Below are 72,089 nucleotides of genomic sequence, written 5' to 3' on the forward strand. Positions count from 1 at the left end.
TTATCAATCCACTCGCGTTTGCGCAGTTGCATCGTCTGGAGCTCCTCGATTTATCGGTTAACCGAATTCGACATCTGACTGCGAATGTGTTTCAAGACTTGGCATCTTTGCAAGAACTCATCCTTCATGATAATTTACTTTCTGCAATACCATATGTATCAATTTTGCCTATTGGAACTTTAGATATTCTGGATTTGGCCAATAACCATATAAACACCTTCGTCAACAAAGATGTCATGGACTCTAAGATACAAGTGAGGTATTTAGACTTCTCCACTTCTCGGATGTACCCTGAACACATTATGCAACTAACACTCACAGGCGACTCGTTTAAGTTCTTTGATGCGTCGGTGCTAACAACACTTGATCTACGATTTTACGAGGACGTAAAAGTAGATGGCAGCATTGTTTTTGCACCATTAAACAATCTCAGGAATGCCCTTTTGTGTGTGGATCATCTCACTGACATTAGCTCAATTAGTGCGAATCTCAACTCGTTATCCATAGTCTGTAATTCAACAACACCAAGAGTTATAACAGACACTTATCTGAGTCCTCTGGCGAAATTCACCTCATTGGAGTTCCTACAGATAACGCAACATTGCACGTCCATAGACGACAACGCTTTCAAATGGACCCCGACACTTCGTGTTCTTGATCGTCGCAAAAATGGTCTCAAGAACATATCTGATGGAGCATTCGTCCACTTACTACTTCTGAAGGAATTGTACCTCAATGATAACTTTCTCCAAGAAGTTCCTTCGGGTGCTCTGCAAGTTTTCAAAACAACACAACTTCAATTACTCTCGCTGTCGAACAATATAATCCAGTCTTTACCCGCGAACTCCTCTAACCCGTTTGGATCACCTGCTCTGAAAGTATTGAACTTGAACATGAATCGTTTACGGGGAAATGTCGATTATGAATTGTTATCATCAATGCCTTCTTTGGAAGAGTTATATTTGGTAGGTAATTTCTTGGAAGGATATACTTCAAGCACGGGGTACCTGAAGAACGGTAGTGATATTCTAACACTAGATCTAAGCAAAAACCTATTCAAATCAATTCCCCCTTTCGGAGACCCGAACGAACGTTCTTTGGACTTCGATCGTTTTGCACATTTGAGAGAACTCAATCTGTCGAGTAGCCTTTCGCCATACTTATCTTCGATAAATGTCACTTCATTTGGAGGTCTTCTCGACCTTGAAATTCTGGATATTTCTTCAAATATTGCTGACATCATGGTCGATCAAATATGGTACGGTTCTTTACCATATATGAAAAACTTATTTTATCTCAATATGGCGGATAATTCTATCACTAATGTACAGTTACGTAACATTTTGAAAGGACCATTCCCATCGTTAACAAACCTTGCCCTTTATCAAAACAACCTTACCTTTATTGGCTCCGATACATTCAGTCAATTAAGTAGCATAAAATCTTTGTCTTTATACAGTAATCAGATTTCCGAAATATCATACGAGTCATTTCAAAGTCTAGCTTTACTGCGAAGTCTAGCATTTCTGGACCTTTCAAATAACTCCATATATTACTTTGTTGAAGATACTTTCCGGGATAGTTTACCTTCATTGAAGGTTGTCAACATTTCAACGAATCGCCTTCGTTCTGTGCCATATTCATTTCTTCATTATGGTAATCTTACTGTATTCGACGCCAGTGGTAACCCATTTTATTGCTATTACGGTTGTAATGATTGCTATAACTCCGGTTGTAATGATTCCCATGAAAACTTTGCAAATTGGTTAATAGAAGACGGTACAACGCAATTGCAAAATGGTAGCGATCATGGCTATAAATGTGAAGTTATAAATTCATGTCCATGTTGTATTTCAACAATGGCTAAATCTTTTGGCATGGTCATATTAATGGTGACAATCCCACCCCTCATAATAATAAGTTTATTGTTCTTGGTAATATATAATCGGAAATTGAAAAGATTAAAATCAAGGAGTATGACAATAAGGTATAAAACCGACCTAAAATTCCGAAATCTAGTAGTACCTATAAACTCAAGCGTCAATGCACACAAATTGGAGCACATAAGAAAGGAAAGTGATCGTGGAAGCCTAGAGCCTAAATGTAATTTGACCAGTCAAAGCACTGCTTTGGAGTTTAAACACCGCCATTCTTTAAATCCAAATGACTCTAAAATGGGTACACATGAGCTGTCAATGGCATATTGTCGAAATATCTCAGAAGATTCCATTGGAGCGATGTCATTTTCTGCAAGTGGCAAAATCAGTGCAGGTGCCGGTCGATCAATCAGCATCGGCAAAATTGGCGCAGGCATTGACATTCCACCAGATGCCATTCACGATGCCAACATTACAGTAACAGTTGTTTGGGGCAAAGGTCATCCACCATTACAGGGTAACGACTTCCTGTTAGGACCCATTGTTCACTGTCAACCAGGTGGCATGAAATTCAACAAACCAGTAACAATAAAGCTACCATATTCTGGAACTAACATTCGCAAGGACCAGTTGTCTGTTTGGACAATTGAAGACAAGGACTACCCAGATGGACAATGGAGGAAGATATTTGACGGAAAGAAGCTACAGTTTGAATCTTCGGAGTGCAAAGTGATTGTTGAGCAAAGTGTAATCAAGATACACGTAAAACATTTCAGTTGGTATTCTGTTGTGCTGAACACGCTGAGCAATGCGGTACGTTCCTATGTCTTTGGGGAGACGTCTGGAATACGCATGATGATGCTCGCCTTTATGCATCCTCCTCATATTATAGGTACTGATCATGTGTTTCTCACAATCTACGCCGTTAGATGCGACGAAGTTGAGATGATTGAAGAATTCGAAAAGAAATTAAACGGAGGATTGTGCTCTACACCGACTTCCTTTACCATCGAGGTCCTTGGAAATGATCTGCAATTATCAATTAAGGCCATGCGTCCACAAGGTGAATGGACACCAGAAGGAACAATCAAGAGTAGCATAACATTCACAAATCTTCAGAAAGGTGGGACACAGTCAAGATGCGAGATTTCTTTCCGGAAGTGGAATTCACACACATCTCATATCTCGGGAATCATAAATGGACACACAGATGATGATCCTGATCTTATAACCAATGTTCACTTCTCTGATGTCTTCATCAAACCTGACCATGATCGCAAATCAAGTGTACGTGAAGATGTAGCTCAGTGTAGCAATCCCCCCACTCCAGAAGTATCACTTAGCCGCGAAGCTCGTCGTGAAGGTGCTGATACCTGCCAAACCAATCAGCCAGCACATCAGAGGGAAGATATGGAAGCTTTGGTGACTCAAAACACATCATCTACTGATATCGTTGTATATGAAAGAGATCTGGTGCAGACGTCGTCAGCTAAACAGACGGAATTATCATTGCCAAGATTCAGAAGTACAAGTGAAGAGCTTGAGCTAACTGAGAAATGGAGGACTGTTATAGCAACTCCGAAGGTAAGACGAAGGTTGATGGAAGTACTAACGGTGGATATGCTGAGTTACTTTCATCACATGACAAGGGCTGACGAAGAACAATTAAGAGAACGGTTCCGACAGGGAAGGGTACATCAGGCAGCTGAACTATTCGTGGACAAGTTGAGCAGAATGAGTCTCCAATCTGCGGAAGATCTTGGCAGAGCCTTATGTGAATCAGGACATCGGGTAATCTGGAAAGATATCCGGAGTCAACTGATGAGTGAAGGAGATGATGTCAGCTGTGAGGATGACCTCAACGAACCCTGCGTTTGCTTACCACTTCCATCTGACATTTCCAGAAGTGAAATCGAGAACCAAATAAATCACCGACACATTTGGGCAGATGTTGTGAAAAGGCGAATGATTGAGTTAGTACATAATCTACCATATGACACAATTGAAAGTATATTCTGCGATAAGATACCCGGTTTCGTGGAAATGTACGGACGGCGTCTGCAGGATGAAAAAGCGGTAGAGGGTCCTGTCAGAGCAGTAGAATGGGTCTTGAGAAAGTTGCAACATAGTGAGTTACCATGGCAACATGTCTTACTTGAAGTGCTTCAAACTCGAAATCAAGCTTTGTGGATGACAATGCAGGAAGATTTTATCACAAGACATGAAGCTAAAGAATGTAAATGCAGAGAAAATGAAAGTGAACTCTGATTGTTTCAAATGCACTCATAGTCTGGGGATCTCGTAGCCGTGAGGGGGAGGGGGCACTCAACTTTAGAAGTGATGAATATGTGTCTACTGACGTCGGGGAAGTATAGGTGCCTATCGGTATAAAATGTTGTTTTAAAAAGGGGGATCATTGGGTATAACAAAATAATAAAAGGGGGCCATTGGGAATAAAGTTTTGTCATTTGGTATAGAATTTTGAAAAAAAAGGGGGCATCGAGTAAAAAAGTTTGAAAAAATGGAGCATCACTTCCTCGTTATGAATAATAATTATGAAGTACTAATTATCTATTGTCACATCCTGATTTGTTTTATCCATGGCAAGAACAATCACACCTCGTAATTTCGTGAAAAGAGGTCGCGGAGTGATATTTACCAAAATATTTTGTTGATAAAAGTAGATGAATATCATTTTCTCATTTCGTGTTATATATATGATACTCTGTATTTTTTATTATGTTGGTGGTTTTTTACAGTTGTTGTTATGGTGTATAATTTTACCTTTCATGCTTCATCATGTTTATGTTGTATTCCCAGCAAACACAAAACGTTTTCGACATCATTCGCCAAAGGTTATAAAAGGTTGTCAGAAAACGTTTAAATGTCGGGTTATATGAAGGGTATATTAAGAGTATAATACGTTTTCATAACCTTAAAAAATCATTTTATGATAATCTACTGCTCAGCAAACAAAAATGTTTTACAGAAAACGTTTAAATGTCGGGTTATATAAAGGGTATAAAAACGTTTTAATAACATTCCAAAAACATTCTTGAAAACTCGATACCAAACATTTTAAACAAAATGTTATTTTGGGGTTGAAAAAATATTTTGCGAAAAATGCCCAAAATATTTTCAATAACGTTTTAAAAACCTTTTCATGACCTTTATATAACCCGACATTTAAATGTTATTAAAAGGTTGTTTCATTTTAAGAACATTTCTGTGTTTGCTGGGTTCAAATATTTTAACATAATGTTATTTAAGTATTGACACAATATTTGACAAAAATGTTTGCAAAAATAGTTTACAATAACATTTTTTGAAAACATTTAAAAATATTATTGTAGTGTGTTTTCATACAAAACGTTTTATATAACCCGACATTTTAATGTTATTAAAACGTTTTTACCTAAACCAAAAGCCAAAATATAACTTATTCAAAACGTTTTTAAAACGTTTTTGTGTTTACTGGGTTTTTAAGATGCGTGAATAGTGCATTAAGAGCTTCTGTAGTAATGCGAGACTATAAGTATAGGGTACTTCATAATTATTATTATCTTCTTTCGAAGCATCGCACCCTATATCGCTTTGCATTGTGCTTTAGTTATCATGTAACGATTATTGTTCATGTAACGATTATTGTAATGTTTTGATTTGTATATTTGGATATATTATGTTTATGTAATGTACATGCTTGTTTCTTCCGAGTTTCCGTATTGGACCTTCAGGTCTTTCCTCTATGTTTCTTGTCTCCTATGTCATTCAATTTTGGTGCTATTGATCATGTTGATGTTCTCTATAATATGTACGTTATTATTATGAAATTAAAATGTAATTGAAATTACCCATTCTGACTCAAAATTGAATCTGTTTGTAAACTGTTTAGCAAGAATTTAAAATATGGAGTCACAACAACAACAATCAGTGTGAACAACGCACAGTGTCATCGCCCCGATATCTTCATGGCAGAAATCGCCATGGTAGGTTCAATCCACAGCCACGCATGGCCATTTTGTTCCGACTTGTTTAATAGTTTTGAGATGCATAATGGGCTGAGGGACATCCGACTAAGGCTATTGACAATAGCCCGATGACTGACCTCTCTGTGTGTGAGTGAGCATGGTATGCGCCATGAGGTCACCTGCTTTCAGAGTGCCTCCACGAGTGTTTTACGCTGCGATATAGTTCGGCAAATATAAAATCAGAATTTTTGTCAGTTTTTGAGCTCAATACGCACGGTTCTTTCGCAATACGCAAGCTAACGACTATCATATCCTTTCAACACATATATTCAAGTGCAAGGAAAAAAATATGGCTTCTTTAGAATAAAAAACCTTTTTCTAACCCGGTATCCAAAGATTTATCGTCTGAATATGATATCGTGCATAGCACATTCACGTGTATCGATCCCGGATATTGATTTTAGTGTCTCTGCTGTACCAAGTAATTATTAACCAGGCGATGTCGGTGTGTAACGTGTATTGAAAAGTCATGGCGTAGATTTCTTTTTGACATTGGGGGATGGGGTTGGAAAAACTGTCTTGAGGTGCAGTAAATCCAGCACCTTTTGTCGACAGAATAAGCTTATGGTATATGTGGTCAGCAATTTCACATTGAAGCTAAAACTGCCAAATATAAAAACCCACATACAGGTATGAGGGATCCATCCCTCACCCTCGACAAGGCAATATAAAAGGCTATATTTAGCCAACAAAATAATAATCATCATCATCATAATAACAACAACAACAACAACAACAACAACAACCATCATAATAACAACCTGTCATGACGCGGAATACAATGTACGTATTGGCAGACAGGATTAGTCACGCTTAAGTTGACTTCTGGTTTAATCAAGACAGTGCGAATTTTGATCACGAAAAGCAGTTTGAAAAAAAAAATGAAGACCGTCAAGGTCCTACCTGTAGCATTATGTTGTATGAGCTTTTAGATGCATGATTCATATCAATCTTATGGCAAGTCAAGTGCAGAGCAGCCAGATTTCACTATGAAAATCAACCCTTTTATTATTGTGAAATTTATCATTAACATAAATTTAAAAGAACAATAGTGGAAAAATCTTTTTTCATATTTTGTACCATTCAAGGCTATTTCAATAATCACGCATGAATAAATATACAATACAAAGGCACAAGTCATCGACAAATTAACTTAATTATGCGCTTTCAAAATTACCACCCTTGTTAGTTTTTTTTATTATTTTTGAAGCCAAAAATGTAAGCAACTGAATAAGGTCACCTAATAAAATTAAGTGAGTGTCAAAATAATTTTTGTTTTAAACCAACTTATTCTGGACAATGTTGCCTTCCACGTATTCGCATTCGTACCTGTTATTGTAAATTCGTAAGGATCATTTACCGGATTTTCTTACCGGTATAACTTACATTCACAGATTTCGAGGTGAATATATTTCATCAAATTTTGTTTTATGAATACCTATATGTATTATACAGTGACCCAAAAACAACGTAATTTCAAAGGTTTTCTCTAAAAGTCCATTTGTAGCATCTTCTTTAAAAAGAACATCTTTCTGTTGCGAACTTGCGAGTATCTAGTGAGAATATAACTGAAAAAATTAAAACTAGACAATTTTTTAACCACAGATAATGATTACAAATGAACATGAATGAATACGCCATACTTGTGCTAACATTGTTAGATCTCTCATCATCTCCCGTCTAGACTACTGCAATCTTCTGTTAAATGGTATCAAACAAAAAGATTTGAATCGTTTACAGAAGCTCCAAAACAAATGTGCCCGGATTATTTACCAACAACCAAGATCTTGTCATGTCACCCCGTTGCTCACTGACTTGCACTGGCTCCGTATTGAAGACCGCATTAAGTTCAAACTTCTCTTGTGTGTGTATAAGTCACTGAATGGACTCTGTCCCCAGTACATGAAAGACTGCCTGGTGGTGAAAAAACCTCCTCTTGGGTCAGTAACCACCCGTTCATTTCACAACTTGAACCTTGAGGTCCCTAACACACATAAATGTGCTGGAGACAGAGGATCTTCTCAGTGACTGGCCCAGAGCTTGGAATAATCTCCCAAATCACATTCGTAATTCTTCAACCTTCAACTCTGCTCTCATCTGTTTCAGATTTCCTATGTTTAGTTTTTCTTGTTTTTTGCTTCTTTGTTTTTATTTTTATTGCGCTTTGAATCCAGCGGTAAAGGCGCTATATAAGTGTTAGTTAATGTAATGTAGAGTAGACATTGGCTTTTACTATGTCAATGCATGCGTGGAGGTGTCACCGTCATGTCATTAAGAGATGTCGATAATTTTAAAGGAGAAACATTGTTGGCCAGGCAAACTGGCCAGGCAGGTTGGTGGCCAACATCTGTTTCTGTGCAGTAAATATTATCACCGCTCACTAAATGTCCACCCTTATATATCACAATGTTCTCTTTACATTTATCTGGACATTGGCAAGTTGGAAACTTATATCATGGATTATGTCTCGCCATAAAATGTTGAGCATATTGTAACTATGGTAACACTTAATGAATAAATCCGGATGTGTTGTTTCCTGTTTAAGGGTATTCAGTCTCAGACAGGAAATGACCTTTAACCCTAATCTATGAATATCCCAAATACACTGGCTATTAAATTAATGCGTATGTGCAAGTGCCGCCACTGTCCAACGTACTTTTTTGGAGAAGAGACATAATTATTTTTGAGCCGAAATCACATTTTTATCCACTAGGTGTGACCTTTGACCCACGAACAGTGATGCTTGTTACTAAGTTTGGTCGAAATCGATGAATTATAAGTGCTAGAGCAAATGCAGGTGTGGATAACAGAAAACATGATACGTTGTTCCAGCCATCTAAAACATGTTTCACGATGAACTCACTGTAGAGGTTGAACAGTGTTGGTGAGAGAATGCAACCTTGGCGAACACCTTGTCTAAAGGTGATTCTGTTACGTCATGCTAGCTGCCCATCATAGAGGTTTGAGTCAGGTCTATAATCATAGGAACTCCCCGCTCAGTGCTTGGATGGCATTTCATAATAGTGGTCTATATCTCACACAATCGAATGCTTTTTGCATGGTTAATGAAGCATAAAAATACACCTTCACCTTTAAATTATTAGCATCTATAATATGCCAGATGCTAGCAATATTATGGCACCAGGATTGTTTTCGGGTGGGGGGGGGTTGCAAAGTGAATTTCAGGGGGAGCAAAAATCAACAAATTTTGCCCAAAATTGTCGCAAAAAGTGGAAATTTGTGTAATTTTGGGGTTTTGCCTTGAAAGTGGGGGGAGGCGGAGGAGCAAACAGGGGGGGCAAGAAAAATAATTGGGGAATGCCCCCTTGGCCCCCCGAGCGCCACTATTGGTGGGGTGACGAAAATGAGATAAAGCGCGTTGCCCAAGTGAACAACATGTTGGATAATACACTCATAGAAATTGTTCGTTGGCATTACTCAGTAAGTTGATGTAAGTCGTTGCGTCAACTTTCCGAGTAATGCCAACGCGTACAATTTCGAGTAACGATGACTCGATATCATTATGTTATGTATTTTTTAAGTTCGGATAACTAAAATGAATTTTGTTTTGGCAACTTTTACACTATTTTTGAGGAGAAACTTACTCCTTTTGAATTGCGCCAACAAGGCGAACAAGTCATTTCTATGAGTGTAGTAATGAAAAAAAAAAAAAAAAGCAGATCGGCAATTTTTTTGATTAATAATCCCATGTCTTTCTATATAAAATTAACTTACTATTTATTTTGGACTGCTTTTGGAGATATTAAGGGCCATATATACTCCAAATATTCGGCGTAGAATATTCGTTCAACACGTATTCGTTATTCAATATATTGCAATTTATGTTGGCATTGGGCAAATATTATCGGCATTACATGTATTCGAAAGAAAACGTACAAATCTTTACCTTACACATGAGAATTCCACACACATTCACGTAGTACGCCGTTGAACAATTGAGATTTTGAATATTGGCGCTTTATTTTTATTGTTTATTTTTTTATTGTAATGTATTGTATGAATACCTAAATCATGTAAATACTAACACCAAAATGCATTTATATATTCCTTGAATATAAAATTATAAATGCATGCTTGGGCAACATATTTATGTGAATTATTGGTTTTAGAGGGGCGTGAAAGAATCCTTTCACACCAGGACGAATAAAAGTGATTTGAACAAGGACCAGGGCCGCCACAGACTTTACAGAGCTTACAACTCCTTACTGCAAAAAGATTACTATAATAAAGGTCTGAAAGAGCGTATAGACGTGGTTATGCATCAAAGCTATATTATAACATTTCCATAAGAAATAGAATTGTATTTTTTCGGGGGTAACACAGGCAACACAGAGAAAATCGCTATTTCATACCATCAGCGCATATAATTATGTCGCCAATGCGAGCCACTCATTCGAACGTGAGCCGTGTCGGTTCTTTTGATATGTCACGACTGCCCGCACGCCATGTACGTACTGTGTTATGCTTATGAACATCGTTTAAGCGTTCGACTTATATTTCCATCGTAATAATAAAACGACGGTTCCTGTGTTTTATTCAAAATCTCGAATTTTGACAAAACTACAGCACCTCCAGTCTTGATTTTTGCAGGGTATGTTAGTTTACTAAAGTACATAACAATCGTGTAAAAACAGAATTTTGAAAAATATTGGGGCGTCCTCAGCAAATATTATAATATGGCTTTAAGCATGTGATTAACCATGGCAACAATTACTGTTTGGATGTGTCATGGTTTTTTTTCGTCTTTACCTATTTTTATTTGTAATACAACTTCAAGGTTTCAAAATATTAAACAGTCATTGAAAAGTAAGAAGGGTCAAACTGTAATAAAAAAAATAAGAAAATAAAAAACCCTTTAAAAGGGAGTGCTCAGGCATGATTGGAAAACATGGTTGTACAATGTAGGTCGGTGGTAATTCATGTAGGCCTACTAATAAACTTCTTGTTATAAAAAAGTGTACCATAGCTTTAATGTTATTCTATATATTATTTATACTATGATCAGCTCTTAATTATTCGTTTTTTGTTACTGCGCAAGTCAATAAAGTTCCAAATTACGCCGCGCGTAAATTCACAGAAGCATGTGTCATTCACGCAATATGCAAAGCGCAGTTCGCGTAGGTGCTGCGCCCAGCTGTGTGTGTATGCCATTCTACACATAGACATACCACCTAGACCTATTACTGCCCATCCCTTACCACAGCGGGAGGTGAAGCCACGTATCCAAGGTGATTTTGGTCGGGTGGTCGGACGCGGAGAAATAAGCGTTCATGTCTGGAGAGAAAACGCACTCGTTTGCGTGATTGAGGCGCCATTATCGCTCGCGTCAAATGCAATAATGTTCCGTAGACGCGAACATGTCTACTTGCTTGCGTCCGGGTATGCGTCCTTGTCAAAGTCGTTGCTAAGCAGTGTCGGCTTCACTACGCGAACCAAAGTCATAGGTCTAGGTACTTGTTTGTCTGGGATTCTACATGTATATCAATCCACAATGTTATGAGTCCCGCCTATTATGAGCTGATCAGAGTATAACACAACATACATGAAGTAAGAAACAGGTTTCGATGGTGTACGTAGGTCTATTTTGTGTATATGTAGGCCCCACCCATATTGGATTTTTTTAAACACTTCAACATGTACATGTAATATATACAAATGGTAATGAAAAGTAAACCCGAAGTTATACTAAAGTAATTTACAAACATGTATGTAATTTCAATGATGTGCACTAATTTGGACATCAATTCAACACAATTTGAAAAGGCGTATTCCGTGATCCACACTTTGTACAGAAATATTCAGATTTTTATCATTTTTATACCACTGGAGAACTGTTTCTGTATAAAATAATTCTTGCCGATTAATTCGTTTAGCAAGCATATCGTCAAACTTGTTCGCCAAATTACAACACAGCAAGTGGCATATGGGGCATATATATACACATAGAGGCTGTATCAAAATGATACCAGTACTCATCAATTTTGATGTTGATTGATAAGCGTACATGCTTATTTTATTCTTGCAAACAAACAATCTGATCAACTGAAGTTGTGAGATTTAAGCTTTTGCTCCTGGATATCTACTGACAAATGTCATAAAAGTGGATGCTATAGGATTGTGAAATACTCCTTTAACATATTATGTCACATTTAGTGATGTAGGCCTATGCACTTGAATGTTACCCATGAAAATAAAAAGTAAAGTTTAAGTTGTACATGTTAACGATCTAAATAATACAATTTAAATATTACACCACTTAATCACCAATGCATCATTTTTACAAAAAAAAATAATTTAAGCCCTTAGCTCCAATGTGCTCTGTTCTATTTCAGATGCCATTTTACCCAAAATGGTTTAAACTTGATAAATTTGTGTTTGTGGGATATTTCAATCTGTTGGCGTTGAAGATGCTGCTGGATATAAATTTGTATCTGCGGAATATTCCAATTTCTGTTGGTCTTGATTCTTGAAGATGATGCTGTGGAAGGCTGTTGTGTAGAGTGTGAATGAGATGACTACTGTGTATATAGTGTGGATGAGATGACCACTGTGAACTTCTGGCAAATCCAGAACAATCAGAACACCTTACTTATCTCTCATTGCAAATTTAAGAAGTTCATGGACATTTGGTAACTTGGTATAATTGACCATGCAGGCTGACCTAGCTAGCTGACTTTGTCCATAAAACAAAATCTGTTCATGGACTGTTTGTAACTTGTTATTAAACTTCAACTTCAACTTCCAGACCACTACACCAGGGATGCAAATTGTGCGGGAGCGGGGAGCACCGATCCTAGGAAATGAGAGTCAAAATTAAGGAAATAATGCCATGGGAAGAAAAAGAAAGAGGGAAAAGGAGGGAGAGAAAAGAAAAAAGAAGAGGAAGAGGGAAAAGAGGAAAGAAAAAGAAAACGAGTGAGGTACAAGATAATAGGGGAGGACTGTGGGGCAGTGAAGCTACTGAATGGAAGAGAGAAAATCTTTAAAGACACTGGTTGTGCAAAATTTGAAGGAATTCACATTATTGTTCAAGAAATAAGTTAGAGCAAAAAAGAGGAAGGTGTTGGTGTTAGATAGAATATGGAAATGGGACATGAGGAAATCACCATAAGAGGTATTCAAAGTAATTTAAAAGGAAAAAAAGAAGTTGGATGAAGACAGATGGAAACACGGCTCATATCTGAGGAAATTTAGAGAGGCAGCAATTATCATATCTGAGGAAATTTACAGAGAGGCACCAATGAGGATTTTATGGGAACAAAAGTCATGAAGAAATTCAGTGTATCAATACTAATGTCACTGACAAGAGAACAAACAAGAAAATATTGAGGAAATTTAAAAAGAAGAACCATAAAGCACTAAACAAGTTGTGCTCTGACAAAAAATGAAAGAGGAATGGGGTAAAGGAAAATAAAAGGGGAAGGGAGCCTCTGTCCGACCAAAATTGACCCAAAACTAGTGTAAATACCATTTTTGCACGCTACGCGCACACATTGTTGTCATAAAGCCTTTTTTGAAGCTCGAAGTCAATATACAGTCGCTCTAAAAATACACGCTATCTTACATTCTCATCTTTTGAAGTGCAGAATAAAGCTATTATATGCATGGTATGATTGAGGAAATCTTGAGCCTAAAAACCTTGCTCCTGAGGAAGAAATCACAATTTGCACCCCTGCACTACACTATCAATCTGTTGTGGCGGGACGGCCGATTGCCGAGAGAAGCTTGGTTGTCTCAATGTGTGTTTAAATGAATACCTGGTTGGACTGTAATTTGGTTAATATGAACGTCAGGTGGCCGGGTTGACACCAGTTCCTTAACAGGAACACGAAAAGTTTTGCACGAGACGTGGGCAAGTCGTGGGGGGCAGAACCCCACTGTCAGAGTCTTTTTTACAAACAGAAGCACATCTAAATAATTCTTCACGTAGGTCGTTCCAATTTAACTTCAACAGTACTTTATTTACTTATTTCCAGACTACAGCATACAAGACTCAGTCACACCCCTATACTTAAGCTTCCTACTACTTCCACTACGGTACCTCTGCAATGCTACCCAGCTAGCACCCTCTCTCATCTGACAGCAAGGATGAGAATCAATAGGAAAAATGTGTTAATACAATTTAACATGAAAGGCCTACAAAAATCTAAGTTATTTTGGTACTAAATGAAAATTTGGGCAGCATAGCTCCGCTAAGCGCATGCTAATAGTAATGACACTTACGAACACATGCAAGCATGTATTAGTAAAGCATCATCATAAAATCTATCGAAAATCCTATAAAACACAACACCTATTTGCCAAATGAAAATTTGGTCAGCATGGCTCCCCTCTAGGTGCCGACCAGATTTTCGATAATACATAAAAATGTCACACCTAAGGTATGCATCTTTAGGTATCATCACCATTTCATAATACACATAATAAACAATACGATTCCAACAGAATGTGCACTAATCACATACATAATAAAAATATACATGACTCACCAAATAAAAATCCTCTCCTGTTTATAAAATATAAAACTCACCAAAAGGTACTCTACTCAGTGGGTGGGCCCCCAGACCTCCTCAATCCTCTGATATGTCTTTTATAGGCATAACACTGCCCCTCAGGGTGATGTTACCCCATTTAAGTTACTCCGCAATTTTGGCATAACACTACCCCTCAGGATGATGTTACCCCATTTAAGTTACTCCGCAATTTTGGCATAACACTGCCCCTCAGGGTGATGTTACCCCATTTAAGTTACTCCGCAATTTTGGTATAACACTGCCCCTCAGGGTGATGTTACCCCTTTCAAGTTACTGCGCAATTTTGGCATAACACTGCCCCTCAGGGTGATGTTACCCCATTTAAGTTACTCCGCAATTTTGGCATAACACTGCCCCTCAGGGTGATGTTACCCCTTTTAAGTTACTCCGCAATTTTGGCATAACACTGCCCCTCAAGGTGATGTTACCCCTTTTAAGTTACTCCGCAATTGTTGGCATAACACTGCCCCTCAGGGTGATGTTACCCCATTTAAGTTACTCCGCAATGTTGGCATAACACCGCCCCTCAGGGTGATGTTACCCCATTTAAGTTACTCCGCAATTTTGATGCACTGAAAAGCAAACATCACGTGCACGGAGCCATAACACATTTCTGTTGGAATCAATAATAAAATAAATAATAATCAATATACCATATCAACTCACCACATCTTTCCGTGAACGCTTAATATTCACATAAATATATAAGTGAATATCTAAATATACCTTTTCACACAATGCATAGTCCTAAATAAAATCATAGGCCCTGTACATGACAATCTCATAATAAAAACCTAATTATCTTGAAGTAGCATTTGGGTGTGACTGTACATAAGATCTAAATGTTAAAGCCTCTATGATTTGAAACAAATTGTAATATCGTTACAAGATTACTTTTAGTTGAGGCCTAAGTTTGTATATTAGATAATAAGCATGAATAATGTCAAAGGTCAGGCAACATTGCAACACATAATATTTTGTGAAATGTGAGAAAGAGAGCGTGAGTATTACTTCCCAAACGAAAATAATACAACGCGACAATATAATGAGCCCTATTTAATTATGCACAACATGCCACGTCTAAAATAATTAAATAAATCTAAGATCCGAAAATATAAAACGGGGAACCCCCGTATTGATGCAATTAGCACATGTACATTGTATATGCACTCCAGTAATGCACCTGTACTGTACACGCACCTTTGACCTCGAAGATAAGGCCAGCCCTCACCTTCGCACGTAAGCACCCACACAATTATTATGGAACCCATATTTAATTACAAATATAAAATAATTCACAACACCAAACTAATTCAGCTCTTTCTCACTTTCCACTTTACCTAGAAAGCTGAAATGCACACCATAGTAAGGGCAAAGGTATGCTGTCTGGTTTAGGACCTACGATTATAAAATACTAAAATGAGAAATCATGATTTAAGAGGTGCATTTGAAACCATAAACGACAAGAAATTTGGATACAGGCGCTATGCATGCCGTATACACGTGCGAGACAACATGAAAATCACTAAACTCTCGCATGATGAAAATCATCCAAAACACGTTTTAAAATTGATTTCACGATCCCAAAACCACCTCTCCGCGTTCTATACACGATACCCTAACTTAATTTGGAACGATTTACTTCCGAAACAATTTTAATACTCTAAAAATAATGAAATAAAAAATACGACAAAGAAAAGCTGTATATATTCACCTGCAGCAAAAGATGAGAATGACATGAGGTCGCCCAGCCAGCCAGCATGTCGGACGCGCTGATTGGCTGACGGTTAATTGATTGAATACGTACGGCGCGCTAATTGGCTGAGGAGATAATTGATTGAATACGTACGGCACGCTGATTGGCTGACGGAGATAAGTGATTGAACTGCACATGGGCAGAAGCGCGGGTGGTAATCAATTGAACCGAATATGCGCAGAGCGACCATAAATATACGGGTTTCATTTCTCCGTACAAGAAATCCAATTTAAAGGGATACACGCGACTTGGGGGTAGGAAAATGAAATGGGAATTACCTGAAAATAATATTAAATGTTGACTTGATTTACCAATACCGTTTCACTGTCAACACTCATAATATTGAAACTGATTATCATTCCCAGGTAACAAAACCCTCCACTATGGGCTACAGAACACAGTCTTATAAATAATTTCATGTGGAATGAGGCTAATATCCTATCCCCACCTCAAACTAGAAATCTCACTGCTGCATATATTTATGAACTATGTCATGAGGAGTGAGGTTATTCTAGGAGCTGGCAGTACGCTGCATTAGTGCATTTCTATTACTGAGATACCATGCATTATTCTACAAAATATTTTTAGTGATTACAAAGCAAGAGCATTTGCAAAAGAAGCTCGACTTGGAGCTACTTAGGTTCAAGGGTCAAATTTTATTTCAAGGTCTAAACTGAATGTATATATTCACTCAGGTGTACCTGAGCGAAAATAGTACTAAATGCTAGACTCTTCTTTTACATGCTTGGATAATTGAAAAGATAATTGGTTACGCTCCACAGGTTCCGCTTGGCCTTCAACTTGACTAAGGATTATTGGACATAAGGGTACACGACGAATTGTTGGTCGAAGCAGCGAAAAAGTGGAATTTCATTATTTAAGGTGGTACTACACCCCTTGGTAAATTTGTGACTATTTGTGCATTTTTCTCAAAAACTAATAAAACACTGGTAACAAAAGTTATGTATATTATAGGGGCAAGGACTCCAGTTACTACACTGTAATTTTAGTGACTCAAGACAAGTAGTTACTGATTTATTGATCCAATATTGGTTTTCCCTCATTTTTGACTGTAACTCTACAACTGTTGTCTGTGCTGAAATAAAATTTTCAGTGCAGTAGTTGTAGTCCTTGCTCCTATAATATACATATTTTACTTGTTATCAATGCGCTATAATTTTGGAGAAAAATGCCAAAATAGGCATAAAATTGGCCAGGGGTGTAGTACCACCTTAAATCAATATATTATTGAAAAATAACACAAATCATACTTTGAAAAAGTGCTTGATTTATTGTTGTTAATGAGTTATGTACATTTTTACAAACGTATTGTTGTTTCAGCCCTCTTTACAACATAACTTGCAAGAACCACATAACCTACAAAAGTATATCTGTGATATTTGAATTCTTCTACACGCTCGCTATGAAATGATCAATGCAATTTTTGCCAAAGCTCACTACCATTCGCAAGATGCCGGAACTACCAAATCGCAACAGTTTAAAATGGTTGCTAACCTTAATCTTCTACGTGTGTATTTCAAACGCGATTACCGAAATGGGTGACTCCATAGAGAACACCCGTCTTCATGGTTTGCACAAGGTCCTGAGACGTTTGGAAGAACGTAGCTCAATGGTTAGAATTCTCGCTTGCCCCCCCCATTTTACCCTTCCCCAGGGCTCATAATTATTGCACAGCCCCTAAATAAATATAAAATAAACCTGGGTCAGGATATTCTATAAGTTCAGCGCCCCTACAACGTTCGTTTTCACTGCATTACCCATGTTAACACTGAACTTTGTAAACTAAAAATATCAGATAATGGCTCGCTTATTCAAGGTGATCTTTTGTAATAAGGAAAAAAGGGTCGGTCGCGGTAGAGATGACAACAACAACGAATTAATTCTCCACAGCCGTGACACCTTTTTTTTCGCGATCCGCCTACCGACAATTTACAAAGAATAAAAAGATCTGCAATCTGTTCGTGAATATATCTTGTCAGCTGACTCTATAAAATAATCTTACTGACGAAGTTAACTTGTTATTTGTTGTGCGCTGATATGTCACGACGGTCAATGCATGTCTCAACGTTTTACAGCTAATGCCTGATTTGTATCAGTGTCATCATGTGAAAATGTTGTGATTTTATAATTTGAAACTTTTGAACAACTTCAACTTGGTAATGTACAACAATCATATAACATATGCGTTGTAACAGTGTAAGGAATATTTGTTTGGTGAACGACGGATTATATTTGACCACTTTAGCGGAAAGGTAGGTGCAGTAATTCAATAAGGTTAATCAGCTAACAGGTATTTGGGGGTTTGTATGGTGTTTAAAAGTGTTACATTTCGTGTCGGCCATATTTTAAAGGCATCTAAATGTCAAATTATTAGTTGGGGCACCACGGGGGGGGGGGATGATGGAAATGCCCCAGTTTCCCCAGTAAAAAACCCCAATATTACGATAATTGCCACTTTTTGCGGGAATTTTGCTCAAAATTTGTTGAGTTTTGTCCCTGAAATTCCTTCCCTCATGTCCCATGAAAAAATTATGGTCTCGCCACTGCTGAAATTATAATGACAGAATAAAAAGCCACATTCTAAGGATTCAATTCTTTGTTTTGAGCATTGACTGCGCTGACCATCACATATACTTCAGTAGTATAATACTAAAGTTACAAAAATTAGAACTAACATTGATAATATGTTATGTTTATTTGTTGATTTTTATTAGTAACATCATGAGTGTAATTGACTGGAACCGTTATGGTTGCACTCTGCACTATTACATGCTGAACATTAAAATCTTAAACAAAATCCCCAGTCCTGATCGACCCTTATTCTGAACATTATGAATATCCTTCATATCTTGGATTGTAGAGTGATTTCTGGTTTATCATTTGATACATCTACCATTCTGTGCATGTACTGCCTCCGCATGGCCATGGGTAACAATCCTGGGGGCATGGGTAATGTCCCTACAAATGGCATTTTTGTGTTCTTTTTAGCGACTCTTTAGGCCAAATGCGCCCTCCCTTTTCAAGATGGATTGACGCCACTGCATCTGTTTATCGTGATTATGACAATGTATGTGGTCACCGCAGTAACTGATAGATATCCTCAGCTGTGAAGTGAAAATGACAAAACTTTATAAGACATGGATAACGTAAGGATCTATAATCATGGATGTGTGATATGGGTATTGAAATATCATATGTGATCAGGTTATGAAAGTCAGTGTTTGGAATACGCCAATAATTATGTTGAAGGGCCATTGGGCCCGTAGATCTAACATTCTTGAGGCCCTTCAGTTTGTACAGTACCACATCATTAAAACCAGGACTCCCTATACTGCCACGCATAATAACGCCGTCAAAAATGTACACACTCTATCGTTCCTATGGCACAATCATATGGTATTACCGTGACCCACTTGTAGATCTTATCGATCTATCATCTCATCATCTTTTATTCCACACAACGATCTCTATTTCTGTCTCAAAATGATCACAATTATTCACAAAATTTACTCTCCTCATGCCAGTCTTTTATAGCTACCCAGCAAACACAAAACGTTTTCGACATCATTCGCAAAAGGTTATAAAAGGTTGTCAGAAAACATTTAAATGTCGGGTTATATAAAGAGTATATTAAGAGTATAAAACGTTTTCATAACCTTTAAAAACATTTTGTGATAATCTAATGCTCAGCAAACAAAAATGTTTTACAGAAAACGTTTAAATGTCGGGTTATATAAAGGGTATAAAAACGTTTTAATAACATTCCAAAAACATTCTTGAAAACTTGATACAAAACATTCTAAACAGAATGTTATTTTGGGGAGTTGAAAAAATATTTTGCGAAAAATGTTTGCCCAAAATATTTTCAATAACGTTTTAAAAACGTTTTCATGACCTTTATATAACCCGACATTTAAATGTTATTAAAAGGTTTTGAAAAAAACATTTTAAGAACATTTCTGTGCTTGCTGGGTTCAAATATTTTAACATAATGTTGTTTAAGTATTGACACAATATTTGGCAAAAATGTTTGCAAAAATAGTTTACAATAACATTTTTTGAAAACAATTTAAAAATATTGTTGTAGTGTGTTTTCATACAAAACGTTTTAAAACGTTATCATGACCGTTGTATAACCCGACATTTTAATGTTATTAAAACGTTTTTACCTAAACCAAAAGCCAAAATATAACTTATTTAAAACGTTTTTAAAACGTTTTTGTGTTTGCTAGGATATGCCAGTCTTTTATAGCTCTAAACTTTTATTTGATGCATTCTTTTTTTTCCCTATCTTATTTTCTTGTTCAAAGTTCCGTTTAAAATTGAGTAGATATTACACGAATACTGGTCTGATTTGATCAGAAATCATATCAATTTATCTCAATCGGTATCAAATTTGACACTATTCCGTTCAGATGGTCGGATTTTGACCATGTTGACTGGTTGTGGGAACCGGGTTCGATTCCCAGCTGTGGTGCAATTGCGCATGGTTACCGATATACGGTATACCTGTCCAACTTTGATCATGTATGGTGACGTTGAATTTGTTTAGAAAAGAGTTTCACCACCATCAGATGACATCAAAGACAAGGTATAAGATAATATCATTGTGACGTTGAATTTGTTTAGTAGAATAGAGTTCGTGGACTAAGAGTTACAAGAATGTTCCAATGTGTAAACTTTTGACAATATGAGTGCTTGAAGGAGAACGTGGCCTAATTGTTAGGGTACTTGCCTTTGGTGTGTGAGGTCCCAGGTTCAATTCCCGGCGGTAGAGATTTGCTGGGATATTGATTATTGATATTGATCATGTTGATATTGATATTGTGTTGTGTATTTCCTTATTTACTATTGTTTACTGTTATTTTTATGTAAAAAAAAGCGCAGTGATTTATAGTGCGCTACGCACAGGCACAACGCCTAGACGTTGATCCACAAGCCTCAGCACACATTACAGGTTGTCACTGGTACTACGGCCCCACATCATTCCATTAACCATTAAACAACAATTCAGGGACTTTGCTGCTTCAAGAGCGCACACCCTAGACATTCCACAATAACCTTCGCAATCAGGATCAGCTCCCCGAGTTTCGTACGGTTACAACGAGACAAATTAGCTGTGAGTTCCTTGTCCAGGGGAATTTCAAGCTAACTCAATTTTTCCACGAGAGCGTACTATAGGCACCGCCATAGTCGAACGCCTTATCGATTGAGCTAACTTGACTGCTAATGTATTTAGGTTAATTCATATCAAGGTATGACAGCTTACTGTTGCTTCTTCATTGAAGTGACAATCTGCTGTCATGTCACATGATGAATTAACCAAACAAGGGATCACAGACTTTCAGGCCTCATCTTGGCCTTTCCTGTGATTCCTTCACTCTCACTTGTATTATGATTTTGTATGTATTCTAATTTTTTGCTATTTGACGAGTGACAAAATAAATAAATGAATAAATGAATGAACTTGGGGGGAAATGTCTGAAATTAATTGGCAGCCTCTGTAGATTAAATTCAGACTTCCGCTCTCCCCATGGTTTATTTAGAATTGGATCAATGACGCACGAAAGTACCCCGTCCTTTGGAGAGAACGTTAAGCCGTCGGTCCTGTGAATGACAGAGAGTCATAACTGGACGGTGTATTTCGCAGCCAGTTTCGAAAATATTAGGGTGTTAACCCCTGATTGTTCCCAACCCACCGCGCGGTGTCCATGTTCAATGGGCCATAACGGAAATAAGCTTCAATAGTTATCCAGAGTTGATTTCCCAAAAGCGGGAAAAGCTTTTTGCATCGTGGTGATGCTCACCTGTGTGAATCGCACAAGTTGGTTTAATTGGGAATAAGATATTTGAAGTTGAAGCTTATGTTAGTGATCTCCAGACTCTTTGGGTGGTTTAATTATATTATACAGGCCGTTCTTTTTGTTTAGCAGTTGATGATATGAATATCAACAAAATTAGTCGTGATAAATCGACTCTATTAAAGATATGCCATACAATAAAACTAGAGCGGTTACCGCATCATAGCTGAACCATGTGGCTTCAGCTATTGACCCAGGTCTTATGAGGAGTGTTACCCCCGGTGGGGTAATTATTTGTATTATTTTCTTTAGTTTGTTCTCTTTCATTTGACACTACTTCTTGGCATTTTGAGAAGGACCCATATAAATATTGACCCGGGTCTTATGATGAGTGTCACCCCCGGGTGGGGAAACATTTTTGTTATTACTTTGATCTCTTTCATTTCACACCACTCGGGGACATACCTTCATGACATTTCAAGATATGTCCATTTTGGCTTTTCGAGATATGAAAAGGGCCCAAAATATGTCTTATGAGGAGTGCTACCCCCGGTATGGAAATTAATTTGTATTATATTCTTTACTTTGTTCTCTTTCATTTGACACTCAGGGGGTCATACCTTCTTGGCATTTCGAGATATGAAAAGGACCCAAAATAAGAATACTGAACTTATGACTTATGAGGAATGTCACCCCGGTGGGGAAATAATTTTTAACATATTCTTTACTTCTCTCTCTTTCATTTGACCCCACTTAGGGGTCATACCTTCTTGCATTTTGAGATATGAAAAGGACACATATGAATATTGACCCGAGTCGTGGGGAAATATTTTTATTATAATTATTCTTTACTTTTTCCTCTTTCATTTGGCACCACTGGGGAGGCGTCATGCATTCGTGGCATTTAGAGATATGTCCATTTTTGACCAAAACGTTAGTAGTAACATACACTATTATACTAGGCTGATACCATTTCATGGTTCAGCAATAATTGTTGCTACTTTAGCAAAATACAGTGCATACAACGAACAAATTCATTAGCAACAAAAGTATCACTAAACATGACGACATTTGACACATAGCTATGTCACATTGGTTTCACACAATTGTAAGCACAGTAAAAGAATCATTTGATTGATTGAAACATACTCTCTAAATGTAAAAGAGTGAAAACCACTCTGAATTTCAGAGTGAATTTAAGTTAGCTCTAAAAGAGTGGGTTTTAGCTCTAAAAGAGTGAAAACAGTACACATATTTCACTCGCGATTTTGAGTGAGGCTAACTCGCTCAAAAGTGGCGCAAAATCTCACTCTTTCATGGAGTGAACTGTCAGCCAATCAGAAGCGCCGAAAATCGGCCGATGTTTGTTGAACTTGTGTATCAAGACAGCATACTCAATAGTGATTACATTTATGTGTAGGTCATAACTCGTAGCAAGTATGCACTTGGTCTGGAGACAACGGCGGCAGTAAGCTTAAGTCATATGTGAGCAGTTTGTTACCGGCCCAGTTGCTGGTTTACATGTACGCATATGTAAGCTTATGTAGATTACGCCGCACCACGCTTCTCCAGACTGTAAACATGGTATTTGCCAAGTGTTATGTCCTACACCTAAGTGTACTCACCATTGAACAGTTTGACTATTAGCTTCACTAAATCCATAGTGTTTCATCATTCATCCCACACTGAAGTTCGACACATTGTGTATGTGCTTAAGCTTTAGACCAGTTCAACATGCCTAGATCGGGCCCTACCTAACCTGGGGCCTAGCCTCACAACAATTTAAAGCACATAGTAGCTGTTATGAACTGCTGTGATATTCTTGTATATAAAATAGGCCTAAATGAATAAATAAATAAATAAATAAATACATAAATAAATACTCTTTTCTGATTCACTCTTTTCCGGAGTGAATTTTTTCCCTCTTTCTTGAGAGTGAGCTTCACTCTAAAAGAGTTGTCACTCAAACAGCTTTTGAGTGTTTTTTCACACTTTCACATTTAGAGAGTACCTAAAATATATTTAAAAAATATCACAATTGAAAACAGGAAATAATTATGTTGGATGATAAAAATTCGGTTGTTTTAAAATTGATATTTTCACCAACAACTTTATGCAATATCTTAAAAGTCTAAACATGCTAATGGGTCCACAACAACACAGCAAAACACTGCTCTTATCTTTTTATGCAAGATTTATACGCGAAGATTTTGGTAAGACACCGACATCATGATCATTATGGAAGCCAATGTTTTGCTCAATTTTGCGTTTTATCCCGTACATGTACTGTTATTCCCGGGGTTATTCCAGTATATTTTCGAAGTTCCTTCTTTCTCTATTTCAATTCTTGATAACACTTCTTTCCTTATCATGTACGGTCATTATAATTTCAACTAATTATTGGGTGGTTCAAATTCTGCGAATTAATCATTTGCATTCTTTTTTATAGGATTCAGGCACGAAAATAACAACAACACGGTCATTATTGAAGCTTGTTGACAACGAGCTGCAGATAAACTTAACTTTATATGACCTTTTCTAATTTATTTGTGTACCGGACATGACCTTGAAAAGACTTTTTCCATTGTGTCTTCCCTTGATTGGCTGCGAAGGTGATAAATCATTTACAACTTGTATATTAAGTATTGGTGCGGGTATTGTTTTTTCCGCCATAGCGGTGTAACATGGAATTTATTAATAACCTAGGTGTATTGGTCCAATCTCTACCATGGAAAATTTGATATAGCTTTATAAATATAATGACTGTTTTAAACAAATTTGGGTTTTTTTTTTGCGTCTCATATTTGAAAGAAACGATGTTTAATTGCAATATTTCGAAACCACAAACCAAACCTAGGTTCTATGATGTACGAAATTGGGCTACGAGTGTACATGTTACCAAATTGGCAATAGGAATTTGCTTCATTTGCATATGCATTACTTTAAGAATTTAGGTAGATACAAAATGAGCTGGATATGTTGTGGTTCGTGGATGAAATTGGCTGTAATCAACGAAAACACATTCAAATTGGATACATTTGATGATGAATTAATTAACTTGTCCAATTGTTTTCCATATCAACAACTTAGCGATGAAATTCCCCGAGTGGCCAACGTTCCCAAAATATATAGTCAGTTATACCTGGGGTATACCACCCTGGTTATACACCCATCCTTAGCATGGGATGGTTTTGTATTACTTTTTTTGTGTGTAAATTTCATTTCAAAGCTAATTTTAGTCAACAACCTTTTGTTAAGAAGAACATCATTCATAATTCATTATAGGTCATATATACAGGTGTCACATCCCAGATGGTGACAATTTTTCAACCATCACAATCACATGCTATGCCAGTACCCATAACATTTCTGTCCAAGGACTTCAACATGAATACTGGATAGAGAATGTTCTCCCAGAAATCCAGCTGAAACTTGCAACTGAAGAAGAGATCTACAATTCATCAATATGTACTCAGCCAACTGCAACTACATCTACTCCACAACGGTACTCATCATTACCATGCTTTGATTTGAACACTACTACTAGTACTCCTGCCTGTACTACAACTAGAACTACCAGGGACATTGATACACAAACTGATGACAGTCCAACTTGTGTCAGTGTTGAGACACAAACGGATCTTTACACCAGCAACACACAGGAGTCTATGCAGTGCCAAACTGCAATTACTGAACCTCAACCAGCTCCTGAACCATCACCAACGACTTTGAAAACAGTACCAGAGCCAGAATCAAGAACTTTCAAACCAGTACCAAATTCTCTTCAAGCATGTCCAGTGGCAACTATTCCAACCAGCAACCGCTTCAGCACTCTCCAAATTGAGGACTGTACTATACCTGAACAAATTCCAACTGTAATGAATACGCACACTCCTTCTACCAAGAAATCTAGACCCATGCCAAAGCATAGGACATTAGTACATTTATCTGGCAATTCACCTCAGCCTGATGAACCAACAAGACCAACAAGTGCAACACCTCCTCGCAAGCATAGTAAAAAGAAAATTTTGATAATAGGTGACTCTATACCAAAGCATCTCATTGGCCGCAAGATGTCATCGCAGTGCAGGATCATCAATCGCTGTATCCCAGGAATTAAACTCGGACTATTAATAAAACTAGCTCCAATCATGATCAGAGAAGAACAGCCAAGTATGATTATTGTCCATTGTGCAACAAATGATATGTCTAAATGTCTTGTTAATGAATGTGTTGATTTGTATAACTCACTAGTGTCTGCGATTTTGGAAGCCGATCCTACAGTTAAGATAGCAGTATCATCACTAACTACACAGAAGAACTATGCACGCCGCATGTGGATGAAAGAGTTTAATGCGCGTCTTCAAGACATATGTATGGCAAAGAACTTGTACTATGTAAACAATGACAATATTGACAGAACTTTTCTTGCAAGTGATGGACTTCATTTATCAAATTCAGGTACTGTACTGCTCGCAAGAAATTATATTTCTTGCATTCGTAATGTGTATAACCAGGATTTTCGTATGATATCATCTCAGTGGAGACAGAGATGAATAATAAGAAAAAAACTTGTGCAGAATGCAATTCAAATATTAGAGTTAATCAGTCTTTTATTTCATGTAGTAATTGTTCACTTGATTTTCATGTAAATTGTACAAATTATGCAAATGTATCTGAAAAATCAAATTGGTGGTGTGATTCTTGTTTCTTCAAAATGTCTTTGTCAGAACTGCCTTTTAGTGATGGTTATGTTGACCTAAAATGTTTCCTAGACAAAGGTTTAAAAATAGCTCATATAAATATCAGGAGCCTACGATATAAGACAGATCATCTAGCCATTTTCCTTCATGAGAATGATTTTGATATTTTGTGTGTATCTGAAACTTGGCTTAATAATGAAATTGATAATAATGAAATTCACATTGATGGTTATGATATTTGCAGGTTTGATAGACAGACAAATATTGATAGGGGTGGTGTACTATGTTATATTAAAAGTGATATTGTCTATAAAGAAATTTCTAACTCAAATATATGTATTGGTGATATAACTGATATTGATCATGTTGAAACTCTTTGGATAGAGATTAACTTACCTCATACTAAGCCTATTCTTATAGGTACTGTCTATAGACCCCCTAGTTCTAAGGTAGAGTACTTAAGTAAATTAGACTCATTGTTCCAAAACTTCACTTCTGTGTATGAAGATGTAATTATTCTTGGTGATTTTAATCTTGATATTTGTAAAAGGGTCAATTCAAGAAAAATCAATGATATTGCCAGACATAGTAACTTACACCAATTAATAAATGATTACACAAGAATAACTGAGGTCAGTAGAACAATTTTGGATCTTATATTTGTTTCTAACTCTAATATTGTTTCTTCTTCTGGTGTTCACAGCTTAGGGCTCAGTGATCACTCGCTTATCTATGTTGTTCGTAAAAATAAGAAAATTAAACCAGCGCCTAAAATTGTTAAAACTCGCTCATTCAAGAATTTCAGTGATAAAGATTTTGTTGATTCAGTTAAATGTATGAATTGGGAAAATGTAACAAATTTATCTGATGTTGATAATGCATGGAAGGTCTGGAAAGATATGTTTATTGGTGTTTGTAACAAGCATGCACCTATTAAAGAAAAGAGAATTAAAGGTACACTTCCTGATTGGATTAACAGTGACTATATCAAATTAAGTAAAGACAGAGACTACTATTTTTCAAAGGCGCACAAAACCAATGATCCGGAAGACTGGAAAACAGCTAAACATCTTAGAAATAAGGTCAATAATCTGAATAAATCTCTTAAAAAGAAATATTGCAATGATGCTATAAACCAAAATGTAAATAATTCTAAGAAATTGTGGAGTACTATTAAGAAACTAATTCCTAAGAACCAATCATCTATAACAACTGTTCAATCTGATACTGGATTAACTAAGAGTGACAAAGAAACTGCCAATGAATTTAATAATTATTTTACTTCTGTTGGCAATGATCTAGCACAGAAATTTGATGATGTTAATGGATGTACTTGTAGTGATGATGAAAAGGCTAATACTTGCACTCATGTTTGTAGTAATATTGATTTTATAAGTCCATGTAATGAAGAACTATCTAGTAATAATTATAGTTCTGATAGTAATGTAATTCAGCATAGTTTTCAATTCGATATAATCACAGGTGATTATGTGTTTGATCAGATTTGCAGTTTCTCTAACAATAAGTCTTCTGGGCTTGATAATTTTGATGCAAAATTACTCAAACTTGCTGCTCCAGTTATATGTCACTCTCTCGCTTATATATGTAACTTGTCTTTATTCACTGCTACATTCCCTTCAGACTGGAAACAAGCCAAAGTAACTCCTATTTATAAAGAAGGCTGTAAATCTGATGTAAGCAACTATAGGCCCATATCTGTGTTACCTATTATTTCAAAAATAATTGAGCGTGCTGTTTATGATCAATTGTACCAATATTTAACTATGTGTAATATTTTGAATCCAGCTCAATCAGGATTTCGATGTAACCATTCAACTAATTCCACACTTCTTGATGTATCTGATCATATTCTTCAAAATATGAATAACGGGAAAGCAACTGCCGCTATTTTTCTAGACCTGAAAAAGGCATTTGATACTGTAAATCATGAAATTCTTATTAGTAAATTGTATAACTATGGTATCAAAGATTATGCCTTAAATTGGTTTGTCTCATACTTAAAGAACAGATCTCAAACCGTTAACATCAATTCATCTCTGTCTGACTTTAAACAAATTAATATTGGCATTCCACAAGGATCCATACTGGGACCATTATTATTTATCATTTATGTAAACTCGTTGCCTGATAGCACTTCTTCTAAATGTATTATGTATGCAGATGATACTACCCTGCTATGTAGCTCATCTGACCCTAGTATACTACAGACTGAAATTGACAGAAATATGGACAGTATTGCTAGATGGTTTCATGAAAATAAGCTCACACTTAATATCAAAAAAACTAAGCTTATGATATTTGGTACTAGGCATTTACTTGATAACTTTGATAATATTTCACTTTCATATTCAAATAATGTTGTGGATAGAGTAGATTCATTTAAGTATTTAGGTGTAGTGTTTGATCCCCAACTAAGTTGGGACAATCATGTTAATCGTATCTCATCCAATATTTCCAAACGCATTGGTATTATTCGCAGAGTTAAATATTATCTTCCTCCAAGAACACTTAACATGCTTGCCAATGCACTTGTAATGCCACACTTTGATTATTGCAGTACTGTTTGGTCAAATTGTAGTGCTCATTTATCCAATTCTCTTCAGATACTGCATAATAGATTAGCTAGGATTTTGCTGGCTGCTGACATAAGAACTCCAATAAATGACTTAATGAAATCTTTAAATTGGACAAAATTGGATGAAAGGTGGAAAAATCAGCTTCTTGTTGTAGTGTTTAAGTGCCTTCAAGGTTCAGCACCATCTTATTTGAGTTCTCAATTTATTTTTACTGAATGTATGCATACAAAAGGTACTCGTAGTCAATCTTCAAAAACTTTAGTTGTTCCACTTTGGAAGAACATTCTGGGTAAACGTACATTTCACTATAGAGGAACTAAGTTGTGGAATAACCTTCCAGTTGGTGTGCGTTTAGATTATGACTCTTTGAGTCTACACATGTTTAAAAATGCTATTGTTTAAGTAAGATTCATAATCGCATGATTGTTTTTTCAATATGTTATATGTATTATTTGTAATTTTGTATACTTATTTTGTTAACATTTTGTATGTAACAGTTATCTGGACCTCTTGGGAGACCAGTACATATGTATTGAAAGAGCTATCCAGAATAAAGAAAGATTAAATAAATTATGACTGTCCATTCCTGCATCCATGTTTCCATTTAAGTTTGCGCCTAGTGCCTGTAAGTATTTAGTCACCCTAATTGAATCTATTTCATGCGTATTGGCAGTCTGGAGTATGGTGTACGTATTTCAGTGTAATATCAACGTCAATATTATCCGTAAATAAATTCATCAGGATTGTCCATAATACATTATTTACAAAAGTTCTGGTGTACAAATCCAAAAGTATTTCGGTATAAAGATGTTATAAACATACCTCAATGACGTTTCGTACTACATCGTAGTACTTTCTCAAATTGACTGATCAACTCTCACACTCCTAGTCTGTTTCCTGCTGGAACTCGCCGTTGGTGGTGTTTTGGAGTGGAGTAATTGGTCGTAAAGTGTGGGTAGGATGTGATTGCCCTCGTCTCGGTTGAATGCAGTGCTCAATGATTATATCGTGGCCACCGAGGAATCTTGTGTTGGTCTTAGCGCTAGTGACGCGGCCCAGTTACGCGGGGAGATGGTAGGGGTTTAACAAGGAGGAGAAAAATGCCCTGAAAGATCTGAAAAAGGAAGACAGTATTTTGATTCTGCCGGCAGATAAAGGAAAGCGACGGTAGTGTTGGATAAGGAGGATTATGAAGAGCGAGTTACCAACATGTTAAATGATGATAAAATTTATGAAAGCTTAAGTTAGATCCAACTGCTCGTTAGAAGAGAAAATTGATAAGCTTACTTACTAGGTTAAAGCAAGAGGAAAAAATAACTGCTCAACAGTACTGGAAGCTCTACCCCACTGTTGAAAACACACCCAGAATCTGTTGCACTCCTAAAATCCACAAAGCCGGCACTCCCCTTCGACTGATCGTAGACTATTGTGGCTCAATTATGTATCAGACGTCAAAAGCTCTTGACTAAATACTAGGACAATCCGACCACCATGTCATGAACTCAAAAGATCTCGCTGAGGACTTAGTAGGGATTTTGATCGACGATGGTGAGGAGTTTATCTCTCACGATGTAGTGTCCCTGTTCACAAACACCCCCATTAATGAAGCCTATAGAAATCATTAAACGGCGGCTAACGGAAGATCGCACTCTAGGTGATAGAACCAAACTATATGTTGCTGATATCATGGAGCTATTAGAGTTTACGCTCACCACCACATATTTCTCGTTCCGTGGTCAGGTTTACCAACAAAAGTTTGGCACCGCGATGGGCTCCCCGGTCAGTCCGATAGTGGCTAATCTCTATATGGAGTGGCTGGAAAAAGAAGCCATAGCCACGGCCCCGGTTAATTGCCAACCCAGAATGTAGAAAAGATATGTGGATGATGTATTAGAGATCGTTAGTAAAGGGGCAGCAGAACGGCTCACGTCGCACATAAACCAAGTTGACAAAACGGGCAACATCAAGTTTACATAAAAGAAGAAAACGAACAAATTGCTTTTCTTGACACGCTCATTTTAAAAAGCAGGACGGTTCAGTCAAACTCTTAGTCTACCGGAAAAAAACACACACAGATCAATACCTTCACTTCAAATCCCACCACCCACTGCAACACAAACTCAGTGTCATCCGCACGCTTATGTACAGAAAGAACAGAAAGGACAGAAAGTTATCACGGAAGAAGCAGACAAGCTCTGAAGAAGCGCTGAAGTTATGCGGTTACCCCGAATGGGCATTTAAAGACATTAACAAGAAGACACCTCAGAAAACAGACAAGTCGCAGACAACCACCAGAGGTATGGTTGTACTCCCTTAGAAAGAGGGACTTTCTCAGCGAGCGAGACGTGTTTTCAGGAAACATGGCATCCAAGCATCATTCAAGCCACATCAGACTCTCAGGAACATTCTAGTACACCCCAAAGACAAGCGTGACATATTACAAACAGCTGAAAGTGTCTATGAAATTGCCTTGCTTGAACTGTGAAAAATCTTATGTAGGGGAAACTGCGAAGAGTATTCGGAACACGTTTAAAAGAGCATAAGACAGAAGCTGACAAAGCCTCAAATAAAGCATTCACAAGATCACAGAGAAAAGCCTCGGTCACAGGAGAGGTAAATAAATCGGCCATAACGAACCACGTAGCGGAGGAAAACCATGTCATAGGGTGGGAGGACGCAAAAATCAGAGACAGAGAGCAAAACAGAAAACGAAGACACATTAAGGAAGCCATCTTGATCCGGCAAAGGGGCCAACACATTCAACCGAGACGAGGGCAATCACTTCCTACCCCACATTTACGACCAATTACTCCACTCCAAAACGCCACCAACGTCGAGTTCCAGCAGGAAACAGACTAGGAGTGGGAGAGTTGATATTTTGAGAAAGTACTACGATGGAGTACGAAACGTCATTGAGGTATGTTTATAACATCTTTATACCGAAATACTTTTGGATTTGTACACCAGAACTTTTGTAAATAACGTCATTATTATATCAAAGGTGAAAGGTCCACGATGTCTTTTTAAAGACAGTTCTTGTCAGGCGTTCAGGATCAATATACATTTAGGGCGAGTTTCTCGACAGGAGTCTTAGTAAGCCTTAGTCTTAAGGTGGCCTTGAGGCTACTGAACCAAGGGGAAAAACAAAATATCCTGTCTTGTTTTGTGGATATCAATTATTGAAAATGTTATTAATAAAACATTTGATCTTAAAAATATGAATTTTGTCTTTTCAATGGGAAAATCCGATGACAAACAAAGTTTTTAGGGCTATATGCAGTGCATAATTTATACATGCAAAGTATACACTCAGAGAAATATTTACAAAACATTATGTAAGTATAGAACCTTATAATAATTAAGTAAAATTTACCTCAGAACTATGTAATAATTACCAAAATTATGTAAAATTTTAATTAATTTTACCCAAATTAATTAAAATTTTACATAATTCGGTAAATATTACATAGTTCTGAGGTAAATTTTACTTAATTATTATGAGGTTCTATACTTACATAATGTTTTGTAAACATTTCTCTGAGTGAATAGATTTGACCTGGTAATAGTAGATATAAAAATTAATAAATAGTTTTTTCTTTAAAGCAATAATGTAACATTAGCATAGTAAGCAAAGAAAAATTAGGAAATGTAATAGGAATTAATAAATAATTTTATTACTTGTTAATTATTCAATTATTAAAAATAAAACATTAATGTTGTCTTTTCAACAGGGAAAATCGGATGACAATAAAGTTTTTTAGGGCCTCTATGATAGATAACAGAGCCACTGTTTGGCATGTCACGTCAGGTTTATTTATCACACAATTCCAAGGTAACATCGAAACAAACAGACATATTAATATAACCCAACCATTTCTAAACAATTAATGCGCTGGTTTACATGGTTACAACCTGGTTCAACGCCCCCATAAAATCAGGTTTGAATAAAAAAAACTAATTAACTAGGTCAGAAACTAACATTATGGCTTTTAAAGGTCTCAATATGGTCTTTTAAAGGTCTCATTATGGCTTTTTAAGGTCTCGGATAGCGACGTTTTCACGTATATTTTGTGGGACCTCAGAGCACATCAAACATATCGAATTACATTTTCAATACGAGGAATGCCCTTCTGATATCAAATAATTTTGATTTTTTAAAATTCGAGATGATACTATTTTTATGGCAAATCATTACAAATTGATATTTTTGAAAATTAACAGACCTAGAAGTAAACTATTTAAATCTAATGATAGCTGCATGGGATAAAAAAACTGCATGGAATAAAAAAAACACCGTCCATCATATGAAAATGTTGACCTTTCGTATTGAATTAGATATAGATTACCCTCTAAACACCAAAAATAGGATGTAGCCTATATCTTCAATATGAAAGGTCAAAATTTTCAATTAATGGTCGGCTTTTCATCCCAGCTACATACACTTTAAGAATATATAGATTTATAAAGTTTACTTCGAGGACTGTTAAATATCACATTTTAATATAATTTGCCATAAAATTTGTATTATATCGCGAATTTCAAAAAAGCAAAATTATTTGATATGAACATATTCAGAATGCAATTCGATATGTCTGATGTGCTCTCAGGTCCCACAAAAATATTTCATATGAACATATTTCAAAATGCAATTCGATATGTATGATGTGCTCTCAGGTCCCACAAAAATACTGTGAAACGTTGTTATCCGATCCCTTAATGGAAGCAGACAATTCTAAAACCGCAATTCTGTGACGGAATGTCAGGTTCTAGTTTGAACCAATAGACTGTATCATTGGAATGATAATATGGCAGGCAGACTGACTCGATTTACCATTCTAGCAAATGGTAAATCCGGCCCTGGATATAATTGGTCAACTTGGTTGCAGTGGCGGACCAACGGGGGGGGGGGCATGGCCCATGAGGAAAAGACAAGATAATATTTTTAATTCCAACAAATTGCTGTCAGGCTTATAATGGGTAGAAGTGTTATTTTTGTCAGCCGTTCAGCGTGGATAGGTTTATCTTTCAAAGCATGACAATTCCTCGAATCCCTAATAAGCGAGCATATAAAACACAAAAGGTCAAAGCCAATCATCAAAAACTCCCTGGACTTAAGACCGGACTTTATGTTTTAGACATTAACTCTACCACTGCTTGCTACAAAAACGCACCAACAGAACAAAATATAGGCCTACTACAGCACGCAGTCCCTGGCAGCCCAAGAATGCTGAGGGCCTAGGAATATTGCGCACGAATCCGACCACATAGGCACGAAAATGTTGGCCACCATCACAGACATGGTGCTCCAAACTCGAGGGGTCGGTGGTTCAAAAAACAAAAATGGTTTTAGTCTTTCCGACCTCCCATCTTATCATTTACGATCTACGATTTACGATCATGTACGATCTTATAATATGAAATTGGTTATTTTTTTTTTTTTCATATTTGTAATGTCATGAATGTTATACACATGTCCCAACTTGCACCTAAATGAGATCGGCCAAATTCGTTGTCTTTGTAGGTCAACAGAGCATTCGACCATAAAGTCATAATTTCAAAATTATAACAAATGGCCAAAATGGGATTTCTTTCACTTTATCTTGTTATATCAGCTTAAAATGAACAGCAACCCTTCCCGGCAGCTCAAACATTTTGAATAAAGAATAACAAAATTAAAATTTACGGAATTCGTACTTTAAGCAAACTGCTATACCATAATGACAAATGCCACGACTTGAGAATACTATAATAATATTATTTACTGTGGGAAATATACGACCTGTCATTGAAAAACATAACAAGCATGACAAGTGCAATTAACTTATTTATTAAGTCAGCACATAGCATGACGATTATTCCCCCTTCATTTCAATGATTAAATTGTCTGCAGTTTTTTTTTATTGCTATGTTTGTTTTTCTCAACTCTATCATGTCTATTGCTCATGCATAACAAAATAATGAATTATGACAGATCTGCAGATAAAAAAAACTAAATCTCAGGTCTTAAAGGCCCAAATTGGAAAACGTCATTTCCCAGGGAAAGATAGACAAAAAGGCCACAAACCATGACTAAACGGTAACATGAGCAGGTTTATTTCACCTTGAAGGAATAGCCAGTCTTGCAAATACGGCTATCTTTCCCATCGGTCATCCAATATGCCATGAATTAGTAGGACTACAACTGGTATCTTCTGGTCAGTTTATAGGCTACTCTTATTTTTATGGTTTCTAGCCACTGTGGTTTCTAGCTGTGGCTTTAACAAACTTTATCTTCACAGGAGCGACTCACTTCTTAGCAACAGCTACCGTATACATAATAGCATTTCAACTCACGCTTTATGCGACTTATTCCACGGGATATAAAGCGCCCGAAAATGCAGTTTAATTTGTACATCAAATGAAACACAAAGTTATCCCTGCAGCTGAAATGGGATCGCCCTCGTGAGGTCACGCGATGTTTTCATGGGGAGCCAATTGGGTGCCTTGTTTTGGTTTCAGGAGGGCCAATCACGGGCATCATTGCTCGGGGCCGTCGGTGGCCATTTTGTTGGCTAAGGCCATTCTCTGTCAGTTTTTCAGCAAGAACGGATGCAGAAATTTTTTATCCCACCCACCACTCCCCATATGTCATACTAAGTATTTGATATCTGTTTAAAATTGATTTCAAGAGTTTGATAGTGTGTCATAAAATTTGAGTCTCGCAGTAGTGAGACAAGTACATATAAAGTGTCGGTCTTCAAATTCAAAGATAATTAGGAATGAGATGAAATACGAAAGATAAATGAAAATATATTCGATCGACAGTTCTCCGAATTTTAATAATATTCTAATTACATTGAGGTTTTTGAGTTACATAGTAGTATGAATATTGTATACGGGTGTGAGAGTGTGCGTGGGTAGATCACTTTAGGTTCAGTTTTCTATCTTAACAACACATTCTATTCTGTTGCGTAGTTGTATTTTTTTTAAATTCTATTTTGTATAGGTCGTCGTCCGTATTCCATAGTGGCGTATAGTGGGGCGCCGTGAATAAACAACTTTTCGAGAAAATCGGGTTTGAAGAAATGCCAATTTAAATTCGAATTGTGTAAATCAGACATTCATTATATTTTGTAAATGATGTAAAATTTCTGTAGTAAACTAAATAGATTTTATTTTTATATATTTTTCAAAAGAAATAAATACATACTATTGCTGGCAAACTGAAAATAAAACTATACGTCACTATGGAAAACGAACAAAACGCAATACCCTAACCTAACGTTAACCGTACGCCACCTCGGTCGCCGTGTAATCCCTATGGCGTTACTTTTCGTCGTTCGTATTCCATAGTGGCGTATAGGTCCGATACGCGTACGCCACTATGACATACGATGTTTTTCATTTTGCCGATATTTCATAATTATAAAATGTGTATAAAAAGTGGCGTATGGTCGATACGCCACTATGGAATACAAAAATGTCACTTTGTAACTATACGCCACATTTAATTAATTAATTACTAATTAATTAGCTAATTATGACTGATGAGACTTAGAAAAAAATGAAAGAGAACATCATTAAAAACATATGTGCCAATTTTCAAAAAAATGACCAAAAATCACTATACGCCACTATGGAATACAGCCGACGACTGGTGTGTTCACTCTAGTGTGTCTTCAGAAGCATTAACAAAATCGATACAATTGGTACCACTTTCAGTCTTAGGTGGTAATGCCCTTCAGTCTTAGGTCGAGTAATTTTATTTATAGCAGGAAGGAAGGAATTAACACCAGGTTGGCATGGGATAGCTAGACAGGGGCCAAGTACTATGCCCTCAGATTTTCTTGTTCATCAAAGTATAAATAAAAATGAAATATTGGGTTCAAGTTTTTATGAGGTTGCGCAGCCGGCTGGTTATCGCGTTAATTTCTGTTAAAGGCTGCCTTTTGTATTAGACATGGTATCCTAGTTATGTATTCGAATTCATAAATGTGCAGAGCATGGCACTGTGTTTGCTTGGCATTGGCAGCGAAAAATAACGGGTTTTGCAATTAACAAGTAGTCCTTGTGGCAGTTTTTGGATCATTTTTCTAAAATGATCGATTTAATGTACCGAATTATACATGTACTACATTAATAAATTCTATTTAGTAGTTCCAATATCCGTAGGCATCTCCTCTGGGTATTTGGCATGGGTATATTTACCGATGTCCACTATGTAATCCAAATATGAATATAATAGGAAAATGAGAAAGGTATCAGCCATTTAATTTCTTTTGACGCGCTAGATGACTGCCTAGCGAATTCATGTAAGTCCGCGGCATTTCATATTCTCTCCATTGGTATTATGGAGCTTTTTATTTCCTCCTTCGAGGAGATGATCGTGTAGAGGATTGCTTAGCGAAATATTTGTCCATTGGTATATGAAGCTTTTCCTCCTCGATAAGGAGTTGATCGCTAGATGAGTGCTTAGCGAAATAGTTCCCAACGTGTTAAGGGGAACTCTTGGGTTATAGGCGCAACTAGCTTCCCAGTAATTGTTGGGAGGCTCGGTCGGGTATTTACTTCGGGCGAAAAAGTTGTCCAGAAATCATTATTATTTGGCTGATTCCAGGGAATTTTCTAAAAACATTGCTTGAATAAATTATGCGTTCTTTCTGAATGGCTGACCAGAGGCCCAAATTTTGGTGTAAGTGTTTTCGTCATTTCAGTGTCTGGGGGATAATGTAGCAACACAAAAAACCAACTTATTGATGCACAAGATGAAAGTTACGACAGTTACATATTACGAAATAATGTGAAATGTTACCTTTTACAGCCATACCAAATCATGACATATCTTTTTACACACATGGTCAGGAAAGGATTATAATATTCTTTCATGTGCAAATATTACCAATTTCACACTCTTGATTTGTGCATCTATTAGGAACTACACTTTCGTTTATGGTATAGGCCTAGACGAATCCAACGAGCCAAGTGATGGTCAGAATTCAGTCGGCCATTACTGGGTCCCGTCTGCACCAAACTGGTGTTGTTACTGCCCAATTGGGTGGATTAAATCCGCTTAAAATCGATGTTGAATTGTATTGTGTTGTAAACTTTCATCATTCTTTTGTCTACGTGTAACACGGGTGATAGAATGCAGTTTAATATCTCCGCCAAGGCCACATCATTTCACATTTCAGGTGGGATAGACGTACGGGGGACTCAGCTATGGCTGCCATTGAGGTGTAGGAATGCGTGAAATTGGATTCGTCTATAGACGAATCCAACGAGCCAAGTCATGGTCAGGATTTGGGGCCATTATCGGGTCCCCGCATGCACCAAACAGGTGTTGTGAGTGTCCAATTGGGTGGATTAAACCCGCTTAAAATTCGATGTTAGATTATTTTGTGTTGTAAAATGTCATCATTCTTTTGTCTACGTGTAACAAAGGTGATAGAACGCAGTATAAAATACCCCGTCGCGGCTATGGCTGCCATTGAGGTATAGGAATGCGTGAAATTGGATTCGTCTATAGTATAATAGCCTTCCGAAATGTATGTGCTCACGGTTGCGGTCTACATACGTCAGTGATCATCAAAAGAGAAACTAGGTTGATCTCCGTGTCAAAAAATGACTGGTTCCCATTTTTCATTTCAAATTTCATAACCAGATTTTGCATATACTTTTGAGGGCTCTTAATTTTTGAACATTTTGCAATGAGTACACGACCCCCATTTACTTACAAATACCATCCAAAACCTATGAGCCCCAGTGATATATCTGCTTTAAAGCCCAATGGGAACTTGCAGGCATCAGGAACCAGTTTTAGGGTGTTTTGCAATAGCATGGTGCATTGTGCGTAACGATATTACATCGGTGAAATTAATATAATCTATATAGGGGGTGCGCTATTCGCGCTATTTTGCGTTTTTGTACTTTGGTCCATTCTGATGGGGACAATGCCTTAGCACTGAAGCGCTATTCGCGCGATTATGCTATTTTCCCCTACGTACTTAAGAAGTAGTGCTATTCGCGCGATTTTGCGATTTTGGTGGTTGATTGATAGATCTATATAAGGGGTGCGCTATTCGCGCTATTTTGCGTTTTTGTACTTTGATCCATTCTGATGGGAAAAATGCCTTAGCACTGAAGCGCTATTCGCGCGATTATGCTATTTTTCCTACGTACTTAAGAAGTAGTGCTATTCGCGCGATTTTGCGATTTTGGTGGTTGATTGATAGATCTATATAGGGGGTGCGCTATTCGCGCTATTTTGCGTTTTTGTACTTTGGTCCATTATGATGGAAAAAATGCCTTAGCACTGAAGCGCTATTCGCGCGATTATGCTATTTTTCCCTACGTACTTAAGAAGTAGTGCTATTCGCGCGATTTTGCGATTTTGGTGGTTGATTGATAGATCTATATAGGGGGTGCGCTATTCTTTCAGAGAATGGCGACTTTAGACACAGCGGTTCTCGGCAAAGAGAAATTTAAAATCTGGTGAGTACAACATATCTAAACATCCTCGCCCTGACAACTCTTTCAGAGGATGGCGACTTTAGACACAGCGGTTCTCGGCAAAGAGAAATTTAAAATCTGGTGAGTACAACATATCTAAACATCCTCGTCCCGACAACTCTTTCAGAGGATGGCGACTTAGACATAGCGGTTCTCGACAAAGAGAAGTGATGTTTGGTTGGGCGGTTTTCGGGAAGGGGTATTTTGTCGGTGAGTACAACATATCTAAACATCCTCGTCCTGACAACTCTTTCAGAGGATGGCGACTTTAGAAACAGCGGTTCTCGGCAAAGAGAAATTTAAAATCTGGTGTGGACGGTTTTTGGGTTGGGGCGGTTTTCAGAAAAAAAAGCGATAATGTTTAGGAAAGGTGTTCTTGGATAAAATAAGTCAATTATATACTCATTTACTGTTTCATATAATTAAAATTGTGAATGCTCAAATTGCGAATGCTTTGTATTTAATAAGAAGGAGCCAATATAATACTCATTTACTGTTTCATATAATTTAATTGTGAATGCTCAAATTGTGAATGGTCAAATTGTGAATGCTCAAATTACGAATGGTCAAATTGCGAATGCTTTTTAAGTTATTAAGAGAAGTGATGTTTGGGGTTGGGCGGTTTTCGGGAAAGGGATTTTTGTCGGTAAGTACTTCATATCTAAACATCCTCGTCCTGACAACTCTTTCAGAGGATAGCGACTTTAGACACAGCGGTTCTCGGCAAAGAGAAATTTAAAATCTGGTGTGGGCGGTTTTGGGGTGTTTGCAGAAAATTTAAAAAAGGCGATAATGTTTAGGAGAGGTGTTCGTGGATAAAATAAGAAGGAGCCAATAGAAAATAGGTTTTAGAAAAACGCAAAATCGCGTGAATAGCACAGGCTTGAGGTACGGTAGGTGATGTACAAAAACGCAAAATCGCGTGAATAGTTCATGCTTGAGGTAGGTGATGGAATCAGCGAGATGAGCAAAATCGCGTGAATAGCACAAGCTTGAGGTACTGTAGGTGATGTACAAAAACGCAAAATCGCGTGAATAGCACAAGCTTGAGGTACGGTAGTACAAAAACGCAAAATCACGTGAATAGCACAAGCTTGAGGTACCGTACGGAAGGTGATGTACAAAAACGCAAAATCGCGTGAATTGCTGTTCTGTTTATTCTGTGCTCTTTATGGTAAGAATCACGCTTTCACATTAACTTGTGCTCCTTTGTGCTATTGTTGCTATTGTCAGAAGAATCACACTTTCACATTAACTTATGCTCCTTTGTGCTACTATTGCTATTTACCTACGCGTTACATTATGCTATTCTGTGCTCTTATGACAAGAAACACGCTTTCACATTAACCTGTGCTCCTTTGTGCTATTCTATGCTCTTATGACAAGAATCACGCTTTCACATTAACTTGTGCTACTTTGCGCTATTCTATGCTCTTATGACAAGAATCACGCTTTCACATTAACTTGTGCTACTTTGCGCTATTCTGTGCTCTTATGACAAGAATCACGCTTTCACATTAACTTGTGCTACTTTGCGCGATTGTTGCTATTGTCAGATTTAGCGCCTTCATGGCACAACTGCAGTGTGAATATATTCAGTTCCTGAAGCACACACTTACCAAGAAGAAGAAGAAAAACCCATAAACAGCATGTTTTTTGGCCAAAATATGGGAAAATTGTAAAAAAATTCCGCGCTTCGCTCGCATTCAAGTTCATGTTGATCTGGTGCTAAAATGGTCTGAAATTGAATTTTTTCGCGTGCTTTGCTCGCAAATGTCCTAGTAACATCGGAACAAAATATGTTAGTCCCCTCTATATTATACGTAAACCAAAACTATATTATACGTAAACCAAAACTTGTTTTGCCAACAAATGCACGTATACCACTGCACTGTCTGATTTGTTCAATAAATACAGCGCGCTTTGTAGCCTAGATGGAAAATGCGATTGGTAAAATCTATTGAATAGAATTGATAGAAATATATTAAATTATTCTTGAAGGTCAGATTATTGGGAATATTTGTATGCTTGCAAACAATCTAAGCTATGATCCATTGCTGCTTTTGTTTACTTGATTTTGATAGGTTGATAATGGACAATGTCGTGAATTTGAATATGAAATGGTCTGTCCCAATTGTAGGGCTTCCCTGCATGGCAATATTTGCAGTATTTACAATATTGAGAAACTAGATCAGTAATTTATTTGGTAAAATAAAGAAAAATGACATATTAAAGTACAACGTGTCACAATGATTAATCATATTAAAAAAAAGGTTTTTTATTTCAAACTCTAATGGTGACCCGCAGGTCAAATTGCTAGAATTGTACATTAAACACACCTAAACAGACACAATGCAATTTGCAGGCAGCAGCTTAATCAGCGCCAATATTGCAACATTGAAACAAACAACTATACAAACATCCAATCCAACCCAACCCATCCCCAGTAGGCAATGAGGATAAAGTGCCTTGCCCAAGGACACAACACGTTGGCACGCGCGGGGCTCGAACTCGCAACCTATGGATTATGAGTCGGGCGCCTTATCCACTCGGCCACACGTGCTCCCAATATAGGGTGGGTTTATGCTTGTACTATTTAGGCCAAAAAACGTCTGCCTCAGACACATTTGATAAAAAAGCTAAGTGCTATGCGGTGTTTTTTTTTGTGTGTGTTTTTTTTGTTTTTTGTTTGTTTGTTTGCTTTTGTTTTTAAAGAAAATGAGCTTTGCAATATGCGCATAGTTGTGTACAATGTAATTATCAATGGTAATACCACATGCCCGGAGGATTTAAACCATAAACGAGATCTGGGCGACCAATCACAAGCCAGATCCATTTAAAGATGCATTACATCATGGCCAATTTTAGTAGGCCAGAAATCTCATCCATAGACAAACGTGTTAAACTTGTTAACCGCAATCGAAAGTAAGTAGTCCACTTGGGAAGCCAACAAACAGAGGGAGTGCGGTGACTAAAAAGATCAGATGTGAAAATCTATCAATTCGTCGGTCGCAACCATAGTGGCGTAGAGTGATTTTCCAAATTTTCCGTTTCACATAGTGGCGTATAACTTTAGAGCTAACTATTATCCTATAACAGTTATTCCTTGTTAACTATTAAAGACACAGTTTAATAGTTTGAACCTTAAATTTCAATTTCAAATGGAATCGGGGCACTGAGAGATAACAGTGGAGAAGTATAGACCCTGTTACTAGTAGCATATCCTTCATAAACGGTTTGCTCTGAAACGTATTTTGTCCTTCACGTACGCCACTATGTGTTGCGACCGACGAATTGTGCACAAATTAATTAAATCAGAGTTTTAAGAGTATACATATAAATGGGCAAGTGGACTACGGAGAAGTCTAATGTTTATCATGTTTATAAAATTGACAAGCTTGCTGCTTCCAAATGCATCTGTGGATTCGTCCAGAAATCATAGTTTTGGGTTTTTGATAGCAGTAAATACTCTTCTAAATATAAGGTGGATCCCCGGGGTGGATCTTGTGTCCCATGCAGTGTCCATAACCACTGTAAACAGGCCCGTACGCAGGGGGGGGGGGGGGGTGCGCACCCCAAATTTGCAAAAGTATAAAAAGTCCCAAAATTTAAGAATTTGCGAGCGTAGGGAGAAAAAAAAATCAGGGTTTTTACGTTTTTCTGGTCAAAAAAAATTTTGGTCCAAAATGTCCACTTTTCACAAAATTGCCCCCCCCCCTGGAAAAAAGTCCACTTTTTCAAAATCAGCACCCCCCCAAAAAAAATCCTGCGTACGGGCCTGACTGTAAACGATGGTAAACTGGTGGGTATGGGGTGTGGGTATGGGGGCGGACGGACGCTAGGGTGTGGTTGTGGGGTGGGGTGTGTTTGGCTTTGCCTATTGACTAGGTATATACCGGAAGAATGACTGTATAAACGATCTGAGGTGCACACCGACATAGCCTGGCTAATATCTACTTTGTCAGCAGAGATACTAAAATAGATACCCGGGATCGATACACGTGAATTTTCTATGCACGAGTTTGATATGAGAAGAAAATCTTTGGATACCGACGTAGAAAATGATGAATATCTCCGTAAATGATTTCCTATAAAGAAACCAGATGTAACTCCTTGCACTTGAATATATATTTTGAACAGATATGATAGTCGTTAGCTTGCGTCTTGAGAGAGTAGCTTGCGTCTTGATTCAAAAACTGACAATAATTCTGATTTATGTGTGCCGAATTATATAGCGCAGTGTATAGGCCAATCGTGGAGGTAATCTAAAAGCATATGACCTATGGCATACCATGCTCGACTGACACACAGCGAGGTCGGTCACCGAGCTAATCGGGGCTATTGTCAGTAGCCTTAGTCAGATGTCCTTCGGCCCATTATGCGACTCAAAACTATTAAACAGGTCGATACAAAATGGCCATGCGTGGCGGTGGATTCAACCTACCATGGCGATTTCTGCCGTGAAGATATCGGGGCGATGACACTGTGAGGTGTACATTGTAATATCAGTACTTGGGAAGCTCTGTTTCTTTACATTTGAATACTTTATGCTTCGAGAGTTTTGGTAGAAGGGTGTGTTTTTACGTATAAATGCTTATTTTCTTGTGACCTTTTTATAGTTTTTTTTTCATTTCAATATTTGTCTATGTTTCTTCATTTTCAGCCGATTACGTTTGATTTGTGAGTTATTTGCTTTTTAATGGCACTTTCGTGTCACATCAATTAACTTCAAAGACTTATACATGCATTCATGAGCATGAAAAAATTGTTTATTTGTTATTCTTTCATGGATAGCCTAGCTAGCTATGAATACTAAGCATTTATCAATTGGTGGTGAACTTTTATATTGTTTACTTCTTAGTTGTTGGCACCTGTTGGTTTTTGCAGGTTTTGCACTGTGGGCTTTTAAATTGGTCATTTTGGTCACTGAACTCAGTTTACCTGCTCCTGTGCCTGCATTTGTTGTTTCTTGTCCCCCTTTCCCCGTGTCTGTGTTTTACTTGTTTGTCCAGGTATACCTTACCCTTTATTTTCAGTTGTTCGCATATGCATGATATTCAAGGTATCCTCTTGTATCATTTATTGATCCTTGATGCGTTTTGGGTACTCCTCCGTTGGATTCATTCTGCATATGCAAGACATTTATCTCGAAGACTTGAACTTAAGAGGATTGGTCCCATGATTCAAAAAGAAAAAAAGCCAATTCCAGAAGGTATTAAAAAGCCGCGGAGGTAAATATTTCTCAATGAGAAGACAAGGCCCTGCATTTTCTCAAAATATGTTATGCTTGGAACTGCAGGATCTGTGCCTGAAGGTATTCAGGGATAGACTGGGAAAATGTACAAGTATTAATGGTGTATTTTAGACGTCTCCAACAATAGCATATAAGAAATACGCTCGTAGAATCATTTGTCTTGTTTGCATGGAAATACAGAAAAAGACCTGACGTGATGCAGATTTTAAGATGCTCCCCATCAGTTATTAAACATGAAGTCATGTCGCTTCGTAAGAATTCTCCAAACATTTCCAAATGTAACATATTTTTAGACGCAAAACATCATGTCTCCTACATGTAATCATGTCCTCCTGTCCCTTGAAGCCATTTTTACGACACGTCTTGATATTTAGCGAATAAAGGTATTGTTTTTAGCCGCTGGAGTGCATATATCGTCTCATATAACACGGGCGACATCATTATTTTAAGTAAAACAACGAGGCGAAGCCGAGTTGTTTTACGCCAAAAATAATGATGTCACCCGTGTTATATGAGACGATAGATGCACGACAGCGGCTAAAAACAATACCTTTATTCTCATTCTTAAACACTTCAATTCAAATAAAAATATCATACAAATTTTAATCAAATTAAATTCTTCATTTTGCAAGGAATTACCTGGGGCTTGAAATCGATCAGTCCTGTTGTTGCTGTGCGCCTCCGATTGGTCCAAATAGCGAGTACGCGTATTGTGTCGACGCACACACGCTTTCCCGTGTGATATCGTGTCATATCACACGGGTAAAGCTGGGTATGAACCAATAAGATTGCAGGAACGTTCTCAAGTGTTTAAGAATGTGTTTTATGAAGACAAGACTTGTTGGAAGACGAGTCTCAATTGAGCATTCTTAAACACTTGAGAACGTTCCTGCAATCTTATTGGTTCTTACCCTAGTGATATGACACGATATCACACGGGTCAGCGCACTGCAACAACGGGACTTATCGATTTTAAACCCTAGGTAATTCCTTGTAAAATGCAGAATTTAATTTGATTAAACTTTGTAAATCTTTTAATGATATTTTTGTTTGAATTAATTGAAGTGTTTAAGAATGAGAATAAAGGTATTGTTTTTAGCCGCTGTCGTGCATCTATTGTCTCATATAACACGGGCGACATCATTATTTTTGGCGTAAAACAACTCGGCTACGCCCCGTTGTTTTACTTAAAATAATGATGTCGCCCCTTGTTATATGAGACGATAGATACACTCCAGCGGCTAAAAACAATACCTTTATTCTCTAATTGTATAACAATTAACATGATTAACTAAGTACCAATAACCAATACAATAAAATGGTGTCTAACCGCTCACAACTTCCGATTGTGCAGTGTAAGGGGCAGAAAGCAGAATCTTGGACAACTATCCAGTTACCATTGCACTTAATTCCGTGTGGTATTGAAGACCGAATTAAAAGACTAGTTTGCGTATGACATCCTGTCAAGCAGACCAAAAATGCTGTACTGCGCAGGTTAGCAACCAATCACGTCGCGTGTTTGCCCTGACGTCAGACGCAAACTAGTCTTTTTAATTCGGTCTTCAATTATAGTAACTGGATAGTTAATTTTGTCCAAGATTCTGCTCGCTGCATAGTACGAGTAGGGCGGGCTGTACAAAATCGCTTACGAATTTATGATCGGTTACATTTTTTAAAATTATGAAACATCTAGACCGAAGAGTGAGAATGAATACACAATAAGAAAATAACGTTCATTAGGAAGTTTCTTTATATCAAAAAAAAATGTGAGTTCTTTTTACAGATAATCGTTAATTTATGAATAAGTTATGCAAATTTTTCGCCTTGTGTCTTGATTTTCACTAAAATATTTTTTCAGTCAAATTTCGTATATCAGATACTAAATTTAGTCAGCATTGTAAAATTTGCTTCCAATTTTCAGTTGCAAACGATTACATAAAGTCCAAAAATGACCACAAAATATGCAAATGTGATGTTACTCAGTATATTGCTCCAAAAAGTCGAGGGTTGACAAACAGAAGGCCTTAACTCAAAAAGTGCCTTTTTGAGAAAAATGAGTAAAATAATATTTTTGCATTGAGATGTGACCAAGTATTATTGTGCTATAGATGCAATAGGAAGTTGAATTGAGTTAAGGCTTATGATTTTAAGAATCTGTGGGTATTACAGATTATTTTGGTACCAAAATCTCAACATGGCCAAAAGTTAGTTAAGGCCTTCTGTTTGTCAACCCTCGAAGTGTAAAAACTTGCAAAAACCTTTCAGAATACTTTGGACACCTCTTGCAATATTTTTCCAGTTGAAAGAGTTTTCACTTATGACATGCTGCCCTATAAGGAAAGGGTTAGAGCTGACGCGCGTTAGGGCTAGAGGCCGAGACAAAAGTACATATTGACAGTTCAAAATGAATTGTCAAGATTTTTGTATCAAATGAAGCAAAAATCATAGTGGGTGTTGTTGCTTTTGATTTGTATTCATCGTATATTTTACACAATTGCTGAGACTTATTCATTGTAATACACATTTTGTCATGCATTTCCAAGGTCGCACGGTCACACTCTCGACCTGTATACAACCCAACAACTTAAAAAACAACTTCATATAACAATGCAGACAATCAAGCAAATAAAATATCGGGTCTAGGCAATTTAGTGCATAAATAACCATGCAAAGTGCCAATCCCGGGGTGCCAATGCACATAGCCTTCTCCGTAGTCCACTTGCCCATACTCTAGCTTTAAACATAAACTCAGATTTGCATTGCACAATAATTAATAGATTTTCCACAATCCACATCCGATCTTTCCGATCTGTTACCAGTTTGTTTTAGCTCCCCAAGATTTTGGATTGCGGTTAGCTGATTTAACGTCGTCGTCAATGGGTGCGAGATTGTTAGCTATTGTTCAGCGCGATCCAGAAAGTGGATTGCTCTTGTGATTGGTTGTCATGATCTCATGACGATTTAAATCCTCCGCAGAGCACGTGCCACCACCACAAACTATACAGCGTACCTACAGGGTGTATCAAAATGATTGGTACCGAAGACTTCTCATTTTTTGCCGATTTTTTTTACTATTTTTGTGTCATTTTGGGGTTAGTTGTTTAAATATTTGTAATTATAGTAGTTTTATCTTCTCTAAGAATTTTAGATAATAAAGATAGCACATTCTATTTAGAAGTTACATGATTCTAAAGGAAAGTAGGTGTTTTGACACTTTTCATCGTAACGCTGGATCAGCAGCACACCATTTTCAAAGCTCTATTTTACTGCAAATACCTTGTGAGGATGATATGTTGAAAATCATGGAAATGTTTAATATTTTCTTTGCCTATTTCTTCATTCATAATATATATAAATGTTATAATCAATATTTATTGCTTGAGAGTAATATTATTGACTTGAATAATTTAGGTGGGGTGAAAAAAGTTTGTGTATCAACACCATCCAGGGCGGTAATTTAAGTTGTATTATTGAGATTACTAAGTAGATGGTGTGTCAGAATGGCTATAGACTGTAGACAGCGTAGGTTAGTATAGACCTGGTAAAAGTTATTGGAATGGCTCCACAGTATTCGACACTTCAGTGTGCATTCATAGTTAAGAATTACTGGTCGACACGAAGCTATGGAGAGCAGAGAAGATTTAGGAGACAGTTTCTATAGGCAAGGCGTATCCCATGCAAACATGCAATAACTTGCAATGCTTCAAAATTTGATATGGGCAGTTACAGAATGGACCCATCCCAGGTGTTAAGTTCTTTCAAGATAGGGCTTCACCTCACACTGCCAGAGTCGTAAGGCAGGGACTTCAGGAACTATCTTTCTAAAAGCATGTGTAAAGCAATTTTATGAATTGAAGAGTATGTATGCAATAAATGGTTCAAGCAGTGAACATATTCAACTTGTGTTGTGTAAGTCAAACCATGATTATGTCGATCTTCGTTTAAATGACAATAGCTCCCAGATGCATCAACCTATCAACTTCAGATTAATAGATCAACAAGTTAACATATGCCCCTTTCTATTTATAGTACAAAAACTATATTAATTAGCAATTTTATATTTTTTATATATTTTTGAAAATGTCACATAGCCCGGTACCAATCATTTTGATACACCCTGTATCTGTGGAATTTGCGGTACTTTATGTTGGCGCGAAAGTTAACTCTCACTAGGTCCTTGTGGTTAGATAACATGTACACAGTCTCAGCTATTGTCCTTATAGAATACTTGGCTAATTAACTTTGCATAATTGGGCGTATGTGATTTACATCTTTGGCCTCGCTTTCAATTGTTTGCCCGGCCTCATTGGAGTAAGCAGAGGCCAACGGCAACGAAGTGGTTTTATGAAGGTGCAATCCAAACAAAACGCGCGATATCACGTATCCAGAGAACTGATGGGTTTTGGTATGGCATACAGCACGTAAGCCTATAATTGTTCTTTTCTACGATCGGTACGATTAAATCAATAATGATATACTCTCAGAAAATCAGGCTAATTAAATTTCAGGCGCAATGAGATTCAACTTGACGTTTTTAGGGCATGGAGATATTTTTTTCAGATTATCGATACCGCGGATCAATCTAAATTAGTATCATTCAAATCTATACTAATATTAAGTTTGTGTACTTTTTATGTATAGCCAATAAAATCATTATCAGTAGTTGACACTAGGGGTTAATTGTCATAATTTGCTCTGAAGTGACATAAACTATAATAAAACTGTATTTACGCAAAAAGCGAGACGGACAATGACCATGATGACGTCATTCGACAATTCCACCATCTCGGAGAGGGTTTGGTGTATCTTTGTATATCTTTGCAGATGCCGAAATTACAGATAATGGTTCAAAGAAATATCAACTTGTACTAGTCGGAAGATATTTTGGACTCTAGACCAATTTTACACCCCCATGTTATTATAACTAAGAGCGTAACTGATCAATTTATTGCAAGTCTCGACAATAGGCAAAATACATTATACAACTATACGCCCCTCAATATCAAAAACCCCAGTCAAAAACCTATGATCCCAGGTTTGGTTGGGCGGACCTTTATAGTTACGGATGAGTTAACGAGCGATAAAAAGTATTGAATCTGCCGATCTAAAGGTTAATGTACGGTATCTTGGACAATTATGTGTCGTCCTGCATGCACAGGCAGCTTTTTGCCGTGTTAGCCTTGTCCAATCATGTGCATAACACAAACTGACATGTATCAGACTAATATATCTTTATTCTCTCTGTTTTTACAAAACAGATCCAAACCAATACCAGCAGTGGACTTCGTAATCAACGCAAAGTCAACCATGACCACCAAAGCTTTCTTCATGTCGTAAACCTGGATATTTTCTTGCCGGCTCGCTTTTAGAGAGTGATACACACTGCATGAATTATGAGCCACGAAAAGTATGAGAGTATCCCAGCTGCAGATCCGCACAAAGTGCGCTATTATCATGGACGCCTTACGCGGGAAGAAGCAGAGAAAAGACTGACAGAAGGGGGCCTTATTGATGGGCTGTATCTTCTTCGCGATCACTTATTCCACGATGCCTACTATGTTCTCTCTATGTACTACGAAGGGGTGATTAGACATTACGTCATAGTAAGAAATTTCCAAGATGGTACCGTATCTTTAATAGGTAGCGAGCGCAAATTTACCGGTCCGATTGAGCTGGTAAGTTACTATAGTCGGAATTCATCTAGCTTGCATTGTCAGTTGAAGAAACCATGCCTATTACCCATAGCAGTATCGCCAACATCTTTCGCGGGGTTATCCCCTGAAGAGCTTAAGCAAGAGATGATATCGATTGGATTGATGCACAAGTTGTCAAAAGATGAGATTCGCAAGACATTATCGTCCCCAAAGAGACCGGAATTTGAGAGGCTAACGCGGAAGTTCTTGCACCAGAAACGCTCTTGGTTTCACGGAGCGATATCCAAAAAGATAGCGGAGAAGCGGTTAAAGTTGTCGGGATATCGAGAGGGTAGTTTTCTCATGTGGTTAAAATCAAAAACAAGAACATATTATTTATCTTTGTGTTACAAAGAGTCAGTGATACACTACAAAATAACGATGCAAACTGTTCTTGGGCAAGTATCTATTGCAGCTCGAGAATCAAAGTATTTTGATTCTCTGTTAGCATTAGTTGATTATCACGAGAAACAGAAAGAGATACTCGCGAATCTTCTATCAGATCCATGTGATGTCAAAGAATACAAAGAACATTCCATCCACGAAACGCAGATTCTCATAACAGGACCAATGCCAGCGGTTTTCAAGAAAATATTGGAGATTGATGACTTAGATAGTATAAAGTTTGCGAACAGAGGTTCAAGACCTCGGTTCGTTGCAATTGAAGATGGATTGGAATCAGTATCCAAGGCCGCCACCAGTAATGGTCAAGTGCCACTATCTAATAACAATAAGCGCATTGAAGATAATGGTAGTTCTAAGACACACCAGGACAAGGAAGATGGTAATCAGGAACAGAGCAATAACGTACCTGGTAATCAGGATAACCAAGATAGCGAGGATGATCAACTGCATCCTCCGCCGGTTTCCTCTCGCGTTATCCGTAATGAACCTGTTAATGGTAACCAACAATCATACACGGATATGGTACACATGGCAAGTCGATTCCGATCCACCTCAATCCCTCCTCTTGATCCAATTCGCGAGAATGCTGAAGAAGAAACAACTTCTGTTGTCAGTAGAGTTAGTTCAATATCATCCTCCGTTGAAGCAATAGGACCAGTTATCGCTAATCCGCAAGGGAATTATAGACTTTGCCTAATACGCGTACCAGAGAACCAAGGACTAGAAACACTTCCGACGGTTAGTAGGACACCGACGTCAGATTACCAATCGTCGGAAACGTCGTCATTCGACAATATCCTCCTGGACTCCGCTAACAATACAGTTGAACGACAGTCTCACAGACAAGCACGAGAAAGGCGAGACACAAAGGTGCACTTCGAGGAATGACATTTTGTTATTCTTACATGACTCAAATAATTTATTCAACATGACCTGCAACATTAATGACTTAAATACTTCTGTATAACAAATAGTTATTCATTCGAAATGTTGGAATATAGAAGAAAACTTTTCTTCTTGTTTAAAAAATTTAGGGGAAATCTAAACGATGTACCTAAACATGTGATTGGCATTGTGTTTAACTTCGATCACCTAAAAGTACTTGCACAGGCAAATGGTTATTGCACGTCTGGATTGGCAACCAATTGAATACATAAGAGGAAGAAGGGTCCAACTCCATCTCCATAATATTCCCAATATTTGTGGAAGAAAGGCTCAACTCCATAGAGTTGGTTCTTTCTGCCATGGAAACCATGATTAAGTGTACTTGGAAGACTTAGAGAGTGGATTTGTGCCCTTCTTTCACACACAAAGAAGAACTGTCTGCTAGCAACAAAATGCCCGGGTCTAACTCATTTTTGTATAATGGCGGAGTTGGGCCCTTCTTGCACTTACGTATTCAATTGCAATGGTGAACCGTACAATTTTACGAAAAAAATCACTGATTTCGATGGATCTGAACAAAGTTGTTCAGCATGGACATTCTGTGTTTCCGGTTTACCTGGTTTCGGCATTCTACGCTACAGGACTGTTTACTTGTGGTGAACGCTTTTTCTCATAAAATTCGGGAGACACGCTGTTGTAGTGACAGCTGATGCAGCTATAACATATCGAACGTACCATTTTATAGCGAAATCCTGATTTTGCCGTTAAACACCGGTTTTGCCAGATAATCTAGGGTGTTGCTTCCCAACCCATAGATATTATCATATTATTTATTTTGCTGCCACTGAATAGTCAATTCGCAAGGTCAGCCGTTACGCAATTCTTCTCAACACTTGGTTTCTAATTATCCACCCCCATTTCACTTTGGTGAGGTGACGCAAATGATATGAGCTAAAGTGCCTTACCCAAGTGTGCAACATGTACAATGGAACAACAATGAAAAGAAGATCGGAACTTGTTTGATTAAAAATTTCAGATCTTTCAAGAGCATGGAATACTCCTCCAAAAAGTTTGGAAACTTTTAAAAACAGCTGTATATCAGAATTTTCTCCATATTGTTTCATATCAGTGAAAACATTGTTCTTTTCCGTCAACATTAACATATCATTTGTGACGATAACTTATTCCACGGTTGAGTAACTTTCTTTGAAAGACAGAGAGGTCTCAAAGAAAATGTGCCATTGTCTTCGCTCATCTCATTACTTAGAATGAATGAATGGGCTAATGCATGAATAGAAGAATGAATGAAATGTTGTTTGCAGCATATAATTTTGAATGAAAAGTGCTAGGATGGGATTAACAGTTCTACAGGTGGATCGAAATGGATCAACGCAAGTCAATATCTCTAGCTGGTCACTTCTTCATATACATGTAGTGGTCATTTGCAAGAAAGTTCTAATCAACCATGGTTCGATTATCAGATCTGGATAAGGCTTTTGCTATACCTCAGAGTCAAGTTGAGTTTCCCGCAGTATGATATCCAAGCTAAAAGCCAAATTTGGTCATACCGGAGTGGCCGCTCAAGAAAAACAACGGCTACAAGCACTTCAAACCCGTAGGCTAATGAAACAGTGTGATATTTTCCTTACTCATATTTACTGCTGCAAATGGCGCAGACAATGGCCGATTTGGCCCATTTTGTTTGTGACCTCCTTGTCTTTCAAAGACAGCTACTCAACCATGGAATAAGTTATGGTCACAAATATCGTGTCATTTTTGACAGGAAAGAACAATGTTTGATATGAAACAATACGGAAATAGATTTTAAATATTTCTGATATATAGCCGTTTTGGAAAGTTTCCAAACTTTTTTGGAGGAGCTTATGTTTTATTCTGAATTTTCTAAATATGTAAACAAAATTGTTAGCTTCATAATATTATTATGTTTACGTTGCAAAGTGTTTATCAATTTACATTGAGTAATCCAACGGTCTGTTTCACGATTATAAAACCTATTATAACTTTAAAAATATAACACGCACCCATTCTCTTTCAAACGCTGCTGTAGGAATGCCGGGAAACAAGATGCCGATATTTATTCATCCTGTCACGTACAGCTTTGGACAAATAATCAAGGACATATTGATCCCGATATATAAGATGTTACAAATGAAAAAACAATCAAATCAATCATGATCATATATAGTTGTAATTGGTTCATTATGAAACTATATATTTTATTGAAACTGATTGCTTCAGTATTTCTATGGTCACACACGTTGCAAATTAACTGATGCTAGTTTATTTTGTACTGCTTTTGGGGCGATTAAGGGCCATCGTGTACTCCAAATATTTGAAGTACAGTATTCGTTCAACACGTATTCGTTATTAAATCTATTGCAATATTTGTCATTTTTGTTATTTAAAAAAAAATTAATTAGGCACTGAAACCGATCGAATTTGGTGGTAAAATTAGCACAATTGTGAGCTACACCTTGTCACTCTAACACTCACATTTCAATTTATTTTGATCTTCTAAGGAATATTTGTCAACGTTTGTAATAATTATAATTATTACCAATTTTACGTCAACCATTAACCATTTGGTAAACAAAGTTAAACATGATTGCAAATAGATTGAATAACATAATACTTTTCATATCAAATATTCAATATTAAAAGTATGCAGTGGGCCCACTCTACAGTGGGGCTTACGCCGGATGGAATGGACACTGGTGAAATTTCAAGCTCTGTTAATTTAGAATGAAAACTAATTGTATTCGCTCTTTCGGTTCGATCTTTTTCTTTTCAACTTTACCAAAATTGAAATGATAGAAACGTGACCAGAGTAAAGCTGAATTTATACTCTATCGCTGAGCGACGAGCGATTGGTATTTGACCAATGTGGTAGCGCGTCTTTCCCAACGCAATAAAAAGCGCGTTACCTTATTGGTTTTAAATCAATCGCTCGACGCGATGTAATATAATTTCAGCTTAAGGCAACTATCTGCATCTTTGCTCTCCCAAGGAACAATGAAGTATCTGCAAATGTATTACAAAACAGGTCGACTGCTCAGTGCAAGAAGGTGGTAAGTGCAATAGCTGCCATGTGTACATGAGCACATTGTGTAAATTGCCAAATGTTCACAGGGCAGCTATTGCACTTAGCCACTTCTGGCACTGAGCAGTCGAGATGCTGCCTTTGTACACGCTGGCGAAGTGATGTAATAATCGGATTAACCACCATAGCAATAGATGATAACATTTTTTTAATATACCGCGCTGCACTGGTACGTTCGCGTGGTACCTCTGAATTGAATCATATTATATAATTATATTGTATTGCTGTGCTTGATATTATAAAACCAAGAAATATTGTATTGTATTCAATCTATGATTGCAGACATGCACAGGTGATGAGTGCAACCTGCTTGTAGTGCAGCGCGATGTATTCAAAATATTTTTTTCGCCTATTGCTATGGTAGTTAATCCGATTTATTACGTCACTTCGCCAACGTACAGTCATCGCAATAAATTGTACTTCATAAATGATGCCTTACAGTCAGGCTTATAGTAAAATTGAGGATACACTTTAAAAAATCAAAGAGCTCATAATCTGCTAAGATGTTCTGTTAATTTGAAATATCAGTGACGGCAAATTATGGAGAAATCGTCAAGTTATGAAACGCAAAGTAATGGAAGGTACGGATTCAAAAGTTTTTGGTTTTTTTGCTTCTGTCGTATTTAACCGTTGACAGAAGCGTAAAATGGTAACGTTTGAATCTGTACCTTCCATCGCTTTGTGTTTCACAACTGGCTGATTTCTGCATCATTTGCCATTGTTAATATTTCATATGTTAAAGAAAATTGTGGTCAACTTGATTTTTTTTAAACTCTAGCCTCTGGTTTGCTGTACGTTACTATTCATAAAATGCTACCTATATTTTTTGATCAGTTCGTAATCGGCGGGCCTTATAGCATCACGGATTAATATCAATATATTTTATTTCGAGAATTGTCTTGTGACATGCCGCCAGAAGTATCACGAATTATTAATTGAAGTCCTATACTTTTTCTACTTTATTTAAAACGAACAATACAGACAAGACAGGTCAACTATATCACTCTTAACGCGGGTCTACTTTTCGGCGTAGTGGTAAAAGCCTAACAATTCCTGCCGATTACGAGCTGATCAATGTATAGTATATATTATGTCTCTAGGACTTGTTTTATCTGGGAAACAAGAAACTGAAATATTACATAAGAATTTGCATCTTTTGTTTGTTCATTTGTAACCAGGATTTCTAAAACAGTTACAATAAGAATCAAAATTGGTAAAGGTTGAACGTGTATCTCATAAAAACCGTAGAATTCAATCTAACAGGCATATAATGTCTCTAAAAGAGTGTTTTTAATGAGAGAGACGAAAGGCAGACACCTCTACAACAACATTATTTGGAGTTTGAGCTACTTTAATTACTGATACAAACATGCAATGCTGTAAGACCAATCTATTGTAATGTTTTTGTGGAGGAGGTCTGCCTTTCTTCTCTTTCATCAAAAGAACACCCGTTTAGAGGCATATAATCTTGTAAATGGAATTCTACGCTGTTACAATTAAAAGAAAAAAATATGAGGGCTTTCATTGTTAATCGACTCATTTGTCAGTAGAAAGCATAATAGAATAATTGACCTGTTCGGTAAATCCCATAATTCCTTGCGGCTAGATCTGAGATGTCGTCATTTGATGTCACGCCGATTTGCAATGCGCAGTAACGATGTTCGCTAAACGATGTGCGCATCGGCGTGACGTCAAATAACGATATCTCTGGTCTAACTGCAAGGAATTATGGATTTGCAGAAAAGATCAATTGCCCAACACAATGGCTCTTATCCCATCCCATTATTAGCCATCGTCTACCGAAGGAAGGTTGTAACACCCCCCCCAGATTTTCCGAGCACGATAACTGCGCCAAAATTTACCGCCAAACGACTTGGGTAATTGTGGGACCATCCTTTGCACTCATAGCAGTGACCGATTTTGACCTACCACCTACCAGGGGTAAGGACGACCCACGGTCTAAGGCAACCTGAAGGATTGTGGGTAAAAAAAAAGGCGCCGCCATTAGAGGCCAGAAGGATTCAGGCTATCCACGGTCCGAGAGGGTGAGGTGAAGGGAGGGGGAGGCTTAAGGGGTTGGTACAACCTCAGCATAATTTGGGTTGCTCTAATGAAAATATTCGAAGGGCTATTGATTTCAAACTTGATGTTTAGATTAGAATAGTATTCCTTTCCTATTTAGCCATTTTGAGTAATAAGTTGTTTTTAATGTTTGAATGACATGCAGACGTCATGAAAATCAGAAGCCACTGCCTAACAATACATTCAACAACAGCTCTAGTTTAAAATTGTAACCTTGTTTGAGATACACACTGTTACAATGGACTATCCCAGTTGAAATCCATACACCCCGTATGGAAGACTTGATCTTTTTCCACACAGGGGGTGTGAAGTTCGAATGGGGTAACGTGAATGGGTGACTTAATTCTAAATATACACTCCCTGTGTATGAGGTTAAGGTCTTGTCTTCCATACGGGGTGTATGGATTTCAACTGGAACAGCCCAATATAAGGCCAGTGCACAGATAGATAATGATTCTACTTTATTATTGTATATACATGCACACAGTTGTGGAAATAAATCAAAGTATATTTTATATTTTGTTACTAATAAGTTGTCATTTTGAATCTTTATTATTCGTTTTATTGTTGTTAAATGACACATGATAAAATTGAAATATGTAGAAATACTTAGGTTCAGTGAACAGGAATATACTAAGAAATAGTCAAATCAACATTGTGTTTATTGACAACAGTATATAGGGTGTCCCTGAAAGAACTGTACTGTACTACCTTTGACGAGCGCGTCTACCGCGATGTTGCAAATTCGGAACTAACAACGCGTACGGCGCACAGTTCATTCATAAATTTCCACTCGGCAACAGCAGATCACCTCAGCAGCCAATCAGAGACAAGTGCGTCCAACGCAGTAAATACGCGATGTATACTTAAAATACGCGCTCGTCAAAGGTTTACTGAATTTGGTTATAAATAATTGATGTTGATAAATAAATAAATAAATAAATAAATAAATAAATAAATAAATAAATAAATAAATAAATAAATAAATAAATAAATAAATAAATAAATAAATATAGCTTCAGAACTATTAATCGTATTCACAATATTTTAACATAAAACAAGAAATGTCCATACCTGTACATGTATCTCGCAGCCAGTTTCGGAAAGAGTAGGGTGTTAACCCCTGACTGTTCCCAACCCGTCCCGGTCTTCAAATGGATCCCAATGGAAATAAGCTTCAGTAGAGGCTTTCTTGGGTTATCCAGGGTTGTCAGAACTCGACCAAATCAAAAAAATGTCTTTAAAAAGACAACGCCATGGATGAAGATCACGTTTCATAATTTTACATTGACAAGTACTTGGAATGCGAGTAATGTTTGTGTGTAGCATATGTACAACCAACCGGGTGGGAAATATCGCTACCACCAATGACATACCGTATACTAGGTAATTCTCAAGAACTTTCATGTTGAAAGCTAGATCTACACTAATTCATACTTATAGCAAAGGGATCAATGGAAATCACATCCACCGAGTTTCGCAACAATCCAACAATCTATATTCATACGACCTTAAGAATGTTTGCTGCCTGAGGGTGATCATATAAACAATGACAATCCAGATATCTATTCCCCAGCAAAGTGGTTACATAACTCCCTGGTAACTGGATCACGCACCTTTGACATTGGTACTACATGCCATAGACTTTGTATTGCGATCATTTCCATCGTGGTGCAGAACTCAAAAGCGTGATCCAGTTGACATAGCGATAATTGGATTACACGTAACAATTCGCGGTGAATTATCAGTAACTGTTAACTTTGATATGACCATGATGGTTTTAGTGCTTAATTGTGATTACGTTTAATGACACGACTTTGAACATTCTGAAAATCCAATCATATATACTTAGTCGACCTCAGATAACCTTTAACAATTTGGCGCAGAATTGTCAGTGATCGACAATACACCTCGGATGACTTTGACTTGACCTTCAACATTTTTACGCTTTATACACCCATCCTGTCCATAACAATTTAACTCTTACAACTTCCTGTCAACTCTCTAATTCATAACTCTAAACTTTTGTATGTTTTTTTTTTGTCTTAATAGTAGGGCCTACACTTCAGTTTTTAACATAAAAAAGAGGTTTATCATTCCCCATTCGCCAAATTTCGTTGAATATTAACAACACAGCACATACTGCAGTTACTGTCCGTTTTCCTATACACAATACACAGTGCTCTTTCCCATTGACGCGTGACCTCTACAAATAGCCTACGTTAAAAGTATGGGGATATGCCTAGTTAACGTCGCTGTGTGAAAAATAACCGGCCAATATTAAAAGTACTCTTCTAAAGTTCTAGAAAATATAGTTTTGTAACATGTCCTAAATTTTTAGCTAATTTAGATGTTTGGAAATATGCGTACTTTGGTGTTTTAGGAAGGGTATGTAAACGACAGATAACACCAAAAAATATGAAGAAATTATTTCCAAACCGTGTTAAGTCTGCAAACCACCATGTTTCTCATTTTCAAGAACGCTGGTTAACAATAAGCATGTATTGTCTCATTTCGTAAACAAAGACCACACACAATAATTGTTCTCTAGCGCTCGCTTTATAATCGTTCACCCAACTGAAAGGATAATCCCAGCTCATTGCTCCATTGTACGTGTAAAGCAGACACATATGTTGTGTGTATTTAACCAGAGAAGATATGATTTAATCAGTTGAGCTGTTTTCAATGAGTGTTATCTTGGTTTAATAGCTTTTAATGGGGTTTAAGTCCTGCAAAGGTCGAATTGAATTCTACTGTAGACATGACTGCATCATGAGCAAGTTGTTTATTTGCTAGCTGTCTTTAGGCATAATGCCTATTCGCCGTAGAAGTGCTGATGTAACAGTATAACTACCATAGCAATAGGTTAAAACAGTTTTTGAATATATCGCCATGCACTACAAGCAGGTTGCACTCATCACCGGTGTATGTCTGCAATCATAGATTAAATACAATACTGCTCTTTTCAAAGATACTAGTGTCACATGAAATTGTTGTCTGGGCTATCGTATAAAATGAGGTGTAAAAATGCGCAGAAATAAATTCTGCTTCCAACGGATTTTACAGATATTTAGTACAATAGCCCGTTTTTGAATAATGGCCATTATTTAAGGCGGGTTAGTTACTTTTTTTGAGATGTTTATTAAGTACTGTTGTAAACGATATGTTCAAAACTTAGTATATTTAAACACGCTTATAACCATAAGTGTCGATTCTTTATGGCAGCTTCAGGAACGTATCATTTGTAATTGTACATGTATGCACCCCCGGTATGCACTGTTTACCTAAAATGGAGTCTTTAACAGCAAGTAAAGACCGTAAGACGTAATATTTAAATTGATACAAATATATCATGTATATGGGACCAAGGTTGCAAAATATTGTCGACAAAACTATTATCTATAATCGTACCACAAGAAACCCCAGTGATTTTTTCAAGTTACCCGACTCGATAAGAAAGTATTTTTCCATTATGGTCGGATTCGCATGCTATACATTTTCTCATAAAGCGGCATACATTGATCGATCACTGGTAGGAGATCAGGATCTATTTGATCTCGAGATGGCAATTCTCTTGGAGGATGGAACTCCGTACTCTTAAACGCATCTTCATAGAACCCACCACCTTCTTCCATCTTGTTCCCTTGCAGAATCATCTTAGACGCGATCCACGTGTCGACGATCTTATCTCCAGCTTCCCATTGTAGCATTGACTCTTTGAACTCCACTCCCAGGAGATGACAATATTGTCGCAAAACTGACGATGGATTCGCTTGGAGATCATCAGCATCGATGACGATTGGAAATTGGCCTAACTTCTCCTGGACGTGGACCATAAGATCATATAGCTCGCTATAGCCATACTTTTCCCCAAACAATTTTCGCGGCATGTCTGAGACGGGTGTATCTTTCAGAGATGGAACTAAATTTAGTTTAACCCTTTTCCGTGATGGAAATAGCCTGTACGGATTACGTATCAGGAATGTATGTTTATATCCGAGTGGTATATTGTTATAGTTAGATCGCAGACTTAGAGCATGGTCGTGTACCAAAATGAAGGATTTGCCTGGGAATGACGATTCCAGCCAGTCTTTGACCCACTTGAATGAAGCTATGCTATCATCGAAAGCTGAAGCTACTTTGGCGACTTCGGGTGTAGTCTTAGAAGAACTGTCGTTTGAATTCATGGAAAATGATTCATGCCATATGTTTTTGACTCTGTCAGGACCAAAGGAATTAGCTGCAACAATGGGCTCCTTGATGATTTGAACCTTTAATTAAAACATAAATAGTATACAGGTTATTGCAGCAAAATAAGGTGATGTCATGATGTATATCATTGATTATTACATGCACTCGAAATTCCGAGTCTGTCCCGCGTGTTTATTCGATAACGATTCGTTATGTTGTTTTGGATACTGCAAAACTTGCTAGAATTTTTAATTTATAAATAAAACTCACCCCTTCTGCAAAGCTCATGCACTTGATGAAGACTGTCGCCAAAGATCTTGGTACTGTCCAAAGAAATATTCTTAGTTTAGGTTCGTTGCTGGTTTCATCCATATTTAGTATAGCTTTGTCAATTCGTGCTGTAAAAATGGCAGGGTTCTTAATGTTTTGGATTATGAGTTTGATGTTCAGGTTGTCGGTTGCCAGCTAAATTAGGTTGCGGGCTCAAAACAAAGCAAAGGCAGAGAAAATGTCTTTTCCTGTGGTGCTATATTCGGTATATCCCTGGTATGACACTGGCCTTTCGTAAATACGGAACTCTTTATAGTATTATGTTATCGCGGGATTTGCAGAGTCCAAAGTATAAAATACAACATTAAAGGATGTCTCCGGCAATCACAACTTTATGCTTTATAATTATGTTAGAAAATTAATTATCAAGCACGAATCGCGTGGTTTTATTTCAAACAAACTCATATTGACCATATATATAATATACTTCAAATTCTGGGCGCCGAAATTGTCCAGTGCAATGACGTCCCAGTAATTCGGTCGATTCACAATACGATGCGCCACCAGCGGTAGCTGGGGAAAGGCCAAAACACGCAGTGCATCATGGGAAAATGTCGACATCCAAAGCCCGCGTAATACGAATACAACACAGGAACATGTCATTGTGTGTTTAAAAGTCAATATAATTATGTTACACGCAAATGCATGTACAATGAACACCAGTTTACAATAATTGTAGTAGATCTATTGATCACACGGAATCCCTCCTCGAGCTGTTTTCAGCATTATTATTATCACACTCGCGTAAAAATCCAATGGTGGCTAGGAGGGCGATGTCGACCCTGGAGGTCAAAAACTGAACTAGCAAGAGCAACCGTTGGTGGCGCATTGTATTGTGAATACATACTGCAGTTACTGTCCGTTTTCCTATACACAATACACAGTGATCTTTCCCATTGACGCGTAACCTCTACAAATAGCCCTACGTTAAAAGTATGGGGATATGCCTAGTTAACGTCGCTGTGTGAAAAATAACCGGCCAATATTAAAAGTACTCTTCTAAAGTTCTAGAAAATATAGTTTTGTAACATGTCCTAAATTTTTAGCTAATTTAGATGTTTGGAAATATGCGTACTTTGGTGTTTTAGTTAATGTTATAGGTAAAAGTACATTGCCTAGTTAACGTCGCTGTGTGAAAAATAACCGGCCAATATTAAAAGTACTCTTCTAAAATTCTAGACAATATAGTTTTGTAACATGTCCTAAATTTTTAGCTAATTTAGGTGTTTGGAGAGGGTCGCACTTTTGTGTTTTAGGAAGGATATGTAAACGACAGATAACACCAAAAATATGAAGAAATTATTTCCAAACCGTGTTAAGTCAACAATCATTATGTTGCTCATTTTCAAGAATGCTGGTTTACAAAAAGCAGGCCATTGTCTCATTTCGTGAACAAAGGTACGCATACCATTGTTTCCTTTCGTTTCCTTTATAATCGGTTACCCAACTGAAGCTATAATACCAGCTTTATTGCGATATCGCACATGAAAACAGACACATGTGCACAACCAGAGAAGATCCGATTTAATCAGTTGAGCTGTTTCAATGAGTGTTATCTTGGTTTAATAGCTTTTAATGGGGTTTAAGTCCTGCAAAGGTCGAGATGAATTCTACTGTAGACATGACTGCATCATGAGCGAGAATTCAATGAAGGCTGACAACAATTGAGCACAAATAACCATAACGTCATTGCACTGGACAATTTCGGCGCGGGAATTGTGAATATCGTGTGTCGAGAGTCGGTTGTTTTTATTCGGTTTTATGGTCAATAAGAGTTTGATTTAAATAAAATCGTGTGATTCGTCCTTGTCGTATATAAATTCACACTGTTTATCCCAATGCACTGCAGGGTTTATTGTCCTATGTGTCTGATTACAACGCTGACATATTGGAAAATGTTGCCAATCAATATTCATGAGAGTGTACATTCAACGTCCAGTTTTCGAAATTTGGTGACTTGTGTTTGGCAGGTGTGAAATACATCTGACTGGGTGTTTTAATTACGTAACGCATACAGGTTTTAGCATGATTGAATGGCTACCTAGTGCTGTTACAATTTTTTATGTTTAGTTTCTATCATGAATAATAATAATAATTATTTTTTTTGTTCATTTTACTTTCTCTGCGCTCATTCTTTCTGATGCCTACACTTAGAGGCCCTCGCTCTCCATCTCCTTTTCACCTTCTCCCCCTCTTCATTTCTTTTTTTCTTTCTGTCTTCCTCCCTCCCCTCCAATGTCGATCACATGATCCGCTTCTCCTCTTTTTACCCCTCCTTTCACTCCCTCACATGCCCATGGCTTAAAATGGATACTCGTGATATTAAAAACCCATTTTGACTACTCCTACACTCATAGAAATTGTTCGTTGGCATTACTAACTAAGTTGATGTAAGTCGTTGCGTCAACTTTCCGAGTAATGCCAACGCGTACAATTTTGAGTAACGCTGACTCGATATCATTATGTTGGTCGCACTCATTTGCATTTACATTATTGAGTTGTTACAACTCAGAAAATGAAACTAGGTTAGCATAATTTTCTAGAGATGTGCTATAGTATATACAAAATTTTGCACTGATTACAAAAATAAATATTTGAATACTGCTAATTGTGCAGAAAATGATCAAATTACGTGAATTAAGTAACAAAGTAACAAATTGGAATAACTCAAAACAATAAGTACCAGTAACTTAATATGAACGAGTTACATCAACTGACATGTTGAGTTACAATAACTCAACTAATTGGTTCTTTGAACCTTGTTTATTTTTCTAAGTTCCCTGAACTTGAATTCAGAAGTTGGCATTACTTAAAAAGTTGACACAACGACTTACATCAACTTTTTAAGTAATGCCAACAAAGTTGATTAGTTGACGGAACTTTTTGAGCTTTTTCAGCATTTTTTAAGTTCGGAATTCTTTTGAATTGCGCCAACAAGGCGAACAAGTCATTTCTATGAGTGTATAACCATGATAACAACATTATACCTGGCAGCCACGCCACGTTGTTACGGGTAGTCGATCAGGAACTCTATTGAATTTATTTAAATGAGGTGCCTAAATTAAAGTTTATATTCAGTACCGCCTGGAACTGGAGTAAATTCTGCTAAAATATTGACATATCGCCATCTTTGTTTTTCTCTCTGTCTCTCTCTCTTTTGTAACTTTTTTCAGAGGTCGCTTTGCATTAAACAATTCAGGACAGAGTTTAGCCAAGTGTTTCTGTTCGAGAGACTGTTCGGGAGTACAAAAATAAATTTTTCCATTCTGCTTACTCATGTTACTCATCGGCGAAATTGATTTGACACATGAAAGAAGAAGTCATTACGGTTTTGTTATTCTACACAAAATAAGGACAGAATTTCAACCAAATTATTTGATTCCAGTAGAAAATGAATTTTAATATCGTGAATGCTTTCAGGCCACAACGGTTGATAAATGTGTAATCTTAACTACTCAATCTCAAAACATTTCGTAGAGGTTGAAATCATGGGGATAAGGGCCGCTACAGACGTTTTAGTGGATGTAGAATATTTAATGTACCATGACGTAAACTTAATGACCTCTTTCAAATTATTGTATAGGGTGTCCCCCCCCCCCGCCCTAAAAAAAACAAACAAAAAAACCACACAGAACCGTCACTGCGCCCTCTTTTTCTCATATTTCTGAAAAGTTGATCACATATATATTTTGGTACTAAAGAAACCTTTATCATTAGCTTTAATAAATCATAACTTTAGAAGATATTTTAAGAATTTAAATGTATCCGTTTTTCACTCTGTTCGAGGATGAGGTTTAGCTACATCAAAAATTAAAGTGAAACATACGGTTAAAGACATGGAAAGATAATAACATAAGGCTTCAGAACGCATTCACTAGTGTAATAAACTTCATTTAACTAATTTGTATATTTAACAGCATTATATTTTCAAGGACGGGTCTATCAGATCGATTGAATAACGGAGCAATCAAGCGCGCTTGGCATTTCAGGATGGAGCAACATTGACCTCATCCCACCGTTCGAGTCAGAGATCGACTCCAGGAGCTGTTCTCAAACAGAGTGATTGGGATGGGCCATGTTGTGGAGCGGCCTGCAAAACTTCTGCAAAACCTCACACCACTTGATTTCTTCCTTTGGAGCAAAATCCAAAGCGACGTCTATGAGCGATGACCACGCCAGCTAGCCTTCAAGATCATCACAACCGTATTACTACTGCATTCGCAAGTATCCGACGCCCAAGGATGATACTCAACTCAATTGATGCAATGCGGACTGAAGCAACAAGGTCGAGGGCAGAACAGCACATACTGCAGTTTACTGTCCGTTTTCCTATACACAATACACAGTGCTCTCACCATTGACGCGCGACCTTTACAAATACTGTATGTTAGAAGTATATTGCATTTGCCTAGTTAACATCACTGTGTGAAAAATAACCGGCCAATATTTAAACTATTCTCCAAACTTCTAACAAATATATTTCTCTCACATGACCTAAAATTACCGCTAGGTTAGATGTTCAGAAATAGTCGCACTTTCGTAGAATATGAGTGAGGGCAAAGCATCGCTAGCTCATAGCTAGCCAACTCCCCGTGTTAATTGAATGGAGATTTGACCGAAAATATTGAGCTATATTGGTAACGGACCGCTCCGTTCTGAAGGATGCCACAAAAAACCGGTACAAGCTACATTTAAACTATTCTATGAAATTCTAGAAAATATAGTTTTGTAACATGTCCTAAATTTTTAGCTAATTTAGGTGTTTGGAAATAGTCGCACTTTTGTGTTTTAGGAAGGATATGTAAACGACAGATAACACCAAAAATATGAAGAAATTATTTCCAAACCGTGTTAAGTCAACAATCATTATGTTGCTCATTTTCAAGAATGCTGGTTAACAAAAAGCAGGCCATTGTCTCATTTCGTGAACAAAGGTCCACATACCATTGTTTCCTTGCGTTTCCTTTATAATCAGTTACCCAACTGAAGCTGTATTATAGCACCTCATAGCGATACCACACATATAAAACAGACACATGTGCACAACCAGAGAAGATCCGATTTAATCAGTTGAGCTGTTTCAATGAGTGTTATCTTGGTTTAATAGCTTTTAATGGGGTTTAAGTCCTGCAAAGGTCGAGATGAATTCTACTGTAGACATGACTGCATCATGACAGTAAACTCATTTTAGAAGAACCAAAGACAAACCATACAACCCTCTAAAGTTCTATCCTTTTATAGAAATAACTTACGTTAAGTAATAAAACTTAAAAACAATAAAGTAAAACAGTAAGAAACATGATAAAACAAAAAGGCATAAATAACCAAGAAAAAAGAAGTAATTGCAAGTATAGCAAAAGAGGTCCCGTCCCACATCCATTTTACCCAACAAATTAATGATACTTAATAAAATCCATAGCCCATAAGCCCATCGGTAAAGCACATTCTTTAAATAAAGTTGTTATTTTGTAAATAAAAGTTTTCATTGAGAAATGTTTGATATTCATGCGTGTTAAGTGTACTCCTTTACCATCTTTGAAGTAACCAAACCTTCTTCGTGAACAGAGTGAAAAACGGGTACATTTCTTTAAAAGAGCATATCTTCAAAAGTTGTGAGCCGATTGAAAAAAAAATCGGTTTATTAAAGCTAACGATTAAATGTTTCTTTTACATACCAAAATACATTTGATCAATGTTTCTAAATTGGAGAAAAAGGGTACACTATGAGGTTTCTATTTTTGGGACACTCTGTATAAGAGATCTAACACTTTTAGATTTGATAAATACAACTGAATCATAATCTATTGTTTGAAGATTATTGTTATTCAAATACAACATTTCAATGGTTACCGGACTGATAAAAAATGTCATTTTCAAGATGCGAAAGTTTATTTGAAGACATTTTGAACGTGATCAAAGAAGGCAGTTTCCCTTTGCAAAACCCGTGAAACTCATGGTCTTGAAAGCAGTTGTCTGATAGGTCAAGATAAGACAAATGAAGCAGGCTCTGGTATTTAAAAAAAAATGTTCTGCATTGTACGCGTTTATCTTCAAGTTGCTACCTTTGTTAGATGACATGTCTAACATAATGTGATTGGACACTACGAATGAGCCGTAAACTCGGCAAATTGAATTCTGAGTTACAGTGTAAAATGTACGCGAAGGCCCTATTAGGTATCTTAATTCGGTGAGACAAGTATCTGATCAAACACTGTTTAAACCAATCAATAATCCTATTGATGAAGAGGATAATAAGCTTCTACCAATTTCTATAAAAATAGATCTTGTCTTTGTTTGCTTTGGCTAAATCCTGTTCAAGTGGTGGATAACAAAGCATTGTATTTTGTCTAGGTATGTATAACCAATAATTAACAATGAGAGGACATTCTTGAACCTCGAACACTTGGGGATGATTTGAAATGACCACCAATTATGACTGTTTGATATTTATTACCAGAAATGTGGAAAACGAGACACACGTAGAACCGAAAAATGGTACAATTTTGTTGAAGGAACATAGTTCAACAAACCATAATCCCGCTTCTGGATATCGTTTGAAGTCAAATGATATACCATTTTAAAGCTTATGATATATATTTTCTAAACACGAAATAAAACAAAATTGACCAGGGCCGAGTTTACGGCTGATTCGTGGTGTCCAATCACATATCTAACCTCGTTAAGGACTGTGTTTGGAATAGAGTAGTAAAATTAATAAGCCAGTGTACTAGAATAAATTGAGTTCTGATAAATTTGTGAATTTCGTGAATGTTGTTAAATTCGTTTCCACTTATATCTAAAAACTACTATGCGAAGTATCAAAGTGGTCAATAAAAATAGTAATGAAGCCTGAATTGTTAAGGTTACACGAAGAAACGTATAAAAACGTATAAAAGACGTATAAAGTTGTTCTCTAAAACCGCGTTTTCTCAGCAATCAAATATCGCAGTGAGTCAAATGTTGGTGCATGGATGTATCTTAACATTATTTTTGTGTGTTTATACAAATTTTTAGAATCCGTTTGAAAATCCTTTGTTTAAATCATTTTTACGCACCATGTTCACAAGATCAAAAACACGTTCCATGCGGTGTTTTTCAAATATTCGCTCCGTATAAAACCACGCCGAGTGATTGTTTTCTCCTTTTTTGTATTGTACTACAAATCGACCAAAGAAATAATGTTGCCATGGGGAAGAACCAAATACAGTACCGATTAAATTTTATTAGCCCGTTTTTGGGAACAATTTTCGAGAATCTTGTACCACAAAACACTGTTATGTTACATTATCGATATCTGGATTGTGGAACGTTAATTTTGATTTCTAACTGCCTACATTATTTCTCAAAAGTATGTAGATTCCTTTACCATTTGAATTTCACTCCAAATTTAAGCTACTTTTGCAAAAATCGAGGTTTTTCGCCATCGATACCTCCGACATTTACAGCGGTGATGAGATTGTTTATCATAAGAGCCTGGTATGCACTATTCCATAATAGTCAGTTTGAGATCAATCGATTTCACAGGTCACTTAGTAGCTCAATCGGTTAGCGCGTCTGACTCACGTTCGACTGTATAATACTATAGTTTTGAGCTGGAAAACTTTGGTACGTGTTCGAGTCCCTATGTGGTCCATTCCATCTATTTTATTTTATTTTTCTCTCACTTTTTTCTTTTTTCTTGTTCGTTTCTTTCTTTCTTACTGCAGCGATTGATTGTTTTTGCCCGGTTTTTTTTTCATTATATAATTCAGGAATTTTAAGGCTATACTAGTCTAATAGGCGCGGCCTATGAATATATTTTTACAAATTAGATTAACGAAATATTGGTTGTTGGTTTTGTTACTGTTGTTGTAGTTATTGTTGTAGGCATATATTCTCCTATTTCTGAAAAGTTGATCAAATATATTTTGGTATGTAAAGAAACCTTGAGTCGTTAGCTTTAATAAAACAAAACAATTATATCAATCGGCTAACAACTTTTGAAGATATGCTCTTTTAAAGAAATGTACCTGTTTTTCACTCTGTCCACGGAGAAGGTTTGGCTACTTCAAAGATTGAAAAGGAGTACACATACCATGCATGAATATCAAACATTCCTCAATGATAACTCTATAAAATAACTTTATTTATGGAATGGGCTTTACCGGTGGGTTTATGGGCAATGGATTTTGTTAATAGTGTCATTAACTTGTGGGTAAAATGGATGCCGAATGGGACTTCTTTTGCTTTACTTGCAATTACTTATTTTTTCTTAGTTATTTATGCCTGTTTGTTTTACTATGTTTCTTACTTTCTTACTTTGTTGTTTGTTTTTTTCTTTTTTTTTTATTTACAACATAAGTCATTTCTTTTTTTAGGATAAAAGGTAGCCATAAAAGGCTGTTTGGTTTGTCTTTGGTTCTGAACAGACGATGGTGGACTACATTATTCAATGTGGCAACAGCCAAAAGCGTAAACAAAACAGACAATATGACGGCAACACTGCCTGCACGATGGACGCAATTATTTTTTTCCCGGCCGGAACCAAGATCCGTTTTTAGCTCTATTGGCCGGGTGGCCCCATTACAGAAAAAAAATGCACAAAATATATTTCCCAGTGCAATATATACATTTTCACATGAAAATAAATAATTTTAAATTCAAAGAAAAAAGAAGAAGAAAAATTTTTAATCATCGCCGGGGATGGGGATTGATCTCGGTACCCTATGCGTGGGAGGCGAGATCCGTAACCACTAGACCACGTAAACTCATTGATACCCATAGGGGAATTTTTCAGTATATATCGTAACATATCGTGCGTTATTCATAAAAAAAAACCAGTACTTACAATGAGGTTCACTGGCGAACCTCAACGGATTTAGACTGATAAAATAGTGCTTAATAACATACGTACCGTTTTGGAATAATTTGAGACATTTTTGTGTTTACGTGTAAAACCAATGACGACGGCAAAATTGAGCCAATCTTGGCCGGCCCCCTGGTTCTGAAGTGAGTTTACTGTGCTGCTCTGCCCTCTACCTGGTTGCCTCCTTGGCGAATACAGGTTTCAGCCCTGGTCCTCATTGCATCAATTGCGTTGCGTACCATCCTTGTGCCCCGGATACTTACAAATGCATTCAATAATACGTTTGCGAAGATCTTGGATTTTGCCACAAAGGAAAAAAATCAAGTGGTATGAGATCTGGTGTTCGTGCAGGCCACTCCACAGCATGAGCCATCCCAACCACTCTGTTTGCTATCCGTGGACAGAGTGAAAAACGGGTACTTTTATTCAAAGGGCATATCTTCAAAAGTTGTGAGCCGATTGAAATAATTGTTTTGGTTTATTAAAGCTAACGATTAAAGGTTTCTTTACATACCAAAATATATTTAATCAACCTTTCAGAAATAGGAGAAAAAGAGGGCGCAATGAGGGGCCTCTTTTTTTGGGACACCCTGTATATTGCATAATCAGGGTATAAATAGGCATACTACATTAGGCCTATTATAACCTATAGAAGCATTGATTTATTTCACGACAGATATCATCCAGGATAATTTTAAAAATTGAAAATTTAGAAAATTCCAAGGAAAATTGCCGAAAACGGCTACCCACAATCACCCCCCATATGGTCCTATCATGGTCGTCCCTTCCCTATCCCTGCAACATTATAGGATGACTCACGAGCCGCGGTTTGTCCGTGGCCCTAGTTCAGATTGATACACTATTGTACGCGTGAGTTCATTCTTTTCTGCATGGCTGTTTCCATTATTAACTTACGCCCCTCTGGAATCAAGCCTTGAAAATCAATTGTATTTAACCTTAATTGTTGCGGATGCCATGTAGGTCCAATGTTGACAGCTTCGGCTTTGGCACTGAGGAAACCTATGTTGCTGTTTCATCGAATTCAAATGGATTGTTGCATACTCTAAGAACTGATATATTAAAGGATTCGAAAGGGTTGGTGTATTCTTTCGGAATGGACTGAATTTTGTTGTACAATAGAACTAAAGTTACGTAGATTAGAATTGGTAAACACCTGAAGTGCTTGAGACACAGAGACACTCAAGATAATTACCTCCCAAATGCGGTTCCTTAAAATATGGCATACCGCTTTAGGCAATTACTATCATTGAGAGTAAAATACATGTATCTCATTTCTGTCAGATATGGATAAGAAAATGATTCTAAACATCTTAAATAGTGCAACTACATTGTTTAAGGAGAATATAGGTGCATTTCACCTTTCAAAATGGCCACCAAAGTATCTTGAAATTGGCTAAGATTTTCACCTAATTTGTCAGCATTTATGCAATGAAATG

The 72,089-nt window shown here is 37.1% G+C and overlaps 2 protein-coding genes across 2 annotated transcripts; one reads left to right on the top strand and one right to left on the bottom strand.

Annotated features, from left to right (window-relative positions):
• Positions 1-18,379: 18,379 nt before the first annotated feature.
• Positions 18,380-52,066, top strand: LOC140157707 (tyrosine-protein kinase SYK-like). The gene is made up of 2 exons (XM_072180948.1): positions 18,380-18,489; positions 50,339-52,066. Exon 2 carries the CDS (start codon positions 50,474-50,476, stop codon positions 52,064-52,066), a length of 1,593 nt encoding a protein of 530 aa, XP_072037049.1. The 5' UTR covers positions 18,380-18,489; positions 50,339-50,473.
• Positions 52,067-60,736: 8,670 nt separating this feature from the next.
• On the bottom strand, positions 60,737-61,829 carry LOC140157708 (uncharacterized). Its single transcript, XM_072180949.1, has 2 exons — positions 61,728-61,829; positions 60,737-61,537 (listed from the first exon to the last, which is right to left on the bottom strand). Exons 1-2 carry the CDS (start codon positions 61,827-61,829, stop codon positions 60,737-60,739), a joined length of 903 nt encoding a protein of 300 aa, XP_072037050.1.
• Between the last annotated feature and the right edge of the window lie 10,260 nt (positions 61,830-72,089).

The sequence above is a fragment of the Amphiura filiformis genome, chromosome 7 (genome assembly GCF_039555335.1).
Source record: "Amphiura filiformis chromosome 7, Afil_fr2py, whole genome shotgun sequence".
NCBI classification, from domain to species: Eukaryota; Metazoa; Echinodermata; class Ophiuroidea; order Amphilepidida; family Amphiuridae; genus Amphiura; species Amphiura filiformis.

Coding starts and splice junctions, on each gene's coding strand:
- LOC140157707 (XM_072180948.1), top strand. CDS start 50,474: ATGAGCCACGAAAAGTATGAGAGTATCCCAGCTGCAGATCCGCACAAA.
- LOC140157708 (XM_072180949.1), bottom strand. CDS start 61,829: ATGGATGAAACCAGCAACGAACCTAAACTAAGAATATTTCTTTGGACA. Junction 61,538..61,727: donor GCATGAGCTTTGCAGAAGGG/GTGAGTTTTATT, acceptor TTTTAATTAAAG/GTTCAAATCATCAAGGAGCC.